Source organism: Urtica dioica, chromosome 12 (assembly GCF_054948205.1).
Source record: "Urtica dioica subsp. dioica isolate 48M chromosome 12, U.dioica_male_clone48M_v1_H2, whole genome shotgun sequence".
NCBI lineage: Eukaryota > Viridiplantae > Streptophyta > Magnoliopsida > Rosales > Urticaceae > Urtica > Urtica dioica.
The window spans coordinates 16,467,489-16,535,658 of NC_142767.1; the positions used below are offsets into that span (position 1 = coordinate 16,467,489).

General features: G+C 40.6%; 7 protein-coding genes and 1 pseudogene across 11 annotated transcripts; 2 read left to right on the forward strand and 6 right to left on the reverse strand.

The window, feature by feature from the left end:
- Window positions 1–2,922: 2,922 nt before the first annotated feature.
- On the reverse strand, window positions 2,923–9,155 carry LOC149379624 (uncharacterized). Its single transcript, XM_089604044.1, has 6 exons — window positions 8,742–9,155; window positions 7,191–8,240; window positions 6,508–6,714; window positions 5,754–5,770; window positions 3,417–5,663; window positions 2,923–3,340 (listed from the first exon to the last, which is right to left on the reverse strand). Exons 1-6 carry the CDS (start codon window positions 8,954–8,956, stop codon window positions 3,003–3,005), a joined length of 4,074 nt encoding a protein of 1,357 aa, XP_089460170.1. The 5' UTR covers window positions 8,957–9,155; the 3' UTR covers window positions 2,923–3,002.
- Window positions 9,156–12,841: 3,686 nt separating this feature from the next.
- On the reverse strand, window positions 12,842–18,884 carry LOC149379625 (uncharacterized). The gene is made up of 3 exons (XM_089604045.1): window positions 18,500–18,884; window positions 13,371–15,620; window positions 12,842–13,275 (listed from the first exon to the last, which is right to left on the reverse strand). The coding sequence occupies exons 1-3, from the start codon at window positions 18,882–18,884 to the stop codon at window positions 12,935–12,937; spliced, it is 2,976 nt and encodes a 991-aa protein (XP_089460171.1). The 3' UTR covers window positions 12,842–12,934.
- Window positions 18,885–24,921: 6,037 nt separating this feature from the next.
- LOC149379626 (uncharacterized) lies at window positions 24,922–29,912 on the reverse strand (annotated as a pseudogene). Its single transcript, XR_016294162.1, has 3 exons — window positions 29,520–29,912; window positions 25,551–27,786; window positions 24,922–25,446 (listed from the first exon to the last, which is right to left on the reverse strand). The product of XR_016294162.1 is annotated as an uncharacterized LOC149379626 (transcript).
- Window positions 29,913–32,032: 2,120 nt separating this feature from the next.
- CLC2 (Clathrin light chain protein) lies at window positions 32,033–34,552 on the forward strand. 2 transcript variants are annotated; one of them, XR_016294260.1, is made up of 4 exons: window positions 32,033–32,473; window positions 32,710–32,863; window positions 33,911–34,458; window positions 34,494–34,552. XR_016294260.1 is itself a non-coding variant. In XM_089604240.1 (3 exons), the coding sequence occupies exons 1-3, from the start codon at window positions 32,151–32,153 to the stop codon at window positions 34,244–34,246; spliced, it is 813 nt and encodes a 270-aa protein (XP_089460366.1). In that variant the 5' UTR covers window positions 32,033–32,150; the 3' UTR covers window positions 34,247–34,463. The 2 variants fall into 2 exon arrangements, 1 of the variants encoding a protein (XP_089460366.1); XM_089604240.1 differs by lacking the exon at window positions 34,494–34,552 and having other exon boundaries at window positions 33,911–34,463.
- Window positions 34,553–37,862: 3,310 nt separating this feature from the next.
- Window positions 37,863–38,972, reverse strand: LOC149379628 (uncharacterized). The gene has a single exon (XM_089604046.1). The coding sequence runs from the start codon at window positions 38,970–38,972 to the stop codon at window positions 37,863–37,865; it is 1,110 nt and encodes a 369-aa protein (XP_089460172.1).
- Window positions 38,973–44,177: 5,205 nt separating this feature from the next.
- On the reverse strand, window positions 44,178–48,198 carry LOC149379629 (flocculation FLO11-like protein). Of its 2 annotated transcripts, none has more exons than XM_089603019.1 (5): window positions 47,563–48,198; window positions 47,283–47,400; window positions 46,496–46,614; window positions 44,949–45,976; window positions 44,178–44,605 (listed from the first exon to the last, which is right to left on the reverse strand). In XM_089603019.1, the coding sequence occupies exons 1-5, from the start codon at window positions 47,747–47,749 to the stop codon at window positions 44,336–44,338; spliced, it is 1,722 nt and encodes a 573-aa protein (XP_089459145.1). In that variant the 5' UTR covers window positions 47,750–48,198; the 3' UTR covers window positions 44,178–44,335. The 2 variants fall into 2 exon arrangements, with proteins under 2 accessions (XP_089459145.1, XP_089459144.1); XM_089603018.1 differs by having other exon boundaries at window positions 44,949–45,995; window positions 46,500–46,614; window positions 47,563–48,190.
- Window positions 48,199–54,716: 6,518 nt separating this feature from the next.
- LOC149379630 (arginyl-tRNA--protein transferase 2-like) lies at window positions 54,717–59,056 on the forward strand. The gene is made up of 6 exons (XM_089603625.1): window positions 54,717–55,048; window positions 55,626–55,664; window positions 56,045–56,195; window positions 56,794–57,936; window positions 58,017–58,305; window positions 58,399–59,056. Exons 1-6 carry the CDS (start codon window positions 54,892–54,894, stop codon window positions 58,513–58,515), a joined length of 1,896 nt encoding a protein of 631 aa, XP_089459751.1. The 5' UTR covers window positions 54,717–54,891; the 3' UTR covers window positions 58,516–59,056.
- A 6,072-nt stretch (window positions 59,057–65,128) lies between these two features.
- Window positions 65,129–67,685, reverse strand: LOC149379631 (Yippee family putative zinc-binding protein). Of its 2 annotated transcripts, XM_089603147.1 has the most exons (6): window positions 67,542–67,685; window positions 67,199–67,318; window positions 66,053–66,096; window positions 65,686–65,794; window positions 65,556–65,611; window positions 65,129–65,460 (listed from the first exon to the last, which is right to left on the reverse strand). In XM_089603147.1, exons 2-6 carry the CDS (start codon window positions 67,292–67,294, stop codon window positions 65,376–65,378), a joined length of 390 nt encoding a protein of 129 aa, XP_089459273.1. In that variant the 5' UTR covers window positions 67,295–67,318; window positions 67,542–67,685; the 3' UTR covers window positions 65,129–65,375. The 2 variants fall into 2 exon arrangements, with proteins under 2 accessions (XP_089459273.1, XP_089459274.1); XM_089603148.1 differs by lacking the exon at window positions 67,542–67,685 and having other exon boundaries at window positions 67,199–67,525.
- Between the last annotated feature and the right edge of the window lie 485 nt (window positions 67,686–68,170).

Sequence of the window (68,170 nt, forward strand, 5' to 3'; positions counted from 1 at the left end):
ACTCATTCATCTCCATGGCCTCCCACTAGCCTCTAAGAGTTTGGTGCGGCACTTGTTTGACTCGGTTAGCGCTATTGAAAACTATCATCAGCTTGTCCCATGCTTCCTTCGAAGTCTTTACATCAACCTTCTCAAAATCTAACTAATCTATTGATTGGAACAAAAGATATAGAGCGACTTTGTCTTTCATGCGTGTCTCTTTTAACACCTTCAACTGATTCGCCGTATGATTATTTGTTGGAGCCGACTCCTCATAGCCATGTTGGACTATTTCTCATGCATCTTGAGCACCTAGCAACGCCCGCATCTGAATACTCAAATTGTCATAATTCAACTTGGTAAGTCGCAGCAACGGTATGTGCCCCAACGGTGTACTCCCGAAATTCATTTTGGCTGTATATTAATTTGTGAATTATTAGTGTTTATGATGAAGAGGAATGAAAGTTTTGAGAGAGTTTCTTTAACAAAACTGTTAATGCGATTTCTCGGATAACATTTACGGGACACGTGTCGGGGTGCGAACTTGCGACGTGTCTCGATATTTTGTTGTCAGGATCACGTTTCCTCGGCTCTCAAGAGGATTTGTGTTTTTTTTAGGAGCGAGTAGGGTGAATGAGGGGTGTGACCGTGCTCTTCGTGAGTGATCACGCCCAAATTGTGCAATCGCTAAGCGGTCGTTGGTAGCACAAAGAAAGCGGAGTCGTATCCACGCGGAGGCTAAAACTGAAAATGAAAACTAAAACCAAACGTCAAGTGGTAAATGAAATATAAAATGAAAAAGATTGTTTTAGAGATTAAAAAGGTTTATAAAATCAATGAGAGGAAAACACAAGGCGTCGGGTTACTCAATTGCTCCGTTTACCAATTACCAATACGGTTCCACACTTATAACTCAATTACAAGTTTCACATCCCAAACAAGTAATCGGAAAATCAACGTTAAGATCAACCAAAAAAACTCATGTATTAATTTAAGAACAAACTCTTTCAATTAAAACCGTGAATAAAATCTCGTTGACTAAACCAAAACGACGATATATCAAAGTGATTATAACGCAGTAAAGAATTAGTCTAACACAATAATATTCTTTTCACAAATTTCATAGGCAATCCCTAAACTTACAATATATCAAATCGACAGAATTGTAATAAAAGAAAAGCAACGAAATAAGTGTTATAAGAAATTGATACTCTTTAAAAAATCACATAAATCAAGCATGACTAAATTCATATGAAAAATAAAAGAGTATAATTTTATGAGAGAAGAAAAGAGTTTGGTTCATAAATAAATTAAACATTAAAGCACAACAAGTGGAACCATAGTCGGTTAGGTAAACTTACACAATTGAGATCACCCTTAGCCTTGCTAGAAACTTAGCCAAGAACACAACTCATTCTCACAAAATTCTAGAGAAAATATGAGAGAATAAAATGATAATAATTAACTAATTTTCGGAATAAAATATATGGTGTCCAAAAACTAAGCCAAAGCCTCTTATTTATAGTGTTTTAGAGGTGGCAAAATAAAGGGAAACTAAAATAAAATGGAAACTAAATATTACACACATAAATAAAGATTTCCAGAATTGAACGATATTATTTGAGCTGATTCTGAACGCCAACGCTGAAGAGAAATTCTTTGGTCATCTTCGCCATGTGTCATGCACGAATTGGTTGCTTTGGAAGTTATTTACACATGGCAATGGAGGAGTGGTTGCATTGATGAAGTATATATCCCATTTTACGTACTTGCCTTAGGCAAATGTCAGACTTGATTTCTTGGGAAAATACTTTCCACGATAATGGAAATCCATGCACGTGAAGACAATTGATGCTGAATGTGGAGAACAAATGTGCGTGAGTTGACTTGCGGGATTTTGCATCTTCTTTTTCTCCATTTAATTCTACAGAATGAAATATATCAATTAAATACTTGTAGACTTAACCAAAAACGAGTATTCTCTAATTATACTCTTAATTAATAATATCAAGAGAATATTCACATAAACTTAAATTAGTTTGAATAAATATTAACAATTAAACACGAAAATAGTACACTTTCGTGCACTAATCAGTGAGTTGCCTACGTACCCGCTTTGCAGGATCAGGTCATGACGTAGTTCAGGGCGAATGTGTTTGCTATGTGAGTGGATTCTTGGATTTTTGTTTTTCTTCCTCCCGTCGAGAGGTGGCTCTCGGTCTTTGTTTATGACCCGGGATAATTTTGAAGTTGGGAGAGTATTTGGCTGAGAGAATTCTGGGTAATATGGCTGCTGATGTTTAGTATTTGGCTAAGAGAATTCTGGGTAATATGGCTGCTGATGTTTGACTAAATTGTCATTTTATATTGTATCGGGAGTGCAATATGGCAGCTGATGTTTTGTGTAAATTTGGTCACTCTAGAAACAACCTTGAGAGGTTTTAAGTTTTGTTTAGATAATTACTCTTTCTTTCAAGTTGAATAATATTATTTTAAAAGATAGCAAGTAATAAAAAAAATTGTGTAATCTATACTTCATGCTATTTTTCTTTCTTTGTTTTTTGCTTCTTTTTTTTTAATAAAATGTAACCACGGTTTTCCTCCGACATACGTGAGGGCATTCAATAACAAATCCTGTGATACCGTCCATGTTTAATTAACAAAAAATGCCAAGGAAAAATATACATGTATTTGTATTTTTCTGCATATGTATACTAGCTACTAAACCACTTTCTTCATTTTTTTTATTTAAACACACAATGCATTTTTCAAATTAACACACAGTATATATTTACAAGATTCACACAATTATCATAAGCATGTACATGCCATAAATTTCTCAATAACTGTAGGAACCGTAAGTATAAGAACTGCAAGTACTTAAAAGTCACTTAAACTTTCTTTTTATAAAAGAATAAAAATCAACATTTTATCTTCTGCTAAAATAGTATTGAGAGACTCTATGTGCTTCATCACTGTTAGATCATACATATGAATCATGATTGGACTTTAGAAAAGCACGTTCAGTCATAATAAGCATTTCGAAGACCTTGCAACTCCTTGGTCACATCCCCTATGCTCATCCTTTGGCTCGGCGAATCTTCCGAACAAGCGATTCCGATTTTCAGAACCGAAGCCAAGCACTTCTCGTCGCCATCGTGGTGACATGCCGTAATATCCATGGCTTTGTCCATCACTTGCATAGCTTTTTCCGGCAAAGCCGAGCGAACGAAGGAGCGGAGATTGAAGTCGTCTCTGAACATCTCGTCCGTCGGTCTCTTTCCGGTGAACAACTCCAACAGAAGCATCCCATAGCTGTATACGTCACCGCTTTTTGACGCCTTGCCACCCATTGCGTACTCTGCCACGTGTAATAAACGTTTGATAATATTAATTTTGAGCTATGAAAAAAGAGAGAGAGAGATTAATTTGTGTACCTGGAGCAGCATAGCCAATGGTTCCTTTGATTCCCGATGTTATGCCTTGAGAGACTCCTTCAGTACTACTCAGCCTCGCCAATCCAAAATCACACACCCGAGCCGTCATTTCTTCGTCCAAAAGGACATTGCTAGGCTTCAGATCGCAGTGAATGACAGGCTCGTCACAATCCTCGTGTAGATACTCTATAGCCAGTGCCACGTCAACACCGATATTCAGTCTCTGGATCATGTTCAGACCCGTCTCCGATGGCTCTGATCTGTGAAGCCACTCGTCCAAGCTTCCGTTCGACATGTGCTCGAAAACCAAAGCCTTGAAGTCATCGCCCTTGTGGTCAACGCTCGAGCAACACGTCAGCACTTTGACCAAGTTCCGGTGCTTCACGTTCCTCAACGCCTCGCACTCCGCTAAGAAGCTCTTCTCGGCTCCTTTTCGCCCAAGGTTGAGTACTTTTATCGCCACCGGGGTTTCGATCCCGTCGAGATTCCCTTTGTACACCGATCCGAAACTCCCAGCTCCGATCAAGTTTCCTGGAGAGAATCCATTGGTGGCCTCGTAGAGCGTCTGGTACGACACCTTTGCAAGAAATCTTATTCCTTCCTCTTCGCTGATGGGTTTTCTCCTCGAAAATCTTCTTCTTAAGTACAAGAGAGCGAAGATTAAGGCTATAAGGAGAGGGACGCCCAAGCACGCCGCTAATACAATCGGTCTGAGAGACTTTCTGCGGTGGTGCAAATCTCCGGCGGCGATTGGACACCTTGGAAGATTAAATTCTGGTGTTCCGCCGCAGAGCCTGGAATTTCCAATCAAGGACAATGCAGTGGCGTTTCGAAACACGCCCCTGTTTGGTAATTCTCCTTCTAGATCGTTGTAAGATATGTTGAAGAAAATCAGGACAGTGAGTTTTTCTAAATTGACAGGTATTTTTCCGGACAAGTTGTTTCTAGAAAGATCCAAAATCTGAAGAGCTTGAAGAGAAGCCAAATTTTGAGGCAATCTTCCTTGGAGCGAATTTCCTTGGAGGGAGAGGTGTTCTAGGCTTTCACAATCCCCGATTGTCCCAGGGATTTCTCCGACCAAATTGTTTTCTGAGAGGTCGATATTCGTCGTCTGCTTCAACCTTCCGACTTCGCTCGGAAATTCTCCGTTCAACAAGTTTTGGGAAAAATTGAGTGAGATGAGGGAGTTGATACCAAATACTTTCTTGGGGACTTCTCCGGTTAGGTTGTTGCCCGAGATGTCAAGAATTTCGAGGCTCTGAAAGTCTCCGATACTTGAGGGAATATGTCCTTCGAGCATATTGTTTCCTAGATAGAGCTCAAGCAACTTAGTGAAATTTCCAATCGAGGACGGGATTTTCCCGGTGAACGCATTTGAGTGCAGATCCAAAACTCTCAGGTTCCACAGCTTCGTCAAGGAAGCTTGAATTTCACCGCTGAAATCATTATTTTCCATGCTCAGCACGTTCAAGTTTGGTAGGTTTTCGAATTCTACGTGATCGATTCTTCCTGATAATCGATTCTGACCAAGATAAATATAAGTCATTCGGGTAGACAAATTGGATATCGATCTTGGCAAAACGCCACTGAAATAGTTTGAACCCAAGGAAAGCCCTATCAAGTTGCTGCAATTCGTAAGAGACTCGACGAAATCCAAGTTACGATCTACGGAAGGACCGCCGAACTTGTTGTCGGCCAAGAGAAGCCACTCAAGGAACGAGAGTTTTCCCAGGCTCGCCGGAACTTTTCCTGCAAATTTGTTTGTAGTAACATCAATCCGCAGAAGGCGAGAAGAGTTGATCAACGAGGCCGGGATCTCGCCAGAGAATCTGTTGCCGCTGATGTAAAACTCAATGAGATTAGGGAGTTTCAGAACCGGGATTTTTCCTTGGAAATCGTTGTCTACGAACGTGAGACTGGTCAGAGAGGACGAGTTGTAGAAGGATAGAGGGATTGTGCCATACAGGTTATTGATTCGGACGGAAAAAACGCTGAGGTTATTCAGTCTCCCTATCTCCTCGGGAATAGTCCCGCTCAAATTATTGTATGAAATGTATATTGAACGAAGCGACGACATGTTACCGATGAAAATTGGGATGCCTCCCGAGAGGCCATTTGACTCGAGGTTGAGCGCCTCGAGCTTTGTCAGGTCTCGAAGCTCCGGTGGGATCGTTCCGCTCAGATTGTTCCGTCCCAACATCAGGCTTTCAAGCTCAGAGCAGCGACTCAAATTTCCCGGGATTTTGCCTACGCACATAAACAAAACAAGAAACCAAACACATAAACAAAATAATATTTTTTGGGGGGTAAAATATTAAACACGAGGGTTTAAATTACAAAAAATGATAGTCCAACTATCTCAAAAGTGAAAATGTAGCAACCAAAAACACATACACAAAAAAAAAAAAAAACATTATTCCCATAATAATCTTAGCATCGTTAACGAAACTCGTATTAACCAGGCAAATTTTTTTATGGTTTACTTCTTCCGTGCAGTTTTTTAACCACCATCCTTTTCTTTTTCTTTTTCTTCAGCTCCCAACCAATGAAAATCCAATCAACCTCATTTCCATTACGGACGCTAGTTCGAAGCTTGTTGTTAGTTTGTTGGAATGTAATAGTGAAAGGTTAGTTCATATTAACCTCCTTGGTTTGTTTGACTATAGTTAATGTTTAAGTCGTATTAACCCTCTTACTCGCCTGTCGTAACTAATGGTTGATTCGTATTAAATGTAATTAATTTGTATTCACCGTCTGAGAATGTTTGACATTAGTGGATATAAGAACGCAACGGTCTGCAAGAAGGCATTTGATCCACAGATTTTAGCAGTGGCCAAAGCAACCACACGTGCTCGTAGTTGATTGATGAAACTACAACAATGTAGTCTTTGACATAAGCAGCGCTAGGGTTGGCTCATGTTGAGGTTGTGGTTTAGGACCTTTGGGTATTTATAATTACTCATCCAAGGTTAAGAGAGTAATTGCATGATGTTAACATAAAGAGTCTAAACAATATTATACGTCGGATGTGTACGGTATATTCTTTGTAAAAAAAAATAAAGGGACAAGAAAACAAAACAATTTAAGTTACGAGAGGAACAAGATCCTCCGTCCATCTTGCAAGAGGTTGATGGCAAGGCGGAGATCTTTGAGCCGAGAAAGCCGGCCGAGCTCCGGCGGGATTTGGCCGGAGAAGCTGTTGTTTGTGAGGTCGAGGACCCACAGAGCCGACAGGTTTCCCAGGAAAGGTGACACGTGTCCTCTTAGTGCGTGGTCCGACAAGTCCAACGCCGTTGCTCTAGTCCCGGTTCACCGAATATTACATTTCTAGGTTAGGATAGATAGAAATTGGATTTGAGAATCGGAGAAAAACTAACTCTCATCTTGAATGATTGAGAGTGAAAATGTTTATTCCAATCTTATGAGAAAAGTACAAGTATAAGGCTTTATATAGCCATGAGGCATTAAGGAAATAAAGGAAAATACAATGAAAGAAATAAAAGAAAAACAACATATCGTGCTTATCGTCTAATAGACATAAACGACACATACAAACATATTTGATCTCTAATACACCCCCGCAAGATGAACTTTCCCGAAAGTTCATCTTGGATTGAACTTGATATCGGAGAAGACAACTCGGTGAAAACCTCAATCGTATGAATGAAGAAATGAATCGACTTTGTGAAGAACCGATCTCGTTTTGAGAAAAAAAAATTCTCAGAGGCATTTTGTCGAACACTTTGAGTGCGCTAAGAAGAACAGTGTCAAAACATACTCCAAGAATCAACGTCATTGATACAAAGAACCAAAAAAGAGAGCAGGACAATGACACAGGACCAGAAGAGGATCGAGATCGACCGGCGAGAAGAAATCCAGGAGTGACTCGAGACAGGAGTGACTCCGGGCCGGGTTGATTCCGGTGCCGGTGATGGGCATGGTCGCAAAGTGAACCATGAACACGGCGAACCCGATTGGGAGTGGAGCCAAAACGGGGACGTGGGAGTCACGGTGTAGACGAGGACGAAGGTTCCGATGATCTCGGCTCCGAGGGCGGTTCCGATGTTGTAACCGTCGGCGATGGCGTTGGCTCCACTGCCGAGCCTGGTGAACTTGGTTGGCATGAAGTTCTTCACGAGCGCGACTCCGCAGATGGCTCCAACGCACTGAGCGATGATGTACGCCACGGTGCGGATCAGAGAAACCTTCCGAGCCAATAACATACCGAAAGTCACCGCCGGGTTTATGTGCCCACCGGAGATTCCAGCGGTGCAGTAGACGAGGATGAAGATCATGCCACCGAAAGCCCAGGCGATGCCGAGAAGTCCGACGCCGGTGCAGGCATCGGTCTGAGCTTTGTGGCCGATGACGGTGGCGACGGAGACGTAAAGAAAGAGGAGGGTCGCGATGAACTCGGCGATGAGAGCTCTGTAGAAAGACCAGCTCTTCAGCTCGCCGATGTCGAACAGCGGCGCCGGCGGTGGATCCACGTAGTCCTTCCCGCTGTGATGGACATCTTCGCTCACTTCTTTCGACATCTTTCTTTCTCTCTCTTTCAAACTCTGTGGTCTGCAAATGAAAGCTCCTCTTTGACTCTCCGTTTGGCTTCTAGACACATGATCTGTGCTTTTCTTGGCCGATTGACCCAAATTTCTAGGCGGAGGGATCGGCCGAAGAGGGATCACGGCAGGACTCGCCGGAATAAGATCTTGAAGCTTTGACATGGCGGGACTCGCCAGAGAAGCCTCTTGAATGTTGACACGGCGGACTCGCCGGAAGAAGATTCTTGATGAATGACACGGCTTGAAATCACCGGTGATGAATCTTGATAAAAATCGCTCAGAATGTCCGATGCGTCTCCGTCGATGAAGCGATGAGGAGAAGAACTTGAAATCGAGAAGAAGAGGCGCTCCATAATGTGACGATTCAGAGGAAAAAGGAAATCGACCTTCGTGAAATTCCACCGAGCTTGTCGTCGGAGATCTATTCCGATCGTCGAGGAATCGGGGATGACGAAGTGGATTTCTCTAACCTAGAAAATCGAATGCGAAAATTCGCTCTGATATCATATTACATTTCTAGGTTATGATAGATAAAAATTGGATTTGAGAATTGGAGAAAAACTAACTCTCATCTTGAATGATTGAGAGTGAAAATGTTTATTCCAATCTTATGAGAAAAGTACAAGTATAAGGCTTTATATAGCCATGAGACATTAAGGAAATAAAGGAAAATACAACGAAAGAAATAAAAGAAAAACAACATATCGTGCTTATCGTTTAATAGACATAAACGACACATACAAACATATTTGATCTCTAATACCGAACGCCGAACCATTTGCAGAAGTGGACAGAGTCGTTCCAAGAGCCCAATATGCCACGTGGATCGTCGGATATGGATACCTTGAATTCGAGCAGAGCTAACATGTCTGTTTCGTTTCCTAATGCGCCGACTTCGACTGAGATAGAGCATAGAAGCATGATTATTGGGAACAGAGGCAAAAGAGTAGTGATCGATGATCTGTGAGATGTTTTCATTGCTTTTCAAAGCTGTTGAATTTAATCTATAGCGATGTATTTATGTGGTTAAAAGCTTGAGTAGAGAATCTCATATGTAAGTCTCAAGGAACTAAAGATGCATTCATACTTATACTTATGGTTACAAGAGTGGAAAAGTCATTAAATGAAATTCAAAATATAATACACCAAATTTCATTAAAAAAAAAAAAAAAAAAAAAAAAAAGTCATGCAGCTATCTAGCCATTTTTAAGTTTGAGTTTGATAAAATAGCACAATTTTTCAAAGTTGAGGTAAAATAACCCAAATTTAAAAAACTCCAAAAATACCCATAATTCGTCCATACTTTCTTTCTCTTGTTTACCCAAACACACAAATTTCTTTCTCAACCATCCTGTATCAAGACGAACGGTCGGTCTTGCTTGGTCAACATCGGATTCCCGTCGAGGCTGACTTTCATGGAGGGAGCGAATTTCGGGAGCAGCGGCGAGAGGTTGGTTCGGCAAAGATCCAAGGCTATCAGGGAATTCAAGCTGGTCCAGCTCTCCAGTACCGGTCCGGCGATGTTGTTCCCGTCGAGGTTCACTTGTCAGAGATTCGACAGGCTCGCTATCGAAGGGCTCAGAGTTCCGTTCATATTCTGCCTCGGAAGGTTCACGATGGAGACTTTTCAGGCGGAGTCGCAGTTCACGCTGAACTAGTGGTCGCGAGAACCATGTCGAGAAATCTAGGGATTTGGACTCCGAGAATCGCCTGGTGTTTAGCGCCGACAAACTTCTGGTTCCGATTCAGCTGTTTCGGTGGGGTTTCCGAATCTTCCCGGCCCTGAACCAACATTGATTGAAAACCTCAAGAAAAGTCCAAACCCTATGATCGCGAACCCCTAAATTCTCTCAAGAGTAACTCAGAGGGCGAAATCCATTTTTTCTCTGCCTTCAATTTCGGACTCCAAGCACGATGGCGAAGCGATGAGACAATGTTTCTTCGCCGGAGAGTGGATTAATACAAAAAGTGCATTAGATTAAAATTTTGGAAATTTAGATTAATTATTTATTAGTATTTTTACATTATAAGTGGATAGAATACACTAACTTATAAAACCTTGACTATTTTGTTGAACACTTAGTTTGAACTTTGAATTGACTATTTTGTACCAAAAATCTTTAAAAAAAAAAAGACTAACTAGTCTCGTTTTAATTTTAAATGTGGAATTTAAATATATAAAAAAAAAACACTATGCTGAACTTAATACATTAACTTCAATTCTTACAAAACTTATTTTATTAGAAGTAGCTAGCTCCCACTTTTTCAAAAAAATTTAAAAAAACAACCACAAAATATAGAATTTGCTGCTTTTTAAACAACCACAAAATATAGAATTTGCTGCTGTACAACAAAATAATAAGGTAACACATTTATATTTGTGAAATTTGTTGTAACTAGTCAAGTTTGTCATTCTTATTGGGAGAATAGCCCAAGTTTCATTTTATAATAGCTCATATTTTCGGCTCAGACCATAACGCCCTTGGTAAATTCGCGAATAGGTTAATTTAATTAACCTACTGGAGTGAGTTAGGTTAATTAATTTACTTATTGGTTGAATATTAGTTTAGGTTCTGATTTTTTTGTGAGTAAAGTTAATTTACTAAATGATTTAATTCGGAATTAGGTTAATTAATTGAATGCTTTGGATATCAATTGACTTAAGTTATGATTTTTGTAAATTTTTTGTGAATTTCAAATCATTCACGTATCAGTTAATTAATTAACCTAACTCGCTCCAGTAGGTTAATTAAATTAACCGATTCGCGAATTTACAAAGTGCCTCTCCTCAATCCCCTCCATTGCCGCCAATTTCCTCTCCGCCGCCGATTCCTCTCCCCCCGCCGATTTTCGAGTCAGTCTGAGCCGTCGATTCTCCGAGCATCGCCGCCGCCGGAGCTCGACGAAATCGACGCCGTCTATGGCAGATCTTGACGGCGTCTATAGCAGATCTCGCCGGCGACGTTAGGGATCAGCAACGAGGATGGACGACGATTGGCGACGACGCGGCAGCGTGAAATGGATCGGCGGCGTGAAGTGGATCGGTGGCGTGAAATTGACGAAGATGAGAACGAGTTTAGGTTTAGATTTTGGGAAAATTGAGTTTTGCTGTTATATATGAGGGTAATTTAAGTAGTGAAATATTAATTGGGCTATTCACTTAATTTATTCAAACTTGGTTTATTATTCTAATATTGGTGAGTTGATTGGACTAGTATGCTCTCCTTTATATTTTATATTTAGTATACGAATGATATTTCTCTCCGGCGATGTTTCGGTCTTGATAGAGTCCCCAATTTTGTAAAGTAATTTATTAACAAATAAAAACTTAAATAAATTTGACATGTAAACCTTTTTTATTAGATTTAGGAGAGTCATGTGGCTAATTTATTGAAATAATCTACATCCCATTATATTATTGTTATTATTCTTTTTTTTTAAATAATACAAAGTAAAGAAACAATATTCCAAAAAGAAAAAAAGGTATACGCGTTCTTATAAGTCAAGTCAATTTGGAAAGAGACTAGCGGCCAAATGGAAATGTTGGATGTTAGTAGCAAGTTGTGAAGCATTCAGACATATGCAGATTTCAATGTTTGGCATCAACCAGTTCGCCCAGATTGAGCACCACGTAAGATTATGGGATAGAAAGTTTTGATGTCAATTTCAAAGTTTTAAACTCACATTTTGAAGTTTCATAAAACTAAGTGTAGTTATACTCCGTTTCATAAATTTGAAGTTTTACACTCCGTTTTGAAAATTTTGAAGTTTTGCATTCTGTTTTGTAAACTTTTAAAGTATTGCACTCAATATTATACAATTTCAAAATTTTGCACTCCATTCTATAAATTTTTTTGAAGTTTTATACTCTATTTTATAAAATTTCAAAGTTTTGCTATATTTTGTAAAATTTTGAAGTATTGCACTCAATTTTATACCATTTTGAAGTTTAGCACTCATTTTTGTACACTTTCAAAGTTTCGTACTTAGATTTGTAAATTTTGAAGCTTTGCCCTCGGTCATAGTTTTGCACTCAATTTTATAAGACTTAATTTTTGCAGTTTTGTAAAATTTCAAAGGTTTGCGATGGCTTCCCCTTCGATTGAATATTGACCTCCATATCTCGGCCTGGACCTCCTTTCCCAACTTGAACATGATCGGGAATTTAATTTTAAACATACATATATATTATAAATTGTGTTTTATAATTATTTTATTGTTTTATACAATATTTGTCGTTATACTAGTAATTTCGGATTGGTAGAAATCAGAATTACAACCATTTACTAAAACAAACCGTTTAATGATTAATATCTACTAATAACCGTTTATAAGAGATATATATTGACTTAATATTAACTGCAAATATTAAAAGATAGAATCGGAATGCAATTTTTTAATTTATTGTCACGCCATTATTATGATTACAATCCTGAAATAGTAGGCTATCTTAATAGAAGGTAGTATTTGGCATTTCTTAACTTCCGCGTGGTTAGGAAATTCAGAAATAGTTTCAATTTGAGGTATATTCTTGATAGTTTCAATTTGAGGTATATTCTTGACAGGTTTTAGTTTTCTGAGGAAAATTTTGATTAGTTTCTTAACAATCTCTAGAAGATCAGAAGCTAGTCTTGACATGTAAGTACTGCTTCTATTATATGCTTCTCGGAAGCAAAGAAACAACCCTTGGAAATTCTCCTATTTCAGCTCCACCAAGCTTAGTCAGAACAACTGCTCATCAAAAGATTCCAAACAATCTTCTCCCTAACCTAATAAACTCCATAGATAATCTCATCAGATTCTTCACTTTCTTAGCACACCTAATGGCATTTTCAAATTGAAGTACTGAAAGTCTCTCTAGGGTACGAAAAAAAAAAGGACTGGTATTTCGTTTTCTGTTATTACATTCAGAGCCTGAGTGTTCATCATCATGATTTGACTTTCCGAAAAGAAAGGTCAGCCATAATAATCATTTATAAGACGTTGCAGCTCCCTGGTCACATCTCCAATTCTCATTCTTTCACTCGGCGAATCTTTGGAACAAGCTATTCCGATCTTAAGCACCGAAGCCAGACACATCTCGTCGTCATGGTGGTGCTTATGTGTCCTGATCTCCATGGTTTTGTCCACCACTTGCATGACTCTTTCGGTTAACGCCGACTGAACGAAGGAGCGGAGATTGAAGTCGTCTCTGAACATATCGTCCGTCAGTCTCTTTCCGGTGAACAACTCCAACAGAAGCATCCCATAGCTGTACACGTCCCCGCTTTTTGACGCCTTGCCCCCCATTGCGTACTCTGCCACATGTAACAAACATTTGATATTAATTTTCGGAAAATCTAACAAATTCTCTAAGAGAGAGAGAGAGAGAGAGAGAGATTTATTTGTGTACCCGGAGCAGCATAGCCAATGGTTCCTTTGATTCCTGATGTTGTGCCTTGAGAGACTACTTCAGTACTACTCAGCCTAGCCAATCCAAAATCACACACCCGAGCCGTCATTTCTTCGTCCAAAAGGACATTGCTAGGCTTCAGATCGCAGTGAATGACAGGCTCGTCGCATTCCTCGTGTAGATACTCTATAGCCAGTGCCACGTCAACACCGATATTCAGTCTCTGGATCATGTTCAGACCCGTCTCCGATGGCCCTGATCTGTGAAGCCACTCGTCTAAGCTTCCATTCGACATGTGCTCGAAAACCAAAGCCTTGAAATCATCGCCCTTGTGGTCAACGCTTGAGCAACACGTCAACACTTTAACCAAGTTCCGGTGCTTCACGCTCCTCAACGCCTCGCACTCCGCTAAGAAGCTCTTCTCGGCTCCTTTTCGCCCAAGGTTGAGTACTTTTACCGCCACCGGGTTTTCGATCCCGTCGAGGTTCCCTTCGTACACCGATCCGAAACTCCCGGTTCCGATCAAGTTTCCCGGCGAGAATCCATTGGTGGCCTCGTAGAGCGTCTGGTACGACACCTTTGCAAGAAATCTTATTCCTTCCACCTCTTCGCTGATGGGTTTTCTCCTCGAAAATCTTCTTCTTAAGTACAAGAGAGCGAAGATTAAGGCTATAAGGAGAGGGACGCCCAAGCACGCCGCTAATACAATCGGTCTGAGAGACTTTCTGCGGTGGTGCGAATCTCCAGCGGCGATTGGACATCTTGGAAGATTAAATTCTGGTGTTCCGCCACAGAGCCTGGAATTTCCAATCAAGGACAATGCAGTGGCGTTTCTAAACACGCCCATGTTTGGTAATTCTCCTTCGAGATCGTTGAAAGATATGTTGAAGGAATACAAGACAGCGAGTTTTTCTAAATCCACAGGGATTTTTCCGGACAATTTGTTTCTGGAAAGATCCAAAATCTGAATAGCTCGAAGAGAAGCCATATTTTGCGGCAATCTTCCTTGGAACGAGTTGCCTTGTAGGAAGAGGTATTCGAGGCTCTCACAATCCCCGATCGTCCCTGGAATTTCTCCGGACAGATCGTTCTCCGAGAAGTCCAATTCGCTCAGCTGCTTCATACTTCCCACTTCGCTCGGTAATACTCCGTGCAATGAGTTATGTGAAACAAGCACTGAGATCAGGGACTTGATGCCAAAGACTTCTCTAGGGACTTCCCCAACAAGGTTGTTATCTGACATGTCGAGGATTTGGAGGCTCCGACAGCCTCCAATGCTAGAAGGAACCTGTCCTTCGAGCATATTGTTCTCTAGAGAGAGCTGAAACACCTCAGTGAGGTTTCCGATCGAGGTAGGAATTTTCCCGGTGAACTCGTTCGAGTCTAGAGCCAAAGCTCTCAGGCTCTGCAGCTTCATCAAGGAAGCTGGAATTTGGCCTCCTAAATTATTCATTTGAAGGTTCAGCAAGATCAAGTTTGGTAGGTTTTCGAACTCTACGTGATCGATTCTTCCAGATAATCGGTTCGTACCGAAATAAATATGAGTCATTTGGGCCGAAAAATTGGATATAGATCTCGGCAAGACGCCGCTGAAATTGTTTGAACCCATTGATAGCACTTTCAACTCGCTGCAGTTCGTTAGAGACTCGATGAAATCGAAGCTATGATCATCGAATTGCGCTTCGAGCATGTTGTTGTTCATGAGAAGAAACTTGAGATCCCGGAGTTTTCCGAGACTCTTCGGAACTTGTCCCGCGAATCTGTTGTGGGTAACATCGAGCTTGAAAAGCCAAGAAGAGTTTGATAGTGAAGCCGGGATGTTACCCGAGAATCTGTTTCCGCTGATGAAAAACTTGACAAGATTAGGGAGGTTCAGAACCGGAATTTCTCCGTGGAAAAGATTGTTTGTGAGTGAGAGACTGGTAAGAGAGGATGAGTTAAAGAAGGAGAGTGGGATTGTGCCGTATAGTTTATTAGGGCCGACGGAAAAAAGACTGAGGTTTTTCAGTCTCCCTATCTCCTCGGGAATAGTCCCGGTCAGATTGTTGTACGCCAAAATGATTTCCCGAAGTGACGACATGTTTCCGAGGGAAGCCGGGATGTCTCCGGTGAGACCATTAAATTTGAAGTCGATCAACTCGAGCTTCGTAAGAGAGCCAAGCTCAGGCGGGATCGTTCCACTGAGCTTGTTTCGCCCGAAGATTAGCTCTTTGAGCTCCAAGCAGCGACTCAAGTTCGCCGGGATTTCACCTGAAACATATCACAGGAGTATGGTAAAAAGTTTGAAAATAAAGTAGAACTTAGTAAAGGCTTAGTTCTAAACTTAGATATGTTTAAGATTAAGTTCTAAACTTTTATAATAAAAAAATTATTGCAAGAAATATGATAGGCTTAAATTCCTAATTTACTACGATAATGAATAAACTAATGGCTATTAACATAATTAAACAAACCTTAAAGAGGTTTATAACTAGCAATATTAGTGTAATGGAAAAAATACCATGATATCCCATGTGTTTTAATACAACGCCACAACTATACCTTGTGTTTCGAAGTCATATATGACTCGCAATATTCTTTTGTATTTACAATTTAATAATTTATTTCTAATTTTGTTGAGTTTTCTATATGATAGTATTAAAGCTTAAATTTTCCTTATTAAAATAATAAAAATAAGAAAAATTACACGGACTATTAAATTTTCCAATTTCGCCCTTTTCTGTTTAAAAATAAGAAAAATTACACGGACTATTATTGTCATGGTTTAAGCACATCCTGCAATTGCAATTGGAATATATTTGGAGAAAGAGTGGTAACCAGTTAAATAACCAATTAGATAGTCAATTCTCACTTATTCTTTCTCTCTCTCTCAGCGACTTTACATTTTCCATAATTACGACAAAACAACATCGCGGCCACTGTCTCCGACTTGCGCGACCCGGTTCGATCTTCCTCGAGTACGGCGGTGCCCCTTTCCTCCAGATCTGCTCGCGACGGAGGGGTATGGTTCCCCGATCTGCTGTGGTCGCGTCTACTAGATTCGATGACGCTTCCTTCTTCCGGCGTTCCTCGCGACGACGATCAGGCTGTCTCAGCTCCAAGAACGTCCTTCGCCTTGGGTTCGCGCGTTGGAGACAAACCGGTAGTCTCTCGCCCTTCAAATCTGGCGCAGGTGGTCCCACTCGACGACGTCCGATCCTATCCAGACTCGACGACGTCTTCTCTGCGTGAGTCTTTCCCAGCGAGCACCGGGTGAGGACAAAGGCCGGCTTGCGTCACTGCCTCCATTCGCAACCTGTCCAAATCCGACTTCTCTGTGGTGAGAGAGGAAAATCCTTTGCAAGGCCGGCCTATGGAGTCGGGGCTTAAACAAGGAGGCGAGGGATCATCTCCATCAAGGCCTCGGGTGCGAGCCGGTTGGCGGCGCAAATACCGCCAATCAACGAATCATAGACGCGGTGTTTGAGGTTGGTTGACGAGGATCCAGTGGCGAAAGCGCTGATCATGGAGATTGAACTCTCCAGGCCGAGGATCGGTCGAGGAGGTTCCGGATCTCATCCATCAAGGCATCGGCTTCGGCGGGCCGGTCCGCCATGGCCGTCCTGAAATTCCACAATCGGATCGGTATATTTGTGTATTTTTTTTTTCGTAAATCAGGTCTATTTGTGTTAATATATATGTAATTTTGGTTTATTTCTATTTATTTCGGTTTATTGTTATTAATTTTGGTTTATTTGTGAGAGAATTGGCGGCTCTGTGTCTCCGGTCGGAGAATCGACGGCTCGAGACAGATGGCAAGTTGAAGCGGCGGTGAAGATCGATGGTGAAGATCTTGTAATATTTTTTGAGAATTTTTTAATCTATTAATGAAAGAGTTATTTATTGTAATATTTTCTTTTTTTTATTAATTTATATTTGGGCATTTTTGTCTGAACCAATGTTCAAAATATCGTGATATATCAGTGATATATCGCCGCTATATCGTTTTTTGAAGAGTCTCGGTAAAATATCCGTTGTAATCGTTATCGTTTTATAAATATCGTTAAAATATCGATGATATATCGATAAAATACCGATATTTTTTTAGTAGTTAAAAAATCCAAAATATCGTCCAAATTTGAAAATATCGTTTTTTTTTTCTTTTTTATTTATTTATTATTTCTTATTATTTATATCTTTTACTTATTAATTTTACTTAGTATAATGATATTATCAATATTTCCTTTTTTATATTTTATAATACATATAAATATAATACATATAAATATATGTATGACAAATAACGTATTATATATATAATATCTATACTAATAGACTAAATAATTAAATATATAATACTATTACTTTTTATTATTTTAAAGAATATTTGTAATGTAGTAGAAAAATAAAACAATTTTTTTTAAAAAAAATTATTTTATTATATTTTTTTAATATTGAGAAAGTAATGTAAATATTAATAACGTATATCTATAAGGAAAAAAGTTATAGGTATATTTTAAATTTGATTGTTTTATTAGAAATTTAAAAATATAAATAGTGATACATATTCTATTATATTTTGTTATAAGATTTTTGTCGATATATCCGTCGATAATCGATATATCATCGATATATCACGGATATAATCGGTAGTCGGTATTAAAATTGTTATAAAATATCCGTCGATATATCCGTAAAATCAGAACTTCGGTATGGGTATTGATATCGATATTTTAAACCTTGGTTTGAACAAGTGGATTAATGTTATTTATTGGTTATTTCGCAAAATAAACCAAACATTGATTCTTTTGACAAATTTATGTTTTTTATTGGTTAATCTACTCAAGCTCCCTAAAAATAATTACCAAAGACTCGTCGTATTCCCAAAAAAATTTAGTTGTTTAATTACTTAGAAATAAATTTGTACCAAAAAATTCAACAAAATTTTGAGCTCAGTGGATGCTCTTGGTCATATCTTGTGAAATTTGGAAGACGTTCGCGATGAACACACTAAATAGAAGACATAAGAGTAGTTTTTCATTTTTAGTTTATAATCTTTTTTTTTTCCGCGACTAGGCCTCGTTCAAGAGATGAAAATATTTACCACCCTCTTATAAAATAAAAGGTTACGACAGCTAAAACGCCGTTACCTTCCAACATGTTCATGGCAAAGCCGAGGTGTTGGAGCCGAGAAAGCCGGCCGAGCTGCGGCGGAATTTGGCCGGAGAAGCTGTTGTTGAAGAGTCGGATGGCCAAGAGAGACGACAGGTTTCCCAAGAAAGGTGACACGTGTCCTCTCAGCGAGTGACCCGACAAGTCCAACGACGTTACTCTCTGCCCGTCGCTGCACTCGACCCCGCGCCACTCGCAAAAATGGGCCGAGTCGTTCCACGAGCCCAATATGCCATCTGGATCGCCGGCGGATACGGAGGACTTGAATTTCACCAGAGCAAACCTGTCCGTTTCGTTCCCTATTGCATCGACGGAGATCGAGCAGAGAAGAATGATTATTGGGAGCAGATGAGATATTTTCATTGCTGTTTCTTCTCAAGCTGTGGAATGAGTAGATATTTTTGTTCTACGTGGTTTTTTTTTTTTTTTTTAAATGCTTTGAGTGAAGAGAGTCTTATATAAAAATTTGCATGGGTAGACTAGCTAGTGTGCACCAACTTTCTTTTACTACAAATATGAACGCGTTTGTAAATACAGTGTGACTTTGTTTGTCGGACTTGTAACCTTAATTGTAGTAGTCAATGTGGTCATTACAGTTTTCTTTGTGGTAGTAGAAATTTGAGTATCACGTTATTTATTTTCGTGGATACAACGTTTGTCTGGGTCGATAGGTGGACATTCCTAGTCCCATTTTCTGTGGCCTAGTCGGTGCTTTTTGTTGCGAAATTCTCGCACACGCAAGTGCACATAGTCGCTCAAGTAGTAAAGTTCGTAAGTACGAGTCGATCCCACGAGGATTAGGCTAAATTAAAGATTCAAATTTCACTAGCACGAAGAGAACTTAGGAAACTGTTGTTGAATGGAACACAAAATTTATAAACGAATAAGTAAATAAATAAACAGAAAGCAATGGGTTGTATGAATAGCGAAAAGTAAAGACTATGGTTTCACGAGTTCATTCTACGGTTTGGATTCATGGACGTTACGCACTATCATTATCATTCACACTTTGCTAATCACACTCACGTTGATCGTGTCACTAAACCTCTCTCAAGCATCTAGCAACCTAAGCCTATGCCAAAGTTTTATCTTTCGATCTCAACTAATAAAAACAAGGCAAGCAATGAACACAGAATCATACCACGATTCTATAACAACCTATCTATATCTAGCATAGGAATGTATTATAGTAATTCAAATCAAGAACAAAATCAACCTAATCTCTTTCAAGCATTAAATTGAAATACGAATCATGCACAAGGTAGCTACTCTTATACAAGCATTAAATTCAGACTTGAATTAAACAAAGCGGCAAGAACGATAACAATTCTACACTATCATAATATGGAATCCATAACCGTTTCATAATCTCGCTACGCCATAGCCCTTAGATGGTTTAGTTCATGATGATGAGAAGAATAAAGATAAAAGAAGAAGATGAACAACTCAAAAACAAATAAACCAACGACATGATTTTCATTAATAAAAACTGGAGTTCAAGAGATTAAAGGAAGGGAATTGGAACTGTGAAAATAACAATGAACGAAATCGATGAAGACGGTGCTTTAATCTCTGTCTCTCCAAAAAGCTTTGAGTAGCCAAACAACCTAAGCAAAATAAAAACTAAACAAAAGATGTCTTTCTAGGTTACAAAGGTAGGATTTATATGTTTGTAGCCTAATTTCGGAGTCATCTGGGCCACTTAATGAGATCCAATGGCCCAGGTTTAATAAAAAAACGCGTGATCAGTTTCCCAAATCGCATCCATCGCGCCGCCACGATCAAGTGTCGCGGTATATCGCGCCGCTCTAAGTATCCGTCGCGCCGCGATTCTGCACGGGAATGACCGCCATCTGTGACGAGTTTTTCTGGCGCCGCGCTGGTATCTCATGGCGCCGCTCTGATTATTACCGCGCCGCGAGTAGTCAATATCCAGCGTTGACTTTCTTTATAAACCTCAATTTTGCTCCGTTGCGACTCCCGTTTGCTCCGAAAATGACTTCTTAAGCTTCTCTGCTCCTTTGTACCTGTAAATCATCAAAAACACACTATAAACTATCAAAGACACTTGAGAACTCGCTCGTTTTAAGCCGAGGGATAGGAGTTTTACGCGTGATTAACGCACCTATCACTTTTTTAATCGAAGGAAAAAAAAAACAATACAAAAGGACAATGCTCTATGAAAAGATTGGCCATATAATATTCTAATCGCATGGCAATTGGTGTTTATTCGAGAACTTCCCACCTTTTTTTTTTTTAATTTAGAAGAGTACTGCTATATCACAGGAAGAAGAAAAATAATATGAATTCAGGTCCGCTGTCTTTTTTTTGTGTTTCTTTAGTGTCTCAGTAATCAAAATAAATCAATTTAATTATTTTAATTTATTTTTAAATAAATATAAACTAATAATTAAATAAATTGATTACATGACTTATTTTAATTAAAGGAACATCAAGAGAAACACCAAAGGAGACAGATGATCCGGATTCAAATAATATAGCCTACAACTCTACATTTCATTATATAATTTTTCTTTGTCTAACATAAAAAATATATGGAAATAATATTCCATGAAGAATAATGCATACAACCTGCCTAATAGTGAGATTAAAATGGAAAAAGAGACTATAGCGTCCAAATGGAAATTTTAGATTTTAGTAGCAGGTTGGAAAAGCTTTAGAGAGAGAAGTCACGCTTGGTTTAAAGGTGGTGATAGAAGAAATAGCCTTAGTTAGATTGTTGTCAAACAAGTTAACTTTGAATTTGCTAAGTTCGTGCTGACTAAGAGAATGTTGAGTAGATTTACAGAAACAACTAATCTGGAATAATAAATGAGTAGTGAAGCAAGAGATAAAAAAGACATAGAGAATAGTAATTGGTGATGAACATCTAATTCCAGAATGTTAATGTGATCATTACATAAGACAGTTTTGTGGCCTGAAATGGGTGGTAGAAATTAGAGTCACTTTATTTATTTTCTTTGATACAATGTTCGTCTGGGTCCATATTCCATGAAGAATAATGCATACAGCTTGCCTGCTAGTGAGGTTAAAATGGAAAAAAGTGAGTATAGTGTCCAAATGGAAATTCTACAAGGTAGAAGCAGGTTGGAAAGTCTTTAGAGAGAGAACTAAGATGGTGATAGTCGTATTAATAATGATTGTTGTCCAACAAGTTAATTTCAAAATCGCCAACTACTGTGAATGTGTTTCTGAGGAAGATCAATAAGACTTTTGGGAGAGTGTTTTTAATAAAACTTAAACCAATATTTTTATAATATATTTATCTCTTTCACTCTTTCATTATGAGTTCATACAATTATTTATATAGGCTGTTCACCACTTTATAAAACGGACGTAACTTCTTCGTCACAGTTCCAATTATCTGAAACCTCGGTAATTACAAGATATACTTAAAGGGCTTAAATTGGTATATTATATGCACAAATATATAACCGTTTTTCCATTCATTGAATCTATCAAAGTTGACTGACTGTTTTTGACAATTTTCTTTTGAGTTTATTTTAACAAATTCCTCCCTTAAACTCAAAGCTCTTCCATCATTCATTAATTCAATCATTCTCTTAGGATTTTTGAACAATGTCTAGTAGCGTCTCTGTAATAATAGTAACTTGATCACGACTCGACAAATGACTCATTTGCCATATATTCCCGAATAAAATGAAAACGAACAAACATCTATGTGCTCGCTTCTCTCATGGTGGACCGGATTTTTTACCAACTCAATTCCTGATTTGTTGTAAGCTTTTATGTACCCGGGTGGTTCCTCCACATACACGTTCTCTTCAAGAACACTATTTGACAATGCCGATTTTTCTTCCTTTTGATTTATCGGCGACTTGAATTGTGCCGCTTGGGATATGAACTGAATTGTCTCCATTCTTGCAACCGGGGAAAATACTCATCATACAATCCCCGCATTGATCTCTTCATTCATAGCAACTTTTCATTTCTTATCTTTCACCACTTTTTCAAAATCGATGTTCTCGACATCCGCCAAAATACAAATCATACGTGCTTCACTTGTTGACTTGTACAAGTATTGTGAACTTCGCCTCTTTGGTTGTTTTGACTCTTCTTTATCATCGGCGTTTTTGTACGCAATCATGAAAACATAGTCATCACTTGTCTTCTCTTCCTCGACTAGATTTGCATTTTCCACATTTTCCTCTTAGTACACTCTTTTGCAAAGTGCCCATACTTGCCACAATTGTAGCACTTGATACTTGGGCGATTCGACCAACGACCGCCTCTACCTCGATCACATCCTCGACCGCACCAATTTTGTTCAAAAAATTGGTCTTCTTCTTCAAATTTGTTTTCAAAATTGTGGCATCCACCACGACCAAAAACATGACCTTCATGGCAGCGTCCTCTTCCTCAGCTTTGTTGTGTATACATCGCTTTGTCCTCCTTCAAACATGCTTTAGCTTGTAACGCCTCATTGAGCTCATCTTCTTTCTTCTTCTTTTTTTCGTTGTTCATGCGCTTCAAGAGAACCACCGAGCTCATCAATAGTCATCTCCTCCAGATACTTCGATTCTTCAATAGCGCAAACGACATTCTCATAATTATCGGTCAATAACCGTAGAATCTTCTCAACAACCCTTGCATCTGTGAGGGTTTCTCCGTTGCGTTTTAGTTGGTTCGCCACTGCTTGAACACGCGCGATGTAGTCGGATATTTCTTCCGACTCCTTCATCTCCATGGCCTCCAACTAGCCTCTAAGAGTTTGGTGCGGCACTTGTTTGACTCGGTCGGCGCTCTTGAAAACTATCATCAGCTTGTCCCATGCTTCCTTCGAAGTCTTTACATCGATAATCTTCTCAAAATCTGACTAATCTACTGATTGGAACATAAGATATAGAGTGGCTTTGTCTTTTAACACCTTTAACTGATTCGCCGTATATTATTTGTTGGAGCCGATTCCTCATAGCCATGTTGGACTATTTCCCCTGCATCTTAAGCACCTAGCAACGCCCGCATTTGAATACTCCAATTGTCATCATTCGACTTGGTAAGTCGCGGCAACGGTATGTGCCCCAACGGTGTACTCCCGAAATTCATTTTGGCTATATATCAAATTGTGAATTATTAGTGTTTATGAGGAAGAGGAATGAAAGTTTTGAGAGAGTTTCTTTAACAAAACTTAAACCAATATTTTTATAATATCTTTCTCTTTCACTCTTACATTATCAGCTCATACAACCATTTATATATTCTGTTCACATCATAATACAACTTGCAAAAACGTAGAGAAATTAACTAGCAATAAAAATAATTTATTTCAACAACATTTATTCATGACCACCAGTTACTGAAATGGACGTAACTTCTTCGTCAGAGTTCCAAACGATCTGAAACCTCCTTCATTATAAAATAGACTTATGCGCAAATCCAATTGTTTGCCCATTCATCTGATCACTTAAAGTTGACTGACTGTTTCTCACGGTTTTTTTTAGTATATTGTAACAAGTACATGTTGACTGTGATATGAATGTTCAGTAGATTTACCGAAAAATTAATCTGAAATAATAAACGAGTAGTGAAGCAAGAAATAAGATAACGGTACTAATCTGGAATTTTTTACAATTTAGACAAGTACTAACATGTGCTTAAATATCCTTTGTTTTTTAGCAAAGGTTTTTTTTTTTTTTTTTTTTTGTCTATTTTGCTTCACTTTTCAACAGATCGCCAAGTCCAGCATGGATGTCATGTGGACTGCCCAATATTGAGGCCTTGTATTTAAGCAGAGCTTAACGTGTCTGTTTGTCTTCTTAATACGACGGTTACTCCGTCAAAGATAGACCAAATTCGAAGGATCGTTTGCACCAGAATAGATACAAAAGAGTGTGTGATGTGGTTGCGAATATAGATTTATTTATCTGGTTAAAAGCTCGAGCATAGAGTCTCATATATGTGTATCGGGAGTGCAATATGACTGCGGACGTTTTGTGTAAATTTGGTCACTCTAGAAACAACCTTGAGAGGTTTTAAGTTTTGTTTAGCTCTTTCTTTCAAGTTGAATAATATTATTTTAAAAGATAGCAAGTAATATAAAAATTTTGTGTAATCTATAGTTCATGCTATTTTTCTTTCTTTTTTTTTGCTTTTTTTTTTTAATAAAATGTAACCATGGTTTTCCTCCGACATACGTGAGAGCACTTAATAACAAATCATGAGATACCGTCCACGTTTAATAAAAAAAAATTGCCAAGAAAAAATATACATGTATATTTGTACTTTTCTGCATATGTATACTAGTTACTAAACCACTTTCTTCATTTTTGTTTTAAACACACAATGCATTTTCAAATTAACACACAGTATACATTTTCAAGATTCACATAATTATCATAAGCATCTACATGCCATAAATTTCTCAATAACTGTAGGAACCGTAAGTATAAGAACTGCAAGTACTTAAAAGTCACTTAAACTTTCTTTTTATAACAGAATAAAAATCAACATTTTATCTTCGGCTAAAATGGTATTGAGAGACTCTATGTGCTTCATCATTGTTAGATCATACATATGAATCATGATTGGACTTTAGAAAAGCAAGGTCAGTCATAATAAGCATTTAGAAGACCTTGTAACTCCTTGGTCACATCCCCGATGCTCATCCTTTGGCTGGGCAAATCTTCCGAACAAGCGATTCCAATTTTCAGAACCGAAGCCAAGTACTTCTCGTCACCATCGTGGTGACATGCCGTAATATCCATGGCTTTGTCCATCACTTGCATAGCTTTTTCCGGCAAAGCCGAGCGAACGAAGGAGCGGAGATTGAAATCGTCTCTGAACATATCGTCCGTCGGTCTCTTTCCGGTGAACAACTCCAACAGAAGCATCCCATAGCTGTACACGTCCCCGCTTTTTGATGCCTTGCCACCCATTGCATACTCTGCCACGTATAACAAACATTTGATAATATTAATTTTGAGCTATGAAAAAAGAGAGAGAGAGAGAGAGAGAGAGAGAGAGAGAGAGAGAGATTAATTTGTGTACCTGGAGCAGCATAGCCAATGGTTCCTTTGATTCCCGATGTTATGCCTTGAGAGACTCCTTCAGTACTACTCAGCCTCGCCAATCCAAAATCACACACCCGAGCCGTCATTTCTTCGTCCAAAAGGACATTGCTAGGCTTCAGATCGCAGTCACAATCCTCGTGTAGATACTCTATAGCCAGTGCCACGTCAACACCGATATTCAGTCTCTGGATCATGTTCAGACCCGTCTCCGATGGCTCTGATCTGTGAAGTTCACAGCCACTCGTCCAAGCTTCCGTTCGACATGTGCTCGAAAACCAAAGCCTTGAAGTCATCGCCCTTGTGGTCAACGCTCGAGCAACACGTCAGCACTTTGACCAAATTCCGGTGCTTCACGTTCCTCAACGCCTCGCACTCCGCTAAGAAGCTCTTCTCCGCCCCTTTTCGCCCAAGGTTGAGTACTTTTATGGCCACTGGGGTTTCGATCTTGTCGAGATTCCCTTTGTACACCGATCCGAAACTCCCAGCTCCGATCAAGTTTCCCGGTGAGAATCCATTGGTGGCCTCGTAGAGCGTCTGGTACGACACCTTTGCAAGAAATCTTATTCCTTCCTCTTCGCTAGGGGGTTTTCTCCGCAATAATCTTCTCCTTACGTAAAATAGAGCAAAAATCGAGAATAGAAAGATAATCATACCCAAACACACTGCTATTATTATCATTCTGAGAGACTTTCTGCGGTGCGAATCTACGGCGGCGATCGAACACTTTGGAAGCTTAAATTCTGGCGCCCCGCCACAGAGGTTGGCGTTTCCGATAAGCGACAACACTGTAGAATTTTGAAACACGCTTCCATTCGGTAGTTCTCCTTCGAGATTGTTGAACGATATGTTAAAGGAAATCAAGACGGTCAGTTTTTCTAAATCGACGGGGATTTTCCCGGACAAGTTGTTTCTAGAAAGATCCAAGTATCGAAGACCTTTCAGCGAAGCCAAATTTTGCGGCAATCTTCCTTGGAACGAATTGCCTTGTAGGAAGAGATATTCGAGGCTCTCGCAATCCCCGATCGCCCCCGGGATTCCTCCGCCCAAATCGTTCTCCGACAGGTCTATATCTCTCGCCTGCTTCAAGTTTCTCACTTCGCCCGGAAATTCTCCGCTCAGGGAGTTGCTAGAAAAGTTGACCGAGATCAAGGACTCAATACCAAAGACTTCGTTGGGGAATCTTCCGGTGAGTTTGTTGTCCGAGATGTCGAGGAATTGCAGGCTCCGACACTCTCCGATGCTCGAGGGAACGTCTCCTTCGAGTCGGTTGTCTTGCAGATATAGCGTAAAGACTTCTGTGAGATTTCCAATCGATGATGGGATTTTCCCGGTGAACGCGTTCGAGTGCAGATCCAAAACCCTCAAGCTATGTTGCTTCGTCAAGGAAAACGGAATTTCACCTGTGAAATAATTGCTTCCCATGCTCACCACGATCAAGTTCGGTAGATTTTCAAACTTCACGTGGTCGATTCTTCCGGATAATCGATTCTTACCGAGATAGATATGAGTCATTTGGATCGACAGATCGGCTATAGATCTCGGCAAAACGCCACTGAAATTGTTCGAACCCAAAGACAACACTTTCAACTCGCTGCAATTCGTCAGAGACTCGATGAAATCGAGGCTATGATCAGCCGAGTCACCTCCGAGCATGTTATTGTTCATGAGAAGCCACCGTATAACCGGGAGTTTCCCGAGACTCGCCGGAACTCGTCCCGTGAATTCGTTATTGGAAACATCAATTCTAAGAAGCTTGGAAGAGTTGGACAACGAGGCCGGGATTTCACCAGAGAATATGTTTCCGGCGACGTAAAACTCGATGAGATTAGGGAGGTTCAGAACGGGAATTTCCCCGTGGAAATGGTTGTCTGTGAGTGAGAGACTTGTCAGAGAGGACGAGTTGTAGAATGAGAGAGGGATTTTACCGTGTAAATCATTAGGCCCTACAGAGAAAACACTGAGGTTCTTCAGTCTTCCTATCTCCCCGGGAATAGTCCCGGTTAGATTGTTGTACGCCAAGTAAATTTCTCGAAGCGAAGACATGTTTCCGAGGAAAGTCGGGACGCTTCCGGCGAGACTATTCGACTCGACGTCGAACGTCTCGAGCTTTGTCAGAGAGCGAAGCTCCGGCGGGATTGTTCCGCTCAAATTGTTCGGCCCCAATATCAGCTTTCTGAGCTCTGAGCAGCGACTCAAGTTTGCCGGGATTTTGCCTATGAACATGGATGATGGAGACAAAAATTATCAAACTCTGAGGAGAATGTAAAAACAAAAATTAAACTTGCTATAATTAAATGATTTTTATTTTTATACTGAAGTTTAAATTATATGAAATATATGACGGCTAGTTCTATATTTTATTTTGTTATAAATGAAACGAATTAAAGGTTATTAAAATAAGGAAAAATGGTATGAACTAGTCAATCTCGAACTATTGATTTTACGAAATAGTCATAGTTTCATTTGTTTGGTAAAATAGCTATCTCTCAAACACTTTAACCAGATGATTGAATTGGCTTCGTCCTCATCGACGAAATCGGCTTCACTCTCGCCGCCGGGGGAATCGACTTCGTCCTCATCGGCGGAATCGGCTTCATCCTCCTCGACCACCACTCCCTCCGCGATCTCGCCGCCCTCGCCGTCTCCGTCATCGCCGCCTCCGGTGACGACGTTGCTCGGAGAATCGTCTTCGAAGAAGGCGCCCTAAGACCGTCGAGTCTTCTCCCGCAGCGATCCGGTTTCGCCGCCGCCGTCGGAGCGATCGGGAACATCGCGAGCGTCGAGGACGCAAGAATCGCGTCGTCGAAGAAGGAGATGTTTCGGTTCTGCTTCAGATCCTCGATTTTCAGATTGTCATTAAATTTAATCCTGACTCGATTAATTTTAATCCAGCCGTCATAAACCTTACATTATGTCTTTATAGTTCGTTGGGATTAAATTTAATCCAACCTAGATTAATCTTACTTTGGCTAGTTTGCTTATAGTTGACAAACTATGGCTATTTTGCAAAAGCTTAAGTTCTATTTGGCTATATAGCCGCTTAACCTATAAAATTAAATTAAAGTGGTAATTGCCCATGGAAGATAAAACTGGAATCAGAAAATATCACAGATTTTCTATTTTAGTATAATGTTACAACTGTACGCTTACAGTCTTATATTTAGACTTCTTACTTTGAGTTTCTAGTATAACTGACTAATAATTAAGAAAATCGTCTAAGATAAAACGATTGCGTCAAGCTCTGAGAGAGTTACACATTGACTATATTTTTATATTTTAGCTACGATTTTAAATTGAGAGTAACTACTAATATTATTTTAACTTTTCATAGAAAAATGTATATATTTAAAGTCTATTACATATATTTAAACAAATTATTAAAAAAAAACTCGTCACCAGAACCAAACATATGTTATATTTTTATGTTATTGAAAAATATAGTAAAAGAAAACAGCAAAATCTAAGGTCTACCAAAAACATAGTAAAGTGTCAGCAAAATCTAAGGGTAATTTAGTCTTTAGATAACTAAATATGCTATAAAAGGTCAACAAAAATTGAAATGAAGGGATGGTGTTTATATTTGATAAATAAGATATATTCGTAAGAAGACATTGTTTTAAATAGCTTAATACTATCTTCAATCAAAATTATAATTCAATTTTTTTAAATAGTAAAAATATAGCTAATTCATGTTTAACTCTGATATAACTCTCTGCATCTTGCCATGATTTGAGGTTGTCTTCTTAGATATGTATCACATGTCAGCTCTTTCTATTTATATATGTTAAAGAAAGAAAAAAAAAATTAAAAATTGAGGTGATGCTTGTAATAATTTTCCTAAGAAGATCAAAGAAACAAAAGTAAAGTCCAAAACCAGATAATTATATATATATATATATATATATATGTGAGAACCAAGGTCCTCCATTACAGATCCGGAGCGTACCTTCCAAGACATTGTCGGCGAGGCCAAGGTGTTGGAGCCGAGAAAGCCGGCCGAGCTCCGGCGGAATTATTCCGGAGAAGCTGTTGTTGACGAGGTCGATGGCCAATAGAGACGAGAGGTTTCCGAGGAAAGGTGACACGTGTCCTCTCAGTGAGTGGCCCGACAAGTCCAAGATCGTAACCCTCGTCCCGGAGCACCCGATACCGCGCCATTCGCAGAATTGGACAGAGTCGTTCCACGAGCTCAAGATGCCACGTGGATCGTCGGATACGGAGGCCTTGAATTTGAGCAGAGCTAGCCTGTCCGTTTCGCTTCCCAGTGAGTCGGAGATAGAGCAGAGAAGAATGATCGTGAAGAAGGATCTGTGAAGTATTTTCATTGGCATTATTTATGTGTTTGATTCAAAGCTTGAGTAGGGTCTCATTCTCATATCAAAGTAGCATTAGATATATATACATTATTTTGCATGGGTTGGCTATTTTTTTTTTTATCAATACTTGTTGACTCTAAATTTGAGTATGAACACGGTGTTACGAGATTGCAGCGTGAGTTGGTTTGTTTGACTTTAATAATTTGTGGATTTAAATGGATGTGTGAGTGTGATGTGTCGGCTCACGTGGTTTCCCTTGACTTATTATATACATATATATATATATATATATGCTAAATAACGGGTGTTTTAAAATTATTAAGTGGGAGGTGTAAGTAGAAGTTAGAACACTTGTTACTAAATGAAGGTGTAATGAAAAAAGGATTATGTACGATACATGGCCTAATTCAATTTATATAGTGAAAAATTAAAAATCTGAAATGTATAAATTTACTTAAATGTCTTTCATGCATATATTTTTTTAATTGAGTTCAAACTATTTAACCGACCAAAGTCAATTGCAATTGGTATTATTACATTTTTTTGTCACAGCAAATTGCGGTCAACTGTGATTAACAATGTCAATTTTTAAAGTCGTGAAACGTTTTTATAAATTTTAAACTATTATTAAATCTTAGCTCTTTAATATTATATACTTTGAAATATATAATGAATCTTATAATTTTTTATATTTATGACAAATCTCATGTAAAAAAAATGAATTATGCGTAGTCTCGTACGTACATACGTAGAGGATGAAATTTTTCTTAGGTATTAAGCACCCTTGTTAATTTCTACTTTGACTGTATTAAATGATGGCTTGCCAAAGCATACGTATCACAATCTTGTCTGAATTTAGATAATTAATTGATCAAACCATGTCCCTTTTTATTTTAAAATGTTTAAGGACCACAGATATGTTTTTTGGTTTGGTAGATTCTTATTGTCCAAATTGATGGTATTCAACGATAGTTGTATTGAGAATGAAAATGGTTGAATTGCGCTCCAAGTGACTGTGATCGCTTTGACTTAACACAATCGCATGTCAATCGGTGATTGGTGTTTTTGACCAGCTAAATTAATATATTTAGCTCAAAGTAATGGCCACTATTTTATTTTATTTTCTTGCTACGCTGTATTTTATTTTGGGAAAATCTAATTGAAATACAACATCTATTCTCATAGTTTCTAAAAATATCAGATGTATCACTTAACATAACTATCTATTCACTATAAATAGATATTTATACCTTAAAAAAAATTATTGAGTCACAGTGGCGGATCCAGAACTTGGAAAGAGGGGGGGGCCAAAATTCAGTTTAGGCTAGAAAAAAAAAAATTTAAGCCTGAATTTTTTTGTCCAGGGGGGCCAGACCACCTGACCTCACCACCTGGGTCCGCCCCTGTTGAGTCATATATAAACCTTTTTATGATTTTTGGTTGAATTTCTTTGAATGTTTTCTTCTCCGATTGTCAATCTGATTGTTTTTTTTAAATAATTTTTTAGAAATTCAACTGAAAGCAAATAAATAAAGTCATATTTGATTCAATAAAAAAAAAATTAGGGTATAAACATACTATTTATAGTAATATTGAAGAATACATATGATATTTCACTGCATTTTATTCATTTCGAATAAAGATAGAAGATATATATGATATTTTTCTTTTTATTTTTATTTTTCGTGTCGATTTATTTATTTTTTTTTTTTGTAACAATTTATAATTATATGTACATCAACTCCTAAAAATTGTACTCCTATATATGAATATTTTGATTTTTCTTGTGGTGGTTTACTAACAACAATTATGTTTGTATACTATCACAAAATACTCAGTTTTGTTTTGTGACAAAGTGATCATTAAAGTGTCCTTTTTATATAGAAAATAAATTACTTTGCCCAAAATTACTCATAAATACTACAATTTCCCCATATCTTGCAAGTATTTGACACAATCCCCTTGTAATCTTAATTTCATGATTTACGGGGGGCACATATTCATCCGAATTCCTCCTCAGCAAAATACTATTGTAAAGTAATTGCAGAAATTTTATAAGGGCAAATCAGTCATAAATATCCGTAGTTGTCAGAAAGAATGTCTATTATCACCATTAATTGTCATTCGGAGCATTGGTCGTTTCGTTTTCTTCCAATCCAAATTCAACACCCACATAATAATATCGACCCATTTCTGATTACTTTTTAACTAATCCGTACGATCTCTTAATCGCTCTCTGTTCCAACTCATCTTCATCGAACATGTCGTCCGAGTTTGCCGACTCGTTCACTCAGCCCGCTGACGACTCAGTCCCCGCCGCCGTGTCGACTCGCCCCTTTGACGACGATGCCTACCTCGACTACGACTCTCAGCCCTTCGAATCGTTCTCCGCTACTCAGTTCGTCGAGTCCGACTCGGTCGACGATATCTTCGCAGCTCAATCGGCGCCCGAAGCTCAATCCCCACCGTCGATCTTCTCCGAATCGAATGGCCAGGGTTTTGGCGCCGGATCGGAAGGTCCAATTCTGCCTCCGCCGTCGGAGATGGACCGCGAGGAGGGATTAGCTCTCAGAGAGTGGAGGAGGTTAGGGTTTCGAAATCTGATCCCATTTTAAACTGCTCTTTATCTGATTCAATGTATTTCGATTAAAATCCACAATTCATTTCGAAGTTCGATCATTTGGGGAAGCAATTGTTCTACCATAGAGAGTAGTATATCGTGCTTCTGTTTTTTTTTTTTGGTACCTGTTGTGTAATTCATAGTGAGGATAAAAAGATTTGTAGGTGATATATTGATAGAGCGTTTGTTGTTGCGTTTAGAGAGAATGCAATTAGGCTAGCGGAGAAGGAGATGAGAGAAAAAGAGGAGTTGAACCAGATAATAGACGAAGCCGATGAGTACAAACTCGATTTCTATCAGAAGAGAAAGATCGCTTGCGATAAAAGCAAAGCAGCTAATAGGGAAAAAGAGAAGGTGAGTCTCCAGATCATTCATTTGAACCGTGAACTATATACACTCTGTTTACCAATTTCCCTTAAATGTTCGAACTTTCAGTTTTATAGTCTCTTGATACTTGTGCTCGATGATTCATTTCGTTATTGTTGTTGATTGTCAAAGCTTTGTAAAAACTATCATTCAGTTCAACTGAACTTTGTAAAAAAAAAAAAATTGTCATCCTATTCAGAAGGGGTATAATGTTTGAAGGTTTATAATTTATTTGGGGCCGAGCTATTTGCTGCTACTTTTTTTTTTCTTTTGTTGTTTTTAGTTAGAAGCTTGAAACCGAAAACATTAATGCTGGAATAGAAGGAACTTGTTGCGGATTTTAAACATTTGCATAGGCTATAATTTGGATAATATTGGTGACACTTTTGTCATGTTGAGCTGTGTATAATGTATAGAATTTGGGAATTTCCATCCTTAATATGCTCTCGAGATGGTGACTTTTTGGGTTCATCGATCTTGGGCCCGGATCTCATATTCGGATCTGGTGCTCAAACTATTATGAGGTTTCACTTTCATTTCAAAGCTGATTTGCAATAAGAGAAATAACCCATGACCTCATTCATATAATGTCGTCATTTCTTAGGAGTTAGGATCCTTAAGGGTATGTTTGGAGTCTAGAAAGTCTTAGTGGAACAAAATGAGAATCCATTATACTTTAATTGTGTTGTCTGGTATGAGGAAAATTCGAGGGAAAGAAAATTTGAGGAGAAATGTACAACCAAAATTGAGATTTCATTTTCCTCGAAAAATTGAGTGAAAAATGAAAATTTAAGCAACTTTACACACATAGGAACCATGCATGCGTGTGTCTATCTTCTCGCCCCCTTTTCTTTTCCTAAAAAAAAAAAAAAAAAATCAACTTCCAAGCACGATAGAGATTTTAGATTTTTATTTTACTTCGAATTTTCATTTTTCATCATAAAATCCGGACTCCCAAAGAAGCCAGAAACACTTGGTGAAGTACTCTTTCCACTCAAGCGAAACAATGAATATTTGTGATCTTCGTTTTTATAGGTTTTTGTGGCGGACCAAGAGAAGTTTCATGCCGAGGCCAACACGACCTATTGGAAGGCAATTGCGGAGCTGATTCCCAACGAAGTGGCGGCTATAGAAAACAAGAGAGGGAATAAGAAGAAGAAGGATCAAGAGAACAAGGCATCGATTGTGGTCGTACAAGGTCTGAAACCAGGAAAGCCCACCGATCTTTCAAGGATGCGACAGATTCTCGTGAAGCTTAAACACGCCACCCCTGACCACCTGAAGCACGCCCCGCCGCCACCCACTGCCCCCGGAAAAGACGATAAAACCGGCGCTGATTCCGTCAAGGCCAAAACCCTTGCCGTGGCTTGATGGGGTTTAGATGTATCATTATTGTAAGTTTGTGACAGGTTAGAATTGTATGGCCGTTGGTTTTTATGTACAAGATATAAGCACATAGCCATTATAAGAGGGTGAAACGTTGAATTGGTGACATATTATAGTATTTTACTCAGCTTTGCTTGTATGTTAGTTTGTTGGTGTCAATATTCACGAGATTAAGACGAACATAAAGAAGCTTTTAAGTTAATCAACGCCCGAAGATCCAATTTGCACCAAGGCTTGGAAGTTGGGAGCCATGTAAAGAGAACTCCGAGCTTAGTTTTGAACAAACTGTGAACGTGGAATGATAGTTCATAGTTATTAATTGCATGTTTGTAGATCCATATAGAATGATAGTTATTAATGCATGTTTGTAGATCCATATAGAATGATAGTTTTGAGAATTCAAGAACAGTAAATGTTAAGCCGTTTTTTTTTTTTTAACATTCGAGGACACGTGGCGTGCCTGGAATAGTCACGTGCCTAGTGTGGGGTCGGCCCAAATTACTTTTCGAAAGTCCAAAGGGCTCAAGGGAGTCCGGGACTAAGCCCAGAGCGTCCAGGAGCTTCAGAGGATCTTAGAATCGTAAGAGGGAGACAATGCTTTGCTTTCTTCTTCGTCGGGAACGCGTTCTTCGTCCTTGATTCCCGACCTGCCTCCGCCGTGTCGGAAAGGGTTTTCCGGCGCCTCTTCACCTGGGAAAAGAGAGAGAAGTGAACTAAAGGACCGCGGAGGGGTTTCCTCCGGCGGGCACTCCGACGCTCAACATTAGTCTAGGTGTCTTGCTTTTGGTTCGAGAGAGAAAGCAGAGGTTTTTGTAAGTGTGAGCCAACTTACCTCCAAATGGGAAAAATGGAGGTATTTATAGGATTTTGAATGTGAAAAGTTATGGAAACTTGGTCGGGGGGACCCTCCGGTTTTATGAGCTTTACCGGAAGGATCCTCAGGTTTTGTGAGCTTTGCCGGAAGGATCCTCAGGTTTTGAGAGCTTTACCGGAAGGTTCCTCAGGTTTTGTGACCTTTACCGGAAGGTTCCTCAGGTATTGTGAGCCTCACCTGAAGGTTCCTCAGGTTTTGTGAGCTTTACCTGAACGTTCCTCAGGTTTTGTGACGAGGTCGAGCTGAGGCCGAGCTGCCGAGGTCGAACTGACGAGGTCGAGCTGACGAGGTCGAACTGACGTCGAGCTGAGGCCGAGCTGCCGAGGTCGAGCTCATAGGTCGAGCTGACGAGGTCGAACTGACGAGGTCGAGCTGAGGCCGAGCTTCCGAGGTCGAACTGACGAGGTCGAACTGACGAGGTCGAGCTGACGAGGTCGAACTGACGAGGTCGAGCTGAGGCCGAGCTGCCGAGGTCGAACTGACGAGGTCGAGCTGAGGCCGAGCTGCCGAGATCGAACTGACGAGGTCGAGCTGAGGCCGAGCTGCCGAGATCGAACTGACGAGGTCGAGCTGACAAGGTCGAGCTGAGGTCGAACTGACGAGGTCGAGCTAAGGCCGAGCTGCCGATGACGAACTGACGAGGTCGAGCTGACGAGGTCGACCTGACGAGGTCGAACTGACGTCGAGCTGAGGCCGAGCTGCCGAGGTCGAGCTCATAGGTCGAGCTGACGAGGTCGAGCTGAGACCGAACTGACGAGGTCGAGCTGACGAGGTCGAACTGAGGTCGAACTGACGAGGTCGAGCTGAGGCCGAGCTGACGAGGTCGAACTGACGAGGTCGAGCTGAGGCCGAGCTGCCGAGGTCGAGCTCATAGGTCGAGCTGACGAGGTCGAGCTCATAGGTCGAGCTGACGAGGTCGAGCTGACGAGGCCGAGCTGCCGAGGTCGAACTGACGAGGTCGAACTGAGGTCGAACTGACGAGGTCGAACTGACGAGGTCGAACTGACGAGGTCGAGCTGACGAGGTCGAACTGACGAGGTCGAACTGACGAGGTCGAGCTGACGAGGTCGAACTGACGTCGTCGAGCTGAGGCCGAACTGACGAGGTCGAGCTGACGAGGTCGAACTGAGGTCGAACTGACGAGGTCGAGCTGAGGCCGAGCTGACGAGGTCGAACTGACGAGGTCGAACTGACAAGGTCGAGATGACGAGGTCGAACTGACGAGGTCGAGCTGAGGTCGAGCTCATAGGTCGAGCTGACGAGGTCGAACTGACGAGGTCGAGCTGAGGCCGAGCTGCCGAGGTCGAACTGACGAGGTCGAACTGAGGTCGAACTGACGAGGTCGAGCTGAGGCCGAGCTGACGAGGTCGAACTGACGAGGTCGAGCTGACGAGGTCGAACTGACGAGGTCGAACTGACGAGGTCGAGCTGACGAGGTCGAGCTGACGAGGTCGAACTGACGAGGTCGAACTGAGGTCGAACTGACGAGGTCGAGCTGAGGCCGAACTGATGAGGTCGAGCTGACGAGGTCGAACTGAGGTCGAACTGACAAGGTCGAGCTGAGGCCGAGCTGACGAGGTCGAACTGACGAGGTCGAACTGACAAGGTCGAGCTGACGAGGTCGAACTGACGAGGTCGAGCTGAGGCCGAGCTGCCGAGGTCGAGCTCATAGGTCGAGCTGACGTCGAGCTGCCTGGAGGTCTGGCTCGCCTGGAGGTCGAGCCTACCTAGGGGTCGAGCTCGTCTGGAGGTCGATCCTGCCTGGAGGTCGAGCTCGACTTGTCTTAATCCCGGGCTCTACTCTTTGGGCCGGGGTCGCCATGCGCCCTTGGTTGAGTTGGGCCTTAATGTTTTTTGGGTGGGTAAAAATCCCACACGACATTAACCCCCCAGTTTCTCGTGCGACTTATCGTGCGAGAAATTTAACTGTCTGGGGGTAGTTTTTTCCTTGTCTTTTTGGCAATGGCCTTGGTGGGTGATCGTCTGGACTTTGAGCCCGTCGTTGATTTCTGAGCCATAGGGGCTATTAGCGACTTGATCTCGGGAATCAGCGACCCCCATCCACGGGGGTCGGGATTTTCGGAGCCACGAGGGCCTTAAGCGACTCGATCGCGGGGATCGGATCGACCCTAAACCACGGGGTTCGGGATTTTCGGAGCCACGGGGGCCTTAAGCGACTCGATCACGGGGATCGAATCGACCATAAACCACGGGGTTCGGGATTTTCGGAGCCACGGGGGCCTTAAGCGACTCGATCACGGGGATCGAATCGACCCTAAACCACGGGGGTCGGGATTTTCGGAGCCACGGGGGCCTTAAGCGACTCGATCACGGGGATCGAATCGACCCTAAACCACGGGGGTCGGGATTTTCGGAGCCACGGGGGCCTTAAGCGACTCGATCACGGGGATCGAATCGATCCTAAACCACGGGGGTCGGGATTTTCGGAGCCACGGGGGCCTTAAGCGACTCGATCACGGGGATCGAATCGACCCTAAACCACGGGGGTCGGGATTTTCGGAGCCACGGGGGCTAAGTTCATGTTAGAGGTAACAAAATGGGTCATTTTATCATTGATATAAGTATTTCCACTGGGTGGATTACAAAAGGTTTCTCTTCGCGGGAATTACATGTGATGAGACACAAACAGATGGTGATAGAAACGTAGATTAAGTGGAGTCTGATCGTTTATGCGGGTCTTGCTCTTGCCTGGGCGGCTTCTAACTTTTAGGTGACAACGTTGAGAGGAGCTCTTGCCCTTTGAGCTTCGTTCTCATTGTTCCCCTTGTCGACTGCTTTGCCGCATCGGCTTGTCGAGGCTTCAGAGTTGTTGACCATTTTAAGAACGAACTCTTTTAGTTCTCCTCCTCGGATTAAGGACTCGATTTGTCTCTTCAAATCGATGCATCCAGAGGTCACATGTCCGTAACACTGGTGAAACTCGCAGTACTTGGACCGGTCTCGTTTAGCAGGATCGCTTTTTAGAGGCGCGGGGTCGGTAAACTTGTCGCGAGCTAACACGAGGATCCCCTCGGGCGGGGCGTTCAGCGGAGTGAAATTCGAGTGGTCTCGAAATTTTTCCACCAACAGACTCTTTGAATTAGCGTGAGGTCGTCCGGAATTGTCGGCACGCGCCTTTTTCCTTTTCCAGTCGTCGGACTCTTCGTCCTCCTTTCGGCGATTTCCTTGATCGTTTGTCCTTCGGATCTGGACAAACTCTTCTAGAGCGATGTATTTCCCGGCTCGGGCCGTGAGCTCGGTCATTGTCTTTGGCTCTTTCTTGATCAAGGAATTGAGGAAGTCGCCAAGTAGGAGTCCGTCGAGAATCGCCGAAATGGCGTCGCCATCTTCGAACTTGTCAACTCTGTTTGATTCCTCAGTGAAACGTGACAAGTATTCGCGCAGAGATTCGCTTCTCCTCTGCCTGACTGTCCGGAGGTGGCTCTTACCCAGCTTTCTCTCTCTAGAGCCGCTGAAGCGGGCAAGAAAGTTTTGTTGCAGCTCCTCGAAAGATCGAATGGTTCCGGGCCTTAGCTTGAGGAACCATTGGTAGGCAGGGCCGCTCAAGGTGAGGCAAAAAGCCTGACACATGATCGCCATTGAGTGTCTCCCCACTTTCATCCACATCTGGTACTGATGTATGTGACAAAGTGGGTCAGCCTTTCCATCGTAAGCAGGGATGCGTGGTAGAAGGAAGTCGTGCTTAAAATCCTCTGCGAGGATATTCGTGGTGAAAGGAGACGCAGCGTCTTCCATCATGTTGCGGATGTCTGGCGTCAATGTTTGGGTTGCTATGATGTCTTGCACTTCGTCCCTCAACTTTTGGAAGAGTGTCATCACGTCCGTATTGTTAGTGGGGGTTACCGCGGGGGCAAGTCTTGTCGTGCGTCCTCTCTCGTTAGACGCTTGGTCGAGAGGCGCAATGTGTGGTGGAGTTGGATCGGTCGGGATCGGTCCCGTTGCCGCTCAGGGGTTCGCCGGGGGGTGGGGATTCCGTGGAATCTTTAATCGAGCGTTTAGCTGTTGCCTTTGGTCTCGGTCATGGCGGGTCCCGGGTCTCGGGTTATGGATGCGTCTTGGTGGCGCGAACCTTCGAGTATCGCCGCTATCCGCCGTGTCCTCTTCGCGGCCTCGGCGATCGAAGGTGGACGGACGCGACCGATCCGTTCTAGCCTCGACGAATGAGCGAGAGCTTTGTGAGGCGGCCGGGTGGTTTTGTGGCCTTGGCTCGACCACCGCTCGGCCAGCCTGACGGCGTCGGTGATGGTCATGAACTCCTCGTGCTCCTTCGAGGTGGTTATGGCCGATGTCCTGAATGCTCGGATCGGGGATGTCGTCGGGGACTTGCTCCGAGTTTTCAATTTCCGGTCCCAACGGGATATACTCCGGTACGTCTTGTTCGTCGAAGACGTCGTTGATGAGGGTGCCTTGGCCTCCGAGTCTCGCGACAACGCCGGTGAGACGAAAAATACTCGTCTCGATTCGCTCCATTCTTGCGTCTTGGTCGCCTTGAACGAGTGCGGGGAGAGATTCTTCTCGGGGGACGTCGTTCTCTTGGGCTTGACGGGCTCGGGCCCGAGTGTTGAATGCGATGCTTCCCGCCGGAGGGGCGCCGCCCTCGGAGATGGCTAAGTGGCTAGCCATTTGTTGTACCTGAGATTTGTGGTCTTCCGTGTAGGAAGTGAGTTTGCCGGTGGAGAGCTCGTGGTTGTTCTCGAGACCCCCTCCTTCTAGCGCCAAAATGTTAAACCGTTTTTTTTTTTAACATTCGAGGACACGTGGCGTGCCTGGAATAGTCACGTGCCTAGTGTGGGGTCGGCCCAAATTACTTTTCGAAAGTCCAAAGGGCTCAAGGGAGTCCGGGACTAAGCCCAGAGCGTCCAGGAGCTTCAGAGGATCTTAGAATCGTAAGAGGGAGACAATGCTTTGCTTTCTTCTTCGTCGGGAACGCGTTCTTCGTCCTTGATTCCCGACCTGCCTCCGCCGTGTCGGAAAGGGTTTTCCGGCGCCTCTTCACCTGGGAAAAGAGAGAGAAGTGAACTAAAGGACCGCGGAGGGGTTTCCTCCGGCGGGCACTCCGACGCTCAACATTAGTCTAGGTGTCTTGCTTTTGGTTCGAGAGAGAAAAGCAGAGGTTTTTGTAAGTGTGAGCCAACTTACCTCCAAATGGGAAAAATGGAGGTATTTATAGGATTTTGAATGTGAAAAGTTATGGAAACTTGGTCGGAGGGACCCTCCGGTTTTATGAGCTTTACCGAAAGGATCCTCAGGTTTTGTGAGCTTTGCCGGAAGGATCCTCAGGTTTTGAGAGCTTTACCGGAAGGTTCCTCAGGTTTTGTGAGCTTTACCGGAAGGTTCCTCAGGTTTTGTGAGCCTCACCTGAAGGTTCCTCAGGTTTTGTGAGCTTTACCTGAACGTTCCTCAGGTTTTGTGACGAGGTCGACCTGACGAGGTCGAGCTGAGGCCGAGCTGCCGAGGTCGAACTGACGAGGTCGAGCTGACGAGGTCGAACTGACGTCGAGCTGAGGCCGAGCTGCCGAGGTCGAGCTCATAGGTCGAGCTGACGAGGTCGAACTGACGAGGTCGAGCTGAGGCCGAGCTGCCGAGGTCGAACTGACGAGGTCGAACTGACGAGGTCGAGCTGACGAGGTCGAGCTGAGGCCGAGCTGCCGAGGTCGAACTGACGAGGTCGAGATGACGAGGTCGAGCTGAGGTCGAACTGACGAGGTCGAGCTAAGGCCGAGCTGCCGATGACGAACTGACGAGGTCGAGCTGACGAGGTCGACCTGACGAGGTCGAACTGACGTCGAGCTGAGGCCGAGCTGCCGAGGTCGAGCTGAGGCCGAGCTGCCGAGGTCGAGCTCATAGGTCGAGCTGACGAGGTCGAGCTGAGGCCGAACTGACGAGGTCGAACTGACGAGGTCGAACTGACGAGGTCGAGCTGAGGCCGAGCTGACGAGGTCGAACTGACGAGGTCGAACTGACGAGGTCGAACTGACAAGGTCGAACTGACGAGGTCGAACTGACGAAGTTGAGCTGAGGCCGAGCTGCCGAGGTCGAGCTCATAGGTCGAGCTGACGAGGTCGAACTGACGAGGTCGAGCTGCCGAGGTCGAACTGACGAGGTCGAACTGAGGTCGAACTGACGAGGTCGAGCTGGGGCCAAGCTGACGAGGTCGAACTGACGAGGTCGAACTGACGTGGTCGAGCTGACGAGGTCAAACTGACGAGGTCGAACTGACGAGGTCGAGCTGACGAGGTCGAACTGACGTCGTCGAGCTGAGGCCGAACTGACGAGGTCGAGCTGACGAGGTCGAACTGAGGTCGAACTGACGAGGTCGAGCTGAGGCCGAGCTGACGAGGTCGAACTGACGAGGTCGAACTGACGAGGTCGAACTGACGAGGTCGAGCTGAGGCCGAGCTGCCGAGGTCGAGCTCATAGGTCGAGCTGACGAGGTCGAGCTGAGGCCGAGCTGCCGAGGTCGAACTGAGGTCGAACTGACGAGGTCGAGCTGAGGCCGAGCTGACGAGGTCGAACTGACGAGGTCGAACTGACGAGGTCGAGCTGACGAGGTCGAGCTGACGAGGTCGAACTGACGAGGTCGAGCTGACGAGGTCGAACTGACGAGGTCGAACTGAGGTCGAACTGACGAGGTCGAACTGAGGTCGAACTGACGAGGTCGAGCTGAGGCCGAACTGATGAGGTCGAGCTGACGAGGTCGAACTGAGGTCGAACTGACGAGGTCGAGCTGAGGCCGAGCTGACGAAGTCGAACTGACGAGGTCGAGCTGAGGCCGAGCTGCCGAGGTCGAGCTGACGTCGAGCTGCCTGGAGGTCTAGCTCGCCTGGAGGTCGAGCCTACCTGGGGGTCGAGCTCGTCTGGAGGTCGATCCTGCCTGGAGGTCGAGCTCGACTTGTCTTAATCCCGGGCTCTACTCTTTGGGTCGGGGTCGCCATGCGTCCTTGGTTGAGTTGGGCCTTAATGTTTTTTGGGTGGGTAAAAATCCCACACAACAGTAAACGTAGAATGAAGTGAAAATGTGAAAAGCTAGAACAATAAGCTAAACTAAATATAGCAATGACTCGTAGCATTGTTTTTCATGCTATTTTGGAAACTCAAGAATCGTATGATTATGTAAATAATACACTATTTTCATCCAATTTAGTTATGAAGTGAGTAACAAGAACTCCATATTAAACTATTTTAGCTACCGTACCCTATTCAAAGGCACCGTCCTTCAGCATTTAATACATCCCATAGAAATTATCCTAAAACTGATGTTTCTCCTCTCGTGAAGGTTAAGGCATCGCTTATTATGTTTCGATATGTTATTGTTATTATCAATTTTCGAATCTGTCTATTTATTTAGTTTGAATGTGATATTAATCAAGCCTTTTACAGTGTTGCACGTTTCGATACAAATTTTATTTTTAGCGATTAACCCTCGAAGCTTTAACTCATTCGCAATATCAATGAAAAAAATCATTTGCCATTTTTGTGAATACACTATTCGATGTAATTTTTTTTTTTTTTTGTGTGCATATTATAGGCATCACGTTGGGTTGAGATCTTTTATATTGAGCTAATGTTGTGATGTTGACTTTTAAAATTAAAAAGTTGCCGCGACTGTTTTTTTTACTATTATGCTCGGGTCTCGGCAAGAGGAGTTTGTTCATTTTCGTTTGAGAAAATTACTTGTTTAAAAATACAATATTTTTAAAATAATGGGTTCTCTTCATTTTAATCCTTTCAATTTGTACCATCATTTTCCTTTGAAACGGTAGACAAAATTAATTAGAGCCTAAAATATCAAACAAATATTTTAAAAATATGTAAATAGAATTTTTTTTTATTTTGCATGAGTGGAAGTTTGGATTTGATTAACCTTAGCCAAAAATATCAAGTTAAAATGAATTTTATCAATTAACTTTGTAGTTAACGATTAACTGGATTTATTTTCAATTTTTTTAAACTCAGAATAATTTCAAGAAGTACACTTTATTTCCGGTTAAATTGGTCAACTTTATTTTAAATTATTAAAACGATGTTTTCAACCATAGAATTCAGTTAATACATGTATATATCCAATTCAATGGATTACCTTATCAAAAACTACACATTGCACAAATAGTATGCAGTACAATCGTGTCCAAACTGCAAACAGATTAAGACGTATCTATAGAAGTAAGACATAGATCACGTGAAGGCCAAATCTCTAGCCATTCAGAGATTTCCTTTTCTTTCCTTCAACAGCACAACTGTTCACGGGGATGGAAAAGAATCATATATTCTATACACCGGCTTGCTTCCACACTTCTTTGAAAGACACACTTGAAAAACAATTTCTTATATATTATGTGGGTCTTTTTTGTTTTCTTTCCTCCTTGGGAAAACGACATTTGGTTGTTCTTCAAACCTATATAGATGAGTGGCGTTATATGCAAATTTCTTTGGTGTAAAGAAGAGATGTTACCATCTTGAAAGCTTCTCGACAGTTTTCAAGCACAAGGTGGCTTTTGCCAACGCCATTACAATGATTTTATCATTTATTGTGAAGCTTGAGCTTACTTTTTGGCATCTACTTGTGGTCCCCACCATGGGTTTGATACACGATGACACACAAGTAAAGAGGCTCAAATGGTCTAATCGCTATGCGATAGAGTGGTCCACCCACTTTCTTTGCAGCTTTCTGCTTAATATTTTAATGTAGCGCTGCCAGATTGGGATACTTGTTTTCTTATTAGAAACTCACAAAATAGCTTCCATGAGACTGAGAGTAAAGGACAACTTTGATGGTTTGGCTTCTAACCAAAGAGAAGTTTTATGTTTGAAATTTGATTTGACGTTGCTTGTACAAAAAGCCAAAGAAACAAATATGACTTGGAAAATGACGTAAGCTAACTTTCTCTTTTTAATTTTTTTTTCCCTATAATCATCGAAAACAAGGCACGACACCACACCATGAATTAAAAAAAATATATGAGCAAGGAAGATTGTTCTTCAGAGTATCACTACTAAGTACTAACTAAGCTAATACACTAATTATTACATTTTCAAAAGTGAACCGTCAATCAAATTTTTTTCTTTTGTTGTTCAGATAAACTTCACATTGCCCATTGAAGCACAACTCAGGTTAGCTAGATTGAGAATTCAAATAAAAAAAGAAATAGCAGTTTTATATGCAATGGTAATGGGAATGATCATCTACAACGCATTCTAGCGGGGGATCTGCCACCTCGCTCGCCGGCCATCTCGTCTTCCATCTCACTCCCTCCTCCGTCCAAGCAATGGCCATTGTTGTTAACGCTGAGCTCGGAGCTAGCGTTGCTGCTCGTGGCTAGTGGAGAGTCAGAAACGCTGATCGTTCTGCTCCTCGTGGGACCCCCCGATCTCACGCTGTACATCGAGGACGCGGGAATGTTTGTCATCAACGGCCGTAGATTCCCCGGAATGCTTCGCCTGCTTATATCCTGGAGCCAAAAATGTACACAAGATACGTATGACATAATCTAAAAAATTGTTAAAATATTAATAACACAATGTGGAATCCAAATCATTTGTCCCCTGTTCTCTTTTTGGGTCTCTCCGTTGATGTTTATCTGATTAAATTAAGCCATGTACATTGTCAAAATTTAAATACCCTAAAAAAAACTATGTTTTAAAACCAGTTAAACACGGTTGATCTCGTTTTTTACCGATTAAACATGAGTCCAGGTCAAAAAGCTCATTTTTACATAGTTGCAAAAGGGAGATGAAAGGTGGTCTGTGTGATCAAACATATAGAGAAGTAAAAGATGATGAGATTTTACGTACCATGTGGCGTATGGCCATATCTAGAGACTTCTTTGAGAGCGATCTACCAAAGCCTGAGCTGTCCGGGGACGAAGATTTCGCAGAGAGGTTACCTCGGGGAGAGAGTTTATCGTCTTGCTTCGGGGGCACAAGTTTCCGCATATTTATAACCCTCTCCACCATTTTCGTTCCCATCGAGGCGGGGCTCGAGTTATCGCTGATTTTGTACGGAGAACGGCGGATCGCAGGGACAGAGGCTCCGCTAGGGTGAGCGGCCCCGTTCGGGGCCCGCCCCCTCGAAGGGGAGCAAGATTGTCGTCTCGGCCTTCCAGCCGGGCCGGGCTCGACCGATGAAGACCGTGGGCTCGGAGCTCCGGGCCTGCCCCGACTGGCCGAGAGCGGCCGATCGGGGAGCGTCGTTCTCAAGTTCGGTGGAGCGTCGAGGGAATAGCCAGGCATCTCCGAGGGCTTCCATGGCCTCGATTTAACCGTGGGAGATGCCCCGCGCGAGGGCGCTGGGTTTCTACTCGTCGCAGAAGAAGAAACCGGTTTTGAAACTGAATTAGTGGATCTCGTAAGCGAAGCCGGACCGGAAATACTCGGAGCGGAATAGGACGATGGGGTCGAAGGCCGACGAGTCGGTGTCGGTGCTCGCGATGTTGACTTGGGCGGCGGTACAGTCGGTCTAGAGGTCGGCGTTGAAGATCTGGCTGTGGACCTTGATGGCGTAGTGGATCTCGAGGCTATGGTCGGCTTGGACGTGCTCGAGGGCTTGGTTGCAGAAGAAACTGCGGGTTTAGAAACAGGGACCGTTGACTTACTTGAGGGAAGGGATGGTCTAGAAGTAGGCGTTGATGGTCTTGAAGTTCTGGCCGATGGTGTCAATGTGGGACGCCCCGTTGGTGTTGAAGGTCTCGATCCCGGACCCCCTGATGATGATGGTCTCCGCGTAACAGAACTAGAAGAATTCATTCCGATTCTCGAAGAATTTAACCCAGGTGATGAAGCTGGTTGTTTAGGTGCTAAACCACTGCTTCTGGCAGGAATGTCTAGCTGAGGGTTTGCCAACTAAAACCAAATTGAAAATCTTTACTAAGCAATGGGCCAGAATATAAGAATTTACATAGTCTCATGCAAACCAACTTGCATTAATTAAATTCAAAGGACGATGATACCGAGAGAAGGATAAAGTAGCCAGCGCTTCTAAGACTCAATAAATAAAGGTGAGAAGTAAAGATGATCAAAGTTATATTTTTTTTTTTTTGGGTCAAAACTGCTTCCCGATCGTCACAGGCAAACGTTACCAGGCTGAGATTTTTGTAGTTTTACTAGATAAGCTATCCCGAGTTTGTCATTCTTAAGTCCACGCAACTAATCAAGCATGATCATTGATTGTGATCTTGACTAAATTATAGAAGCGGAAAGTTCACGAAAAAAATTATAAACCAAATAGATAGAACACATCGAATTTCACTAGCACGTAACTATGATGCCTATCATCAAGCAAAACTATTCACTGGATTTATGAAAACATCATGATGACAGTCACATAGTAAAATAAAAAGTACTTACTCTAGATTTCAAAGATGTAGGACGGGCCTTTGGTGTACCCATCTGACTCATTACAGTCCGTTGCGATTCCATCTCCAAAGAAGGAAAAAGAGGAGTCCCCGGGGGAGTTAACAGCCTGAACCAATCATAAAGCAGAATTCACCACATGTTAAGGCGGAAATTAGCAAATAATAGCACGGATCTAATCACATGACTATAAATAAACTTGTTGATATTTCTATTATACAATTAATAGAAATGGAAATACAAACCCAGAGATACCATTTTAACTATTAGAGCAAAATCCAGAGAAGATACTTTCATATACACAAGATAACTAGGCAGGTTTCCTTAATTTTATTACTATTAAATTTATATCTCAAATATTTGTCTAAAATTATAGAACATTCGGAGCAGAAATATATCAAGAACCAATATGAGGGTCATACAAGAACAAATATATATTCAAGTCATATAAACACCACTCTGTAATATGCTTATAACATAATACACACTGTATCTACCCAAGGGAATCAAATCCAACAACTGCACAAGACATTGATATAGTGTACAGAAATGTCCCAATTATTTAATCTCATATTTAAAAATTCCTCTAAATCTAGATTCCCTCTTGACAAATGAAAAAAAAAAAAAAAACAATAAATTTACCATTTCCGCAGAAAGTCTGACTTTCCATGTGTTTGTTCTATCAAAAACACTAATCTGTCCTCTTCCATGATGATAACATGTAAACAAAAAGCATTTTTAAATGATAATGCCAAAACAAAGATGCTTAAGCTTTACCAGTCATAATCATTCTTATCGCTTTCAGAATTGAGAAAATCGTCAGCAACGGTCTTCCGCGGAGGCGCCGGATTCGACGACAAAAGATTGAAAATCGGAGACGTGCCAGGCTTAGCTCCTACAATAGTTGGAGTATCACCAAAACTCAAACAAAATCAACAATAATGGAACCAAGAAACTTTAAACACTCCAAAAACTTCAAACTCGGAAATAAAAATATATATATATATATATATATATATATATATATATATATATAGTTATAGTTATAGTTGTATACCTAATGGAGCGTCGAACTCTTCAGAGTGATTGAGAAGAAGATCGTTCCTTTCCTTCTCGCGCTTTTTCATCTCCAAGAACAATGAGAGCTCTTCTTCTTTTTCCTTCATGACAGAGGCTCGTAATTGTTGCCTCTGTTTCATCGCCGCCAACATCTGCGACTCCGGTGCCCTGAAACTCCGATTCATCTCCAAAAATCCAAAGTCCGGGAACCGAAAAACTAATAAATTAATAAAATCTCCTAAAACCTAGGGTTAAACACTTCGTCTTCTTCGTCGGAGACAAAAAATAGATAGATCTAAAACGGAGGACGAATTCAAAAACTACGTTGTCAACGACATTCCTCTCCGAATCGCCAGAAACTGTGAAGGTTCTCAGCGAGAAACCGCCGTTTTTGCTTCCGCAAAGCTCAGGTCAGCTAGAGGACGAGAGATAGCAAGAGAGAGTCAGCTAAAATAGAAACTGAAGTTCAGAGGAAAGCCATTTTTGCGAAAAGTCGAAGCTTGAAACCCTGAAAGAGAAATTGCAGAGAAGGAGACGGAGAGAGAGGAAGTGAGTGAGAGAGAGATCGGAAATAGAGACGAACGAGAGTGGCATTAAATGGTAAATATCAGGTGATTTGGAGTCCGAAATAGGTAAAATCAATGGAACTGCTCTTGTTGTTTCTCTCACTTAAAGACTACGTTTCTCAGGTTGTTGCTTTTTGGTGGGTGGATAATCACGAGATTGCCCTCTTTTATATTCTTTATATATAAAATTATTTTTCACTGGTTTTTTATTTATTATTAATTCATGTGAGTGAAGTCTTTTTGAATTTTGAAAGTAAACGTAACTATTTGCTCTTTACGTTCACGGTTTCTTTTTAGTTAGAGCTCTTTTAAGTTTACCGTATATGATTATGCGCATCGTTCCATGCGTGCTAATACGAAATTGTGGGAATTAGGAAACGTTCTTTTTTTAGTATGGAAAGTTTATCTTTTTTTTTTTTTTTTTTTTTTGAGGAAACGTGGTCGGTGCCACGAAATATCATAAAAGCCCTCACGTATGGCGGAGGAAAAACGTGATTACAAAGATAGGAATAAAACAGAAACCAACGAAAAGGAAAACAGATAAAAACTCAAACAACAGGGCCCTAGGAGGCCATGCGGGACCTCAACTCGCGATCATCGGCCCTAATGGCCTCTTCCGAACAAGGCGGGACTAAACTCAGCAAGGTCGAGGACGAGTGATGGTTAACCGCGTAGCGCGCTAGATTATGCGCTGCAACATTACAAAGACGAGAAATATGCATAATGCGAAATGCCTCAAGCTCCCTCACCTCTCTGAAGATGCGGTGCAAGATCGTCTCAAGCTCTGTTGCAGGCGTCACGTCCTCATCAATCATCCTCACCACCCCCAAGCAGTCAGACTGGATCTCCGCTCTCCTGCCACCGACGTTGCGAACTAGCTTTATGCCCTGGAGGACAGCATACGCTTCCGCAAGCTGGGGGGAGAACCCCCTAGCCAGGAAAAGCGTATGCGAGGCGATCACCTCTCCGGTGTGGTCTCGAACTATACAACCAACACCGAAGCCTCCATGGTCGCGAGCGAGAGCCGCGTCGACGTTAATCGAGAGGGTCTCGTCCCTAGGGGGGCCCATCTGGGGGTCGTAGTCACCCTCATGTTCGTCGGAGTGTCCCCAACTGTAGCCGCTCTGTACTCCTCGAGGAAGTTCACCGTCCACTGGACAAGCTGAGGCTGGCTCCAAGCTGATCTCCCGGCCAAGACATTGTTCATGTGGTTCCAAAGTTTCCAAATAATAGTAATGAAAAGCTCATGGAAACGAACCTCAAGGGTCTCTGTCGCTCTGAGGATAGCGTCGAAAACATCGCCGTCTCTGAAAGGCGGAAGAATGTGGCCAAAGCCCACCTCTTTCCAAACTCTCATGCTCCACCTACAACCCCAAAAGGTGTGGAAAACAGTACATCTCGCCTCCTGACAGACAGGGCAGCTGTCATCAGAGGTGATCCTCTTCTTGGCTAAGACTGCTCTGGCCGGGATCTGGCCTAAACAGACTAGCCAACAAAAGAGTTTCACCTTACGAGGAACTCTCAGCTGCCAGAACTTCGTCCACCACTTCTCCATCACCGTCGGATCTGAAGAGCTGGCGACCGGAGTACTGGCTCTCTCCATCGCGACACGGAAGCCACTCTTAACGGAGTACTCTCCGTTCTCAGTGAAATGTCAGCGTCGTACGTCAGGAGTGCCCTCACCCCCACACGGAATGCTCAGGATCGCCGCAGCGTCCTCCTCACCGAACATCACTGTGATAAGATCAACGTCCCAGCTACCGTCGGGTCTCATAAGCTCAGCTACCCGCATATCGGGGGGAATCCAAGGGGGGTCAATCCAGGTGGCAAGGGGGGTCAATCCAGGTGGCCGGTCTGTCCCTCGGAACCCAACTGTCGCCCATGACCAACACAGACTCCCCGTCCCCGATCCGCCATCTCGAACCGGACTGAATGATCTCACGTCCCCAAAGAAGACTGCGCCATATGGAGGAGTTACACGAGCCAGGGAGAGCCGTCATAATATCGTCGTCGGGAAAGTAGCTCTGTCTATAGACTCGTCCTACCAGACTATCCGGTCTCCTGAGAAGCCTCCAGACACTCTTAGCCAATATGGCCTGGTTGGACTTCTCCAGATCTCTGAAGCCCATCCCGCCCTCTGACTTGTGTCGCATGAGGGCCTCCCACTTGCACCAGTGGATCTTCTTCGTCGCCGTTCCACCCCCCCCCCCCCACCAGAATCTGGCGATCGCCGAGTGAATGTCTCTAATCAAACGCAGCGGGATCTTGTGGCACGAGGCCACGTAACTGGGGATCGACTGAAGGACGGATTTAATGAGGACCTCTCTGCCAGCCTGCGAGAGGGAGAGGCCATTCCAACTCTTAATCTTAGCCCAAACGCGGTCTCTCACAAAACCGAAATGCTCCGCCTTCCTCCGACCAGTGAACGCAGGAAGACCCAGGTATCGCTTATGGCAGTCCGTCTTCCTGACACCTAGGATCTGAGCCAGAACCTCACCCTCCTCATCGCTAACCTCCGTACCGAAACAAACATCGGACTTTTGAAAGTTCACCATCTGGCCCGAGGCCTCAGAATAAGTCCGTAAAATGTCAGTAACCCTCTCACACTCGTCCGGTATCGCTCGGCAAAAAACCAAGCCATCATCCGCAAAGAGAAGGTGTGACACATGAAGATCCCGGAACCGGACTCTTGAAATCGCTCCAGATTCCTCACTCGCTTGAAAGAGGCTTGAGAGACCCTCAGAGCAGAAGAGGAAAAGGAAAAGAGAGAGAGGGTCCCCCTGGTGGAGGCCTCTGAAAGGGGTCACACTGCCTCGGATAGAGCCGTTGATGTTGAAAGCAAATCTGACTGAAGTGACGCATCTCATGATAAGGTGCACCCACCGCGTGCTGTATCCCAGTCTCAGCATCATCGACTCCAGGTAGGCCCACTCAACCCTGTCGAAAGCCTTCGCCATGTCAAGCTTGAGAGACGCACACTTTCCGTTACCGAAGCGTTTCCGCTTCATCGTGTGGAGAGCCTCGAAACCAACCATGACATTATCGAAGATCAGTCTACCACCAACGAAAGCGCTCTGGGACTCAGAAATAACGTCGTGCATAGTAGTCTTAAGACGGTTGACCAAGCACTTGGTCACTATCTTATAGATCACATTGCACAGGCTAATTGGTCTGAAATCGCTGACCCGTCTCGGGTCCTCGACTTTGGGGATAAGGGTGACCACAGTATCATTAATGGTGGCCACCTCGTCCCCGTCGTTAAGAATCCCAAGGCAGGTCTTCAAGACCGATTCGCCTACTACGTCCCAATATCTCTGGTAAAAAATCGCGGGAAAGCCGTCACTTCCCGGGGCCTTGATCGCATCCATCGAGAAAAGCGTCTTTTTCACCTCCACTGGCTCAAAAGGGCGCTCCAACTCGGCGTTCAAAGCCTCTGAGATCCTAGGTTGTACGCCCGCATAAACTAACTCGATTCTCTGCGAAGAAGGCCTCGCTGAAGAGAAAATGTCACCAAAGTAACCAGAGACGATCCTCTCTATCTCAGTGTCTCCACTGTGCCAATCCCCGTGATCATCCTCCAAACCTCTGATAGCGTTTCTCTTCCTCCTAGCAGAAGTCTTGCGGTGAAAAAGCTTCGTGTTCTTATCCCTGCACCGCATCCAGGACACTCTAAAGTTTATCTTTTAGATTTTATGAATAGATATCACAAATAAGTTTAATAATTTAAGTAAAAATGACGCGTATATAAGTTTGTATTTCGTATTTTTGGTTTCAAATATCATTAATTTAAAGAAAATGACAACATTATACTTACAAATTAATAACTATGCCATATATATATATATATATATATATATATATATATATATATATATATATATATATATATAGTGAACCTTTTATTGACTTTGACAATCTTTTGAAAACCCGATAATGCCCTTATTTATTTAACATTTTAAATTTTAAAAAAAATAAATAAATCTCCATCTCTCTCTTTACATGCGGGGAAAAAAAACGAAGTTCATACAACGTTGAGATTTTTGGGCTTATCTTCTCACTAATCACCACAGTTCTGGTTAATTAAATGTGGGTCAGTCCGCATAGTTGAGACGGAAGATCAGTGACTACGTGTGCATCATTTCTACCTAATCGAATGCCTCAACACCAGAAAAATCACAGTAACATGTTGTCCCTTGTTCTCCCTTCAATTGCTCAATGAAAGCACAATAAGCAACGAATCAACGAGAATTTCTAGAGTCTTCCAGTGATGACAGTTTGAGATGTGAATATGAAGTGACGAACATATTTTCTTATGTACACTAAGTTTTAACATTTCTTCTAACGACGATTGATTTCCCATACCTTCAATATTTTTATTTTTATTTTTATTTATTTAATATGTTAAATAAGTAAGGGCGTTAACCAACACTGCTCGTATCATTTCCCTCGACCCTCACTCCCTCCTATCCTCACGACGGCAGAAGATACATGGTGGAAGTGAAGAACGACCCCGTATAAAGAGCTGGCACATAAGAAGAGAATAGCAACCGAGCGAAGAGATCAATGAGATAGATGGCGGCCGACACATGCATAGACAACATAATTGGAGATCATAGAGGACTAAGAAACCCGCACCGGAGGGACCCAACGCCGTGAGATCCGTGCAAGAGGCGAAGAGCTACGAGTCCTTTAAGAAATAAATAATTAGGTCGTTGGGGAGTGTGGACGAGTGACCTAAGAGTGTATGCATTACTGCAAATTAATTAATGATTTTTTAAACAATCCAATTAAAAATAATAAGGATAAAATCGATACAAGATTTTTAGTTGAACTGCTACATCGTCAATCTTGACTATTTGCTAAAAATCATGAAATATTGGCTAGTTGCGATTACTATTTGTCATGTAATTTAGTTGGTCATATTTTTCAATATAAAGGATACAAAAATAAAAACCAATGAGAAAGACTCGCATTTATTCATATTAAAGTTCTAAATTTCATAATTTAATGTGTTTATAGATATGGGTGCAACTGACGATGTAGTTTGGGTGGCGCTATCTCTTATTTGTGAGATCTCTTTTTACTGGGTTCAATATTTTAAATAATAACAATTTGTCTTTCATTATTTGATCTTTAAAAAATTTATTTGTAACTTGAGTTTAAATGTTTCATATAATCAAGTATATGAAATATATGAATGAGAAAATAATAATAATAAAAAAAGTTATCTCAAGAACGTGAAAGAGAGTAAGAAATCACTGCAAATGACGATCACGGAATGTGATCAATCCCTAGAGAAGAAAAATCATTGGTCTCTTTTTTTCTAGCAAGAATAAAGCAATTTTTTTTAGAGAAAGAAGTACAGAGAGCGTGAAAAACATACTAAGAAATCACTACAAAGAAGAGGACGATCATGGAATGTGATCAATCCTTGGAGAAGAAAAATCATTGGTCTCTTTTTTTCTAGCAAGACAAAAGCAATTTTTTTTTTCAGGGAAAGAAACACAAAGGTTGTTTTATTTGGGAGATTAAAAGCTTCAATGGAAATAATAGTGCTTTAATTGAACTCAATTTTTTTTTACAAACGTGTGTTTGGACTTTAAACTTTATTGTATCATTATACTATCCTCCTCATTCAAGGAAAACAAAAGTCTCAATAATTGTGAGAATAATATGAATTGAAAACAAACCTATCGAATAAGTCTTTTTTTTTCATTACTTTTATCAATGTAGTTATGTCGTCTTATGGGACGCTTAATAATGTTCTCTTCTGCATGCAACATGTTGATAATTTATAAATTCATGTTGTCTGATTAACCCGAATTAAATTGGGTCTTTTTATTTCGTGGACGGCCATAAATGGCATTAACTCGATATCAAAGAAGCATCTCGAATTCTCTCACATGGTTTACATGTCATTTCCCACGAGAGGATCGACCTAACCTGGCATTACATCGAATCTCTTTCTAATAATGTGTAAAACAATAATGAAAATTTAGATAAAATAAAATCAAAGCTATTTCTTAATTGATCTAACTGTAAATATAAGTGGCCTACATCAAGTGATTTCTCTATTTTTTTAATCAGATTTAGTTGTTATAAAAGTTATTTTTACAGTATGATGTGGTTGAATAAAATGCTGAATCTAGTAGTAAATTGAGGGTATTTAGGGGAATTTATGGATTATTTTATTACTTTCTCAAGTTTTATTACTTTCTTAATAAACGCTGTAAACATTAAAAATAGAAAAATTACATAGAATAACTAACTTGAAACGTTGAAATTGCAATCTAAATAACGTTTCAACTAAGTTTCAAATGTAGCTAAAATTGATGATGTGACATTATTATTGAAATAGCAAATTATATTATTATTCTTTGTTTTAAAATCGACTGATTTGATTTTATTATTCATGTAATCCAATTAGTTACACTGAATGATTGATTTGATTTTTATTGTCTTTTATATTAATTTACACATTAATATTGTTGAAATCCCCTTAATTATCCTTTTTTTTTTTCTTGAGCAAAATAAAATAAGGTTTGAGTTTGTTCTAATTCCAGTTGTCCAAATCTAATCCATTCTTATCCTCGTCACCTACGTTTGAAAACTGAAAGCCTCCGAACTTACGATTCCATCTCATACAGGAAACGACGTCGTTCAGCTCACCCGATCTACTCAAGAAAAATAAAGAAACTTCTTTTTGTGTCTATTAACTTTGAAGAACATCATCGGATTGAGAAGAGGACCGAAGAGCGAAAATGTCAGGGAAGACGAGGAGCGAGGCGAGCAGTAGCAGGAAGACCAGCGACAACAATGGCGTCTTCGGCGGAGGAGAGAGCAAGGTCGGCGACTGTGGAAGAAACCGGAGCTCTTGCGGTTACTGCAGATCTCCCGGTCGGACCAGCGTCTCGCACGGTTCGTCTATACCTACCTCGATCAACTATGATTATTTTGATTACAGCTGATCGGGTTCGGTTATCGATCGGATTGTGTTTTGGTTTGTTCATTTCGGAATTGGATTGGAATTCGTGATTTTATTTCATTTTGCTTGCCTTGGTCTAATTAGATTGCGATTTGGAGTTACTGCTTTGTGTGGATTTATTTCCTCTTTTAGTTTGAATCTATAGTTTGTGTTATGAACTAGCCACAATCAAAGTTTCTTCTTTTTATCAAATATAGAAATTCTGGGAGTTTGCTTTCTCAAACTTCAGTCAACTGTTGAATCCCTGGATTCTGGGTTATGCACTTAAGTTCGCACGATTGTGAGTTGTCTGTTAGAAACAAGTTGCAACAAGCTTAAAAGATGAGCATTTGTAAAAGATTTGCAAAAACTGAGAATTTTATCCTATTCTTAAGTTTATGTCCGGATTGATATATGATTTTCGATCCAGCTGTAATCCGTATACTTTCATTTCTCTGCAAACACGAAATTATGCAATGGTATATTGCGACCATAACTCTGATTCCATCTGTATGTTTCTGGGTTTTGTAGGTTTATTGGCTCACAGCCTCACAGTTAATGACTATCAAGGTTGGTAAAGTTGATTCTTTTTTACAACAAAGCCTCGATTCTAGAAGCTTACGAAAATCGTCTGTAAAGTGCATTACTTGTAAATCTAGCAGGGCTTGAGTAATACATATGGAAAAGTCAAAATGAACATCGTACACAAGTGAATTTCTTTTGATTTTGATTTTCCAAAGAAACATGGAATCTACACTATAGCTACACATTTTTCACCATATGTTCCCTATAAAAATATATGTATATATTTCCAAAGTTTTCACAATCCTCACAAAACGTGGAGTGTGCTAGGGATTCCTACTTTGTCCCGTTTGCATTTTCCGTTTCCAACCCAAACCTTAAATGATAAAGTGGAAAATGAACGGAACTAACTAAATGGTCTTTGTTAGATCTATTGGACCGAGGTTGGAGGAGATCTGGTTCTTTTCTCTACAAACCCGAGATGGAGAAGACATGTTGTCCTTCTTATACTATTCGTTTGCAAGCTTCCGCTTTTGTCCCTTCCAAAGAGCAACTTCGTGTGACTAGACGACTTCAGAGGTATTGTTATATTTCCTTTTGATGTCTAGTTATTCGAATTAGCTGTTTTAATTGCATGCCAAGTGAATGGATGGTTAACTTCTAGGCTTCTGGGTTTAGGGAAGCTTTAAAGCTTCTTTGATTTTGTAGTGTGTATATATAAAAAAAAATTCTAATCGAAACCTTGTTGTGACTCGAACTTCGAACCCAAAACCTCTAAAAAGTTGGCGGGGTAGCTTACCATGAGCTAATCCCCCCTTGTGTAATATGTAAACTGTAAATCATAAGTTTGTTATTTTTTTTAGAGGCTGTTAGTTTACTACGTTGCTGAAACATTTTAAAGTTGTCGCTTAATTATATAATACACCTGCAAAAAGAGCATAGTACTGACTAGTCAACACGTTTTTTTTTTTTTTTTTTTTTTTTTATTTTTTTTTTTATATATAACTCTGTGTAAGAGCATGAGTTGGTTTTTGTCAAAGGTTCTTAGATCTTTACATTGTTAAATTATTTACAAATTGTAGAAAAGCTCATCTGTATTCCAAAAACAGAAAGAGCATGTATTCTTTTTCTTATGGTATTTACTTTTAGCGTAGCACTAACAATAACCTATGCCTAGATTTTTAGAGGGATACCTGGATTCTAGCAAACCGCTCAAATTAAAGAAGGGTTCAAATGCGTCTGAGGAATTACACAGCTCCGCTACTGCTGAAGTGTCAAGCCCTGGAGTTAAAGAATGTCTGTCCAGTAAAAAAACAGAGGAAAAAATCTTAAAAAATCTATCCGACATGATCGATAATGTAGTATGCAAATGCATTGAAATTGGGGAAATCCCTAGTGATGTCCGATTGCCAAAGACTTCTGTTAAGAAGGTTTCGCAAGGAAAAAGAAAACTATTCATTGAAGGATCTGAAACACTTCTTTACTCTAGTAATATTGCCTTCCAAATATCGGCTGCAATAAAAAAGCAAGTAGAACTAGGCACAGAGGATGTTCACCAGCCAGGATTGGCAAAAATAATTGTCGATGAAAAAGATGCGTCTCCCAAAGAAATTGCAGAGAAATTGACGAGCTCCCTAAAACAGCTGGCTGAAACTACTGGTCTTTCAGCCAAAGCTTGCAATGGCCATATAAACTTCTATTCCGGCCTCAATAAGGCTTCCCTAGATGAAAATGGTGAGAATGCAACTATCTCAGAAATATCTTCTGACAGGAAAATAAGCGAAGCCTGTACCTCTCAAAGTGCCTGTAAGCAATCCCTTGTAAAGAGAAGAAGGCTCGAGATTCATTTAAAAAGGTCCAGCTTTGATCCCGAAGAATATGCCTTGTACAAGCGTTATCAGATAAAAGTGCATAACGATGCACCAGATGACACCTCAGTCTCAGAGAAGTCGTACAAAAGGTTTCTGGTTGATAGTCCATTGATCTTTGTTCCTCCTACCAGCGATCTAACAGTACCGCCCTGTGGTTTCGGCTCTTTCCACCAGCAATACGTGATCGACGGAAAACTTGTTGCTGTTGGAGTTATCGATATCTTGCCCAGATGTTTGTCTAGTAAATACTTATTTTGGGATCCGGACTTTGCCTTTCTGTCACTCGGCAAGTATTCAGCTCTGCAAGAAGTAAACTGGGTGAAAGAGAACCAAGTCCATTGCCCAAGTCTCCAGTACTATTATCTTGGCTATTACATTCACTCTTGTAGCAAGATGAGATACAAAGCAACATATCACCCATCAGAACTTCTCTGTCCTCTTCGGTACCAGTAAGTACTTTCTTCTTTATGCAAAAATGTAAAAAGTGACTTTGATGTGATTGAGCTGATTTCTTGTTTCCCTTTTCCAGATGGGTCTCATTCGATATTGCCAAGCCTTCCCTCGATAGGCAGCGATACGTAATATTATCAGATTGCACTCTCTTACAAGACGGAGAATCCTCAGTACCATCCAATGCTTTGCAGCACGAGGAAGTCGGTTTAGAAGACTGCAACGACACGCATATGGAGCCGAATGAAGAAGAAAGCTCCGACGAGGAATCCGATGGAGAATCTAGCGATTCGGAGTCTGATCAAACAGAAACCGGGGACCTCACCAACATGTTGATCGGGATGAACGGAACGAAACTGAAATACAAAGTGGGTATTTGATGATGGCGCATCCAAGCCTTGCAAAGATTAAGAAATTTCAACCAAGACTAGAGCTCTTTTATTTTATCTTTGTTGTTGCAGGATGTAATGGGACTCTTTCTTCCGGCGCAGAGGAGTTACTTAGAATCCTTGTTTCGGAGATACTTGCGAGTTGTTGGCAAAGAGCTGAGCGAGAGAATGGTCTACTCACTTGGGTGATTTTTGCATCCTTTTTACATTCATAGTCGATGATGTCGTTGTTATGAATGTGTAGCCCGAATCACGTGTTCGCTTTGTCCATTTACTTGGGGCTACGAAAGGTGAGGTATAAATATAATGATCTTTTTTTTTTCCTTACTCTATCACTTTCTTTTGCTTTTATTTTCAAACGGGACAGAAGAAAACTTGGAACGGGTTTGGGGAAAAATTGTATACATTTTCACTATCAGAAAGAAAAATGGGAGGGAGATTACAAACATGTGGAAACGATAATTTTATTTTTTGCGAGTGACAAAATTTAGGAAGAAACCTTCTCACCGCACTTTTGGAAGTACCGGGGATTTCGAAATTCAAGTAATATATCATGTCTTCTTGCTGTTCATAAAAAAAGGATAAACATGGTCTAGGAGTAGGATTGCTGTTTTCGGATCTTCCCAATCCCTATTGTCTTTTGAACATGTGGTGTGGTTTTGTTCTATTTTTAAAGATAGTGAAAACTCATGAATCAGAATATAATTTAATTGATAGTAGTAATTGAGCTTTTTCAAAAAGTGTCTTCATGAATTAACTTTGATGAGAGATACTGAATGGTAGTCCTATATATTTAATTGTTCACTCGGCAAATAGCGTGCCCCAATTCGGCATGGACTAGAACTCCATTGGACTTGATTACCTTTGAGCTTGAGTCTTAAAATCATTTTATGAGACTTAGTCCACTATTTCATATCTTTTTTTTAGTCGGAGTATCGTTTGTCCATGAAAAGACAACGTCACAACAAATATTATTAACGATAATTTGTTTTTGAATATTTAATGCAATTGAGGATATACTATGTAAAACTATAATATTAAAAATAAAAAAATCAATGACGCAATACGGGTGAAGCTTGATACCCACGGCTAGTGTTATGCTTGAAGCTCGTTATGCATTTGACTAGTAATATATATATGGATTATAAATGGTCACAAAGGTTGTTGGAGAGAGAAGAGAATACCCAATAAATTAACATGAACTGCATATGGGGACTCATCGAGATCTGTCGTTGGAGGGTATTCCGATAGAGTAGTCAAACTTTAGCCCTTTTATAAAGTCGTTTTCAAGTGTTGTGCTCTATGCTTGTCTTGTACGGCACACCATTGTAGTCTGCTCCCAATTTAATTAATTCTATAAAGTTCACGACTTCACAATCACATCTGATATTTCGAGTTTTTTTTATTTATAAATAAAATGATTTTTAATCATAAAGTCTGTTTCCCCAGCCATTATTGAGTTGGTGCTGGTACATTATTGGTTGATTGTGCATTAACGCGTTCAAGATAAAAAGCTTTTTCATATTCCTCTTCCAAAGCTACGGTTTAGCTAAATTATTTGCCCGATATAAGAGTATTAATTCTATATCATAATTTTTAGTTTTTCTACCTGAAATGCTCAATTTAAATAAAAAAATTCATAAAGGGGGCAAATTTTATCTAAAATAAATTAAATAACTAAAATTTATAAATATTCGCAAATGTCAATAATTATTTAACTCTTGCAATAAATGTTTTTACTTCAATAAACTGTTTATATATTGTATCGAAAATGTCACAAACAAATTTAAACAACCTAATTTTAACTATTCGATAAATACTTAAAAAATATATTATTTAAATACCAAATAGTTTTGAAATGGATATTTTTTTAATATTTTTTGTATATATATACATATATATATATATATATATATATATTTTTTTTTTTTTTTTATGACCATGTACTTTACTTTGTTTGCCAAAGCCAATCAAATCACAATAGGAGCAGGTCACTATATGCCGACATTGCAATGACATCAGAAGTAATATTTACGTGAACGTTATTCATTCAAATGTTTCCACCCTCATATTTTCACACCAGCGTCATCGGTGTTTGATTCTCCAACGACCTCCTTGATAAACTCAATTCGTGTATTAAATATAATGGGATTTGTTACCATCCCTAATAAATAATAATAATAATAATAATAATAATAATAATAATAATAATGATTTACGTATGCATATACGCATGTAATGAATAAATGGAGAAAATAGGCATTGATGAAACATCAGCCGAATTCAAATACGGACTGAAAAGGAGAGATCATGCAATCAAGATACTTAGTCAATCGCGCCATAATGATTTTGGTGACGACCATAATGATTTTGCTTCAAGGCCATCACCAAGATCATTACGGTGCGGTTGCCTCACCAAGATCATTACGGTGCGGTTGGCAAAGTATCTTGATCGCATGATATGTCTCTTCCAATCCGCCTCTGTCCCTGAGAGGTGGATTGCGAAAAACACCATCATTGCTAGAGAGAGTGTGCTTAAGAGAAAAAAAAGGAAAAGAGGGCATATTGGGTATAGAGATTGATATGAGTAAAACCTATGACCGGATGGAGTGGGGATTCATCCTCCATGTGCTTAAGTGCTTTAGTATATCCGAGAAGATGATGAGTCTCGTTGGGGTATGTATCTCGTCGGCCTCTAGTGCGATTTTGCTTAATGGGAGTCCTTTAGAGAAGATTATTCTTGAGAGAGAATTTCGTCATGGTGATCCATTGTCCCCTTATCTCTTCATCATTGTATGGAAGTCCTTAGCCGTTTGCTTAGTCGGAAGGAGGCTAAAGGCAAGATCCACAGTATCTCCATTGGGAGTAGTTCTCCGATCATCTCTCATTTGATGTTCGTGGATGATACCCTCCTTTTTTTTCTGGGCCAAGATGGGTGAAGTGAAGAGATTGCAGAGAGTGCTCAAGATGTTTCAAGATTAGTTTGGTCAAAGAATCGACGCGCAAAAATCTGGAGTCTTCTTTTCGAATAATTGTGTGAGATGGAAAAGGCGACTTATTAGAAGATGACTCCATATGCCGGAAGCTAAAGAGGATCCTGTTTATTTTGGGAATCCTTTATTTCTAGGGAGGAGTAGAACGAAGAGTTTTGAGTTCATTGAGAAAAAAGTTCAAGATCTCTTGGAAGGATGGATTGCTAAGGCGATGTCTACGGTTAGGAGGACCGTGATGGTGAAATCGGTTATACAAACCATTCCCTCGTATGCCATGTCCACCTTTCGGATCCCGAAAATATTTTGTAGGGGGCCTGATAAGCTTACGAGGCGTTTTTAGTGGTTTGGCAACGATCTCCAGGATAAGTATATGGCGTTTGGTTAAATGTGATAAGCTATGTGAGCCTAAGTAGTGCGGAGGATTAGACTTTCAGAGCTTTGAAGATATTAACTCCGCCCTTTTAGCCAAACTAGGCTAGTATATTGCGAGTAATTCCCCGCTGCTATAGGTTCGGCTACTTTCGTTTAGATACTGCCTTGAGAATATTTTTTTCGACGCGGAGCAAAAGTCTTTGGCCTCCGAGAGTTGGAGAGATATTTTGTCGGAGCGAGATTTCATAAAAAAAAACTCTTGTTTCCTACTGGCCAGTGAAAAATTCATTAGAGCCTTTGAAGATTGGGTCTTCGCAGATCGGACTGTTTTGGAGGATATCTCGGACATGCTAGAGGGTATGATGCTGAATGAGTTGATTGAGGATTCCCCAAGGAGATGGAACTCCTCCAAGGTTCATTCGATGTTTGGGGAGGAGGTCGGTGGCATTGTCGAAAAAGTGTGTCTCCTCCAACTACCCAAAGACGATATGCTAATGTGGATCGGGACGTAGATCGGAGTTTTTTCGGTGAAATCAGCGGCAAAGCTCACGAAAAAAGCTCCAGTTGATCCTAATAGAGACATACGGAACCGCATTTGGAAGGCCAAGATTCATGAACGGGGGAAATTCTCTTTATGTGGCGGTTTGGGATGAACTATTTCCCTATGGCAGCTAAGTTGTAAGTCTGTGCCATCAATTTTAATATGAATTGTAGAGCTGTGGGCTGGGGACTGAATCCATTGGGCATCCATTCTTTATGTTTGAGATGGCTAAGAGAATCTGGTTCTTGAAAGGCTTGGGGAGACGGTGGGACTTCCCAGATGACGCAACTTTGAGAAGAAGGGATGCCGTCACAATGAATTTCTTCACCGGACTTGGCTTATTCTGGAAGCAATATGGAATTGGAGAAATGAGCGAATCTTTAAAGGCGCGACTCGGTTTGAAGATAGACATATGGTGGCGCTCAAGGCTAAAATCGTGGAGCATAGTCATTCATCCTTGGTCTTAGCTCTGACTACTCATATTGAGGGCGCTAGTCACATCTGGTGACGGCCTCAGCAAGGGCTTCTCGAGTTGAATGTTGATGCAGCGTTTAAAGAGGATCGAGCGGCGGTCGAGATAGTAGCGAGGTCCGCCGATGGAGAGATGTCGTAGATGTGGCGTGGTCGGGTGTCCGCGGGGTCTACTATGGAGGCAGAGTTGCAGACGGTTTACATGGCCCTCTTATTGACTATGTTTCAGAACGCATGTGAGCTGGTTATTGAAGGTGACGACAAGAGTATTCTAGACAACCTCGAGCTTCGCAAGAGGTACCCGAACTGGCTCTTGATGCCTTTGTTTGAATCTGTTTTAGTTCTCGCCCTTTTCTTTAAGACTTTATCTTACGTTTGGACTAAGAGACCTCTCAATAGCGTAGCCCATGGTTTGTGTAAATGGGCTTTTGATCACAATGAGTTCGGTTTCTGTAATTTAAGTGAGGTCCCTGCCTATGTCCGGAAGAGTTTATTGGCCGATCTGGGCCTTGTCTGAATGAAAGCACGCTCCTTTAAAAATAAAAAAATCAGCCGAATTACCTGACTAAACAAGAATTCTCCTCTCGACGATTTTTATTATGGTTTTTCATTAAAATAAATGCAATAAAGGGGAATAATTATAATTTAAGAAAATATTACAGACTTCAATAATGCATGAATTTGCTCCGATTAAATGAGTTTATTGTTGATATATTAAATGAGTTTATTGACTATGAAATGAGCAAATTTGTCAAAATAGAACTTAATTCATGGAAAGATAAACTATATTAGATGCGTAAGACAAAATAGAACCAAACTCGTTAATAAAAGTGTCTCTCAAAAGCTTAGACTAAAAAATAAGCTGAAATTGGTCTAATTTTTATTTTAGAATTTCTGCATGTGATATATCATATGCACTTAATTATATTATATTTAATAGAAATGCTATGTGCCAACACCCTCACATATACGTGGGGTCCACTTTTCATGTGAGATATACTCATTGTAAGCGTGAGCGCTATCAGAGCTGGCGAATATTAATTTTGTATATTTTAACGAAAACGAATTGCATCAGCATCATCAGTGCGCTGATACAGACACATAGGGTGGGCCTCACTTGACATGTGGGTCTCACTGATGTGTCTTACGCCGATGGCGACGATGACTGATGCCTAGCAATACTCATATTTTAGATTCATATTTTTCTTCTCCCATTTTTCTTTCTTGAAAGAATCATAATTGAACTCTAATCATGTCGTAGATGACGTAAATAGTATTAAAAATGCTCTTAAACTTAGAACCAATAAGAAAAATAAAACATAGAAATGAATATTGATTGATTAAATATCAAATCTGATTCTTTAGACCTAACCTGTTAAAAACTACATTGATCAAATTATATTGTTAGGTATGGAAGTTGTTGGCGTGATAATTCACCTCGGAACAGTCCCGATCTCAAAACGAAAAGAACGATTTTGATATATTCAATTAGTATTAGTATGAATCATAGTTGTAGGCTTGTAGCACACCGAAAAAACTGGATATGCCTATTTCATCTACTCTCTCAACGTATTTGTATACATGTATTCTGTTATTCTCTCATATTGCATAAATTTTGTTATTCGAAAAGATAAATAAGTGAACTTAATTGAGGTGGAAAAAAATGCACCTTGAAAGTTTTATGAGAATTTTTTGGGATCATTAATCTATTAATATTACTCTTTTGAATTTATCGATGACCATTATATTTATAAAAAAAATAAATCGTCTTAATTAGAAAATAAACCAAAATTAGAATAGCATTAGCACCCACCCACCAAGGGACATTCTGAGAAGAGATGATATACGTCACAATCCCGTGTGACACCAATCATATTAAATAAAACAAGATATCACAAGTGGACAGAAAAATGCCAATTTTCACAGAAAATATCCGAAAGCCTGTCACTTTATAATATATATAGTCCATTATCTGCTAGGGCCAAATAGGCAGATTCGTTGCCTTGAAAGCCAAGATTCCCGGTCCTAGGCTATATCTGCTCAAAAATTGATCATTGTAACCAGAACAGTACAAACCTTTTTTTTTTCTTTCTGTATCAACCACCATATGACCATATATAAACAGCTAGAATTTTAATTTTTGTAAAGCAATTTTATCCAAGTTGTGAACTGGTGTGGACAGTGGAGGTACTCAGCTCTTGAGGATTAATACAAATAATGCAAAACGGTCTGTAGAGAAATTGATTCAAGTATTTAGAAACATCTCACTGATCTTAAAATTCAAAATATTATTATTAAATTGTAGTCAGCTTCATCCAAATTCCTAAATTCATTTTATTTGAAAAAAGCAATTTCTATTTCTCAAAATTACTACCTCCAATTTTTTTCCAAAGACAGAATTGAGAGAGAGAGAGAGAACATGAAATATTGAAAACAAACAATCATATCAAGAACTGACAATAGAATGTTTTTTTTTCTTCCTTTGTTTCTTTTCCTTCTATCTCAGTTATGTTATTGAAGTTTGAACAAGAAGAAGGCTGAGTTGAGTTGCCCCAAAATGAGTAGTTTTAAAGTTGACGAATAATTCGGATTACACATGATGGTTGAATAATAACAATGGTAGGGTTAAAGGGAATGTACAATTCGGGGATTATGAATTTTTCGAGATGAAATCAAACGTCGTCAGCGTCGCTTCCACCGACTTGGGTCTCGTGATTCACCCAATAATTATTTCCGTCCGGCCCCGCCACCTTAATTCTGCTCCACAATGACACACACCCAAAAAAAAAAAAAAAAATTAGACGACTCATCAAATTTCACTAAATTTTCATTGCTCGATATTATCTACCGACCTTTCGAGTACAGATTTTCCTTCCTTGTACTTTTGGCTCTTTTCATGGGCGATCTCCTGAGACAGAAAAACCCATCATGGGTATGTAATAACTTGAGTGATTATGGTATTTGTTAGAAGGCAAATCTTACATATTTCCAACCGACAATGGATCCACAGCCGACGCAGAAGATGTCGGCAACGGTGTGCAAACCGGTCATCATCATTCTCTCGTCTTTCTCACCGAGAGTCACATTAGACCTGTCAAACATTTAACAAATTCACCCTCTAATGAATTTTTCTATTTATTTTTATTCATCCAAACATAAACATCCAATTTTGATTTTCGGCTGCTAGAAGAAAAAAAATGTATCGGTAATCTTGGCTCTTTCTATACACGGATTGATCACAATTGATCGAAAAGAAGCAAACAAGTTTATATTGAAATAATTTTGAGATTACCGATAAGAGGTTGTTAATAGCATATTTACACTTCGGTGAAGATATTGGAGAACTTACACCTTACTAAAGAGATAAGCTTTCCCATGCCTGCTGTGGAAAGACTGGATCACGAAACCAATTCATAACATGTAATTAGAAGTTATAACATGATCTTCGATATGAAAATACATTGAAACTGTCGTAAATAATTTTTTTTTAAAATTAGAACCCAAAGTAACACAGAAATAGACCCGAAAACTCGCTGTCTTTGCAAAATGAAAAATGTCAATGCAAAACACTCAAAATTTCTGACAATGACATCGAGTAAAATAAATCGAAGTACTATTTAACCGTTACTGCTATTACTAGACAAAGATCATGAGTGAACACTTAAGAATCCAATTGTTAGGATTTGAGTCTCAAACCCGACCTAACAAGAAACCACTCAAATGAATGAAGAACAAATAACACACAAATATTTATAGTGGTTTGCTCTTAACGCGAGAGCAGACTTCACTTTTCCGCTGCATATTTCACTGAAATTAAAATCTAGAGTTTGTGTACAACTCTTTCTTTTGCTCTACAAAGATAATCGGCGCCCGTATATATAAACAAACTGAACTCCCATTTTAGAAAGCAGTGCGCCAATTAAGCAATGAACTTTTAGAAACTAACAAAAAAAAATCTCTCGGTACCCATTTTCACTCAATTAAAGTTCCGGTCTTACACAATGTAGGGTTTGACACAATGCCTTGCCCAAGTTGTATCTTATAAAAAAGAAAAACTAAACCTTTCAGAGCAAACAATGGGAGTTCTTTCCAATTCTACAAAACCCACTTTCCACCACAGTCAACTCTCAGGAATAAGATTTTCGATCACAAGCAACTAAGTTGAAAACTACCTAAAATGTGAGATGTGCTTTGGAAACCATTAAAGTCAGAAATCTCCGAAAACCTCACAAAACATCAAGAGAAAGCACTGCCAAACTTCTAAAACACCAACATCTTATCAAGAACCACACAAATGTCAAGATTTCAAAAGGATCGCCACAATCACACATTCGGATTAGGAACAATCAATAATAGAACCACGCTCTGCGTCATGATCATCCAATCCAAAAACAACTGCTTTCGAATTTAAACAGTCAAGCAAATTGACAAAGACCCATGTAACAAAATCAGCCAAAAAAAAAAAAAACTGTGTTAAGCGATGAAAACTAACAACCTTGGAAACGATGTCTTCACAGAGAGCCAGGTGGGTCCGACAGTGCCTACAACTGTAGATCTTCCCTTCCAAATTCACCACAAACAACCTTCCCATCCTTCAATTTCTCAGCCCCAAATTCTAATAATTTCCCAAAATTAAATGTGTATATTGCATATGTATAACGATTGAGTAAAGTGGGTGCTCAACGAAAAGATCCTAATCGTAGTTTTAATAGCATAACCAAAAGAAGAAGGAAAAAAAAAAGGAAGAGCGTGAACAAGAAAATCAAAGGAAGAATATTAAGATGAGGATTGTTGGGTATGGTATTTGGATTTGGATTTGGATTTGGATTTATAATTACCTGAGCAAGTTAGCTTTCTTGTTGTGGCTTGTGGGTTTTGTTTCGTAGTCGCGAGAAATGTGGACCGAGAATGTGAAGCTTTTCACGTTTCAACATTTAACACCACTTTTTCTATATATATTTTTTTTCTTCTCTTGTGTAAAAAAAAGTGGCACATATTTTTTATTTTCAAGAAACAAAATGGCACATTGACATGACGTGACGTGCTTGTTACGTTTTTTTTATATTATTTTATATTTACTAAATCATTTGTTTTCCTACTATTTGAATTGAGAAAACAATATACAAACATGAAATGGGAACAGAGTAAATATCTAACCATTTACAAATTTGAAATTGCAATCTAATTAGAGTTTGGAGTTTGGACCATTTTTGTTTATTAGTCAAACACTCCAATTTATCATCTATAGTTTAAAGACTATTACTCTTCAATGTATTTCCGCCCAATGACACCTATATGAGAAAAAAAATAGCAAATAAACAAAATAAATTACAATAACTAAGGACGCGATTAATGAGGTAAAAAATAGGGTCAAGCGGCTATATAGCCCGATAGAACTTAACATTTTGCAAAATAGCCACAGTTTGCCAAGTCTAAGCAAACTAGCCCAAGTTTTTTAAAAGCCCAA

What these genes read in the sequence shown, in the direction of transcription:
- LOC149379631 (XM_089603147.1), bottom strand. Translation starts at nt 67,294, where the DNA reads ATGGGAAGGTTGTTTGTGGTGAATTTGGAAGGGAAGATCTACAGTTGT. An exon ending in GTGAAGACATCGTTTCCAAG is followed by an intron (nt 66,097 to 67,198) that starts GTTGTTAGTTTT and finishes TTCGTGATCCAG; the next exon opens with TCTTTCCACAGCAGGCATGG. An exon ending in GCTTATCTCTTTAGTAAGGT is followed by an intron (nt 65,795 to 66,052) that starts GTAAGTTCTCCA and finishes AATGTTTGACAG; the next exon opens with GTCTAATGTGACTCTCGGTG.
- LOC149379625 (XM_089604045.1), bottom strand. Translation starts at nt 18,884, where the DNA reads ATGAAAATATCTCATCTGCTCCCAATAATCATTCTTCTCTGCTCGATC. An exon ending in TGCCATGAACATGTTGGAAG is followed by an intron (nt 15,621 to 18,499) that starts GTAACGGCGTTT and finishes GATATGTTTCAG; the next exon opens with GTGAAATCCCGGCGAACTTG. An exon ending in CATTGGCTATGCTGCTCCGG is followed by an intron (nt 13,276 to 13,370) that starts GTACACAAATAA and finishes TACATGTGGCAG; the next exon opens with AGTACGCAATGGGGGGCAAG.
- LOC149379624 (XM_089604044.1), bottom strand. Translation starts at nt 8,956, where the DNA reads ATGAAAACATCTCACAGATCATCGATCACTACTCTTTTGCCTCTGTTC. An exon ending in TGCAAATGGTTCGGCGTTCG is followed by an intron (nt 8,241 to 8,741) that starts GTATTAGAGATC and finishes ATTTTTATCAAG; the next exon opens with ATTCATCACCGGTGATTTCA. An exon ending in GACGTTGATTCTTGGAGTAT is followed by an intron (nt 6,715 to 7,190) that starts GTTTTGACACTG and finishes AACCGGGACTAG; the next exon opens with AGCAACGGCGTTGGACTTGT.
- LOC149379630 (XM_089603625.1), top strand. Translation starts at nt 54,892, where the DNA reads ATGTCAGGGAAGACGAGGAGCGAGGCGAGCAGTAGCAGGAAGACCAGC. An exon ending in CACAGTTAATGACTATCAAG is followed by an intron (nt 55,665 to 56,044) that starts GTTGGTAAAGTT and finishes GGTCTTTGTTAG; the next exon opens with ATCTATTGGACCGAGGTTGG. An exon ending in GTGACTAGACGACTTCAGAG is followed by an intron (nt 56,196 to 56,793) that starts GTATTGTTATAT and finishes ACCTATGCCTAG; the next exon opens with ATTTTTAGAGGGATACCTGG.
- CLC2 (XM_089604240.1), top strand. Translation starts at nt 32,151, where the DNA reads ATGTCGTCCGAGTTTGCCGACTCGTTCACTCAGCCCGCTGACGACTCA. An exon ending in GCTCTCAGAGAGTGGAGGAG is followed by an intron (nt 32,474 to 32,709) that starts GTTAGGGTTTCG and finishes TGTTGCGTTTAG; the next exon opens with AGAGAATGCAATTAGGCTAG. An exon ending in CTAATAGGGAAAAAGAGAAG is followed by an intron (nt 32,864 to 33,910) that starts GTGAGTCTCCAG and finishes TCGTTTTTATAG; the next exon opens with GTTTTTGTGGCGGACCAAGA.
- LOC149379629 (XM_089603018.1), bottom strand. Translation starts at nt 47,749, where the DNA reads ATGAATCGGAGTTTCAGGGCACCGGAGTCGCAGATGTTGGCGGCGATG. An exon ending in AGAGTTCGACGCTCCATTAG is followed by an intron (nt 47,401 to 47,562) that starts GTATACAACTAT and finishes CAACTATTGTAG; the next exon opens with GAGCTAAGCCTGGCACGTCT. An exon ending in CTACATCTTTGAAATCTAGA is followed by an intron (nt 45,996 to 46,499) that starts GTAAGTACTTTT and finishes ATTTGGTTTTAG; the next exon opens with TTGGCAAACCCTCAGCTAGA.
- LOC149379628 (XM_089604046.1), bottom strand. Translation starts at nt 38,972, where the DNA reads ATGACACTCTTCCAAAAGTTGAGGGACGAAGTGCAAGACATCATAGCA.